The 72089-nt window shown below is 40.0% G+C and overlaps 1 long non-coding RNA gene across 3 annotated transcripts; it reads left to right on the top strand.

Annotated features, from left to right (window-relative positions):
• Window positions 1-12541: 12541 nt before the first annotated feature.
• LOC142140397 (uncharacterized) lies at window positions 12542-41264 on the top strand. 3 transcript variants are annotated; one of them, XR_012688452.1, is made up of 4 exons: window positions 12542-12619; window positions 19918-19975; window positions 37571-37706; window positions 41103-41264. It is a non-coding gene; the product is annotated as an uncharacterized LOC142140397 (long non-coding RNA). The 3 variants fall into 3 exon arrangements; XR_012688453.1 differs by lacking the exon at window positions 19918-19975 and having other exon boundaries at window positions 12545-12619; window positions 37537-37706; XR_012688451.1 differs by lacking the exon at window positions 19918-19975 and having other exon boundaries at window positions 12556-12619.
• Window positions 41265-72089: the final 30825 nt, after the last annotated feature.

Genomic DNA, 72089 nt, shown 5'->3' with positions numbered 1-72089 from the left:
GTCTGTGAGGGTCAAGGTCTATACCTAAATGACCAAGTCAGGGAATTTGTCACACTTGTTTACTATATGTTTGATAGATTTACTCCGGGGTTAATTTATCAAGCTGCGGGTTTGGAAAGCTGGAGATGCTGCCTATAGCAACCAATCAGATTCTAGCTGTCATTTTGTAGAATGTACTAAATAACAGAATGATAACAGAATAGAATAAAACAATATATTCAGTTACTTCTGTATTTTTTAGGGTACCAGCTGCGCTACAATATAAATGCACTATATGGATACAAAAAAGAACACAATGACCAGCGATGTTCCTTCTTAGTGTAAATCTGTATGTATCTAGCAGAATATAAAGATGAGGTATTGGTTCTTGATCAAATAAGATATCAACCCAACGTCAAATGTCCTCATTTACTGCATGTACCTACACAGACATCTTTGTGTTCAGTATCACTAAAATACCGTTGAAATAGTATACACTTACTCACCACTAAGGAGAGAAATATGTGACACAAGGAAGCAGAATAGATGCTCCTTGCTCTCAGGCTTGGAGTAGACATTAAAGTTATCAGACCACTCTTCAGTGGGCTACATGCATAATCGGGCCTCAATTTAATACATGGAAACATGAGGAAAGTGGCTTTCTTATCCTCTGACAGATAAAATAACTAACCCATTTTTATGGATTTTAAACCCCTGTGTGATTCTTCCTGTTCCTCTGTGATCCAAACCATGGTTGACTTCTGCGGCAGTTGCTGAGATGCAGAGAAGCACAGGAAAATGTAGGAGTAAAGATGTGCTTCCCAGGGCTCCAGGTGTTATTTATCCAACATTATTGTGCACTCTCAAAGCTCATGCATATTGGCCAACAGTGTCAGTTTTGCTAAGACAGAGCTTATAGGAAAATGGGACTGACATTGAGCAAATATAGGTGTGATTGGGGTAGATCTGGTGGGTTTGGGGGGATGGAGTGCAGAGTTTGAAGCGTTGGGGTTAGAGAGGAGCGAATTGTCAAAACTTTTCAGAAAAAGAGTGCACATCTCCCTGTAAAATATTGCACCATCAACATCGTTCCAGATCTGTACATAGGCTCAACATAATGCAATTGCATGATGCAATTTTAAAAATACAGTACAGAATAGCATTCAGCGGATAGTGATGCAAAATCAAAAATCTGATATCTAAGTACTGGATTTTACACTTACCTCTAGTTGAGGCAATTAGGACAATTGTGTCCTAATTTTGCACTATTAAATGTTAGGAGGCATGCTTATGGCCTGTTATCTGCCCCCTTACCCCAAAGCTATGATTGCATAAACTGTTGGCTCAGACCAACTACTGAAATGAAAGAAAAACTAAACAAAATGAACATGGACATATTTCTCTGCTATCCTTCTCTTTGAGAAAGTCATTTGTATAACTAAACCATTTTGGGTTGATGCCTCTTGATAACTATAGATACATTTGATTGTATATAAGCCACTTATTTGATTTTTACTTCTGCTCCAAATTCTTAAATGTGGACTATGCTGTGATTGAATATACAGTTGTGGCTTGATCACTTTTAAATAACTTATTTGTGGCTGGATCATGTAGAAATAATTTATTGTAGAAATGTATTCCAATTAGTGGTGTATACACCAATGCACTTATTGTGTAACATTGGGATGTGTTTTGTGTGGAAATGTCTTATTTGGGGTTGTAAATTTTTTTTGAGGAATTCCCAAGCTAGCAATAGAATAGAGGGGATGGGTTTTTGAAACTGTCTAGAGAGAGGTAAACTCATGATAATTAACCCTGTTCATCATTCAGTGACCAACACATCTGTTTATCCTGTATACAGAACAGGGGGCTGCTGCCTTCCTGTCTGGTGTGGCTGCATCTCATAGAATGCAAGCAGCAAGTTTTAGCATATAACAGAGTAGTGTAAATATTGTCAACTTTGCATTGCATGTAAATCCATGTTTGGGAAAACATATTGTATCCTGACACTAAAAATAACTCAGACATGTTGGGGATGGAGAGGATCAGAGGGCAGCGTTACCCCCTGACAGGGGTTATGTCAGAACTGTATAAAAAGTGGGCTGTTTGAGCATGTAATGTGCATACCATCTGTACCTTTCTGGATGTCACTAGTACCTTCAACTACTGCCTATGAACTGTCCTTATTAAGACTAGAGATGCACAGGCTCAGTCCTCAGTTACGTGACAGTTACCTGTCACGTAACGGTCTTACATGACAGAACAGCGTCTCCTCCTTCAGTTTCTCAGGCAACTGCTGCTAGAAAAAAACGTAGTTTTCCCAAGAGATGCAGGGATGATGCAGATGACTCAGCACAACATTTTGACATCTGGTCTGATCTAAAAGAATTGACCATAAACCGTGACATCTCTGCCGTAACTCCACCTGATCCTACTATCAACATCCAAAGGATGGTGGAGGATTATTTTAACGACAGTATAGAAATAGACACGTCAAACAGTGCCTTTACATACTGGGGAGGAAAAAAAGGGAATTTGGAGACCCATGTACCAGCTTGCTTTGTACTGCCTAAGCTGCCCACCCTCCAGTGTATAATCGGAAAGAGTTTTCAGCACAGCCGGGAACCTTGTCAGCGATCAGCGTAGGAGGCTACTTCCTAAAAATTTGGAAAAGATGATGATCATTAAAATGAACTACAATTTCCATGAGGAAGACCTTTACCGCCAATTACATCAAAGTAAAGAGACTTCTGTAAAGATGAATTCCAGTGGGGATGAATTAATATTGTGTGAGGATGATGTGCACACTGAATAGGTTGAGGATGAGGCTGAGGATGATGACAACAACATCTTGCCACTGTAGAGTTAATTAACAGCACAGTTAGCTTAGGTGCTTTAAGGCCATTGTTAGCTTGTTTTGTGTGGGCCCAAACAAACCAAGCACTTTAGCCACAAAAGTGGCACTCTTGTGGCTGAAGTGATTGGTTTGTTAAAGTGTACATGTCCTATTTAAGATCCAACATAAGGATGGGTGGGAGGGCCCAAGGACAATTGCCTCTTGCACTGTTTGACATTTTGGGCTTGGTCTATCAGCTTGTGTAACAGTCGACAATTCAGGTTTCAACAGTATCATTAAGTCGCCAATTCACATGGTGCACAGTATGATTAGGCAAACTGTTCATATGTGGACAGTATTATTAGAGGGCTAGAGATATGGTTAAGGACAAGTCTAGGGACAGGGATAGGGATTGGGATAGGGACAGGGATAGGGATAAGGATAGGGACAGGTCTAGGGATAGGGATAGGGACAGGTCTAGGGATAGGGACAGGGTTAGAGTTAGGGATAATACTGTCTACACTTGAATTGTCAATCTAATAAATACTTTCTACATTGAAATTGATGCTCTAATAATACAGTTGATGTCATTATATTGTTGACTTTATAACCTGATCTACTCTGCTGCCCATCAATCATATTATGTGATAGGGACAGGGATAGGGATAGGGACAGGTCTAGGCATAGGGATAGGGACAGGTCTAGGGATAGGGACAGGGTTAGAGTTAGGGATATTACTGTCTACATTTGAATTGTCAATCTAATAAATACTGTCTACATTACAACTGATGCCCTAAAAATACTGTTGATGTCATTATATTGTCGACTGTATAACCTTGTCTATGTCATACGCCGGGTCTTTGGTACATCTAAACCCAGATCCGTTGTTTGTGCAGACCCCATTCCTCTTTTAAACATTTTCTGCGCTCTCATTCTCCCTCCACTATTTAAGGCACTATTTAAGGCACCTTCCTCCTTTCCCCTGTGCCTGTTCTTGGTCAACATCCTCCTAGGAACTAGCTGTGGATATTTTCTGCTCCCTGGTGTTCAGCCTGCTGTCTGCAGATCATCACTCCACCATTCCAGTGGTAATAGTCAGCAGTCCGCAGATCAACGCTTCATCCTCCTAGTGTTCTGTCCGTTTGTCCACAGATCATCGCTTCACCATTCCACTTCTATAGTCTGCAGTCATAGTCTGATCGTACTTTCCTCTCCCGCCTCTACTATCTAGTTGCTGATTTCCACTGATCTCGCCATACTCCTCAGAGGGTCGTGACTTGCGTAGCGGAAGAAGCTAAAACCATACCGTCTTGTGAGGGTCCCTGGGGAAGACCACTCGCTGCATTAGACACCGCGCCTCAGGTGAGTAGCAGCTATTTGGCAAGATCAGGGTCCGAGAATCCTAGATTTCCATGACAGTCTACTCTGCTGCCTATCAATCATATTATGTCAATCCAATATAAGGGTGGGTCGGAGTTCCGAAGGACAATTCCATCTAGCACCACTTTTCTTTTCTGCCACTGCTGTGTGGCAATGTTTCCTAAATGTGCTATGAACTGTAATGTGTTTGTGCCGTTACTAATTGACAGAGCAACCAGGCAGCTTGCTGCAGTCTTAGAGTTCATTGACAGCAGTGTTAGCTCAACTGCCTTAAGCCCATTGTTAGCTTGATTTGTGGGGGCCCAAACAAACCAAGCACTTCAGCCACAGGGAGTGCCATTCCTTGAGTGCTTGGTTTGTTAAAATGTGCATGCCCTTTTTAAGATCCAACATAAGCGTGGGTTTCCATCTTGCACCACTTTTCTTTGTTTTCTGCCATTGCTGTGTGGCAATGTTTCCTAGATGTGCTATGAACTGCCATGTGTTTGTATCGTTGCTCTGTCTCTTAGCATCCAGGCAGCTCGCTGCAGTCTTTGGCCGAAAGTGTATGAAAATAATATTGTGACCTGTGAGGTGGTCAAAATGGACTGAAAATGACTGGAAATTAGTGTTATTGAGGTTAATAATAATGTAGGGAGAAAAAAATAAATATGTGATTTTAGCATATTTGTGGATTGGGTGACATAATTACAGCAGCCATCAGCACAAGGATCCATGCAAGTTTATTTTTATCATTTATCCCACACAGTATAAAGCCTGAACTATGCTGGATAAGATGAAATGATGTTGAAGTGCATTTTCATGCTGGGACCTGTAGTTTCCAAATAGGAATTGACACAAAAATTTTTTGCAATAGTAAAACCCTTTCACCTGGGACACTATCTATATATTCTGTACATCAGCTTCAGATCCACCATATGTCTATAGGTTAAATCACAAACATTGATATGCTTTTTGCTATATGAAAGAGTGTGGCTACTTATAGAAGAATAATTACGGTGCTTTATGTATATTTCTAATAGATGATTTTATTATGTTCCTATACAAATTAAACTTTTATATTGTAGAGTATAAGTATTATATATATACTATTATACTGTATACACAGCTATTGGCCACAACATTGAAACCACTGAAAAGGGAAGTGAATAACATTGATTATCTTATTACAATGGCACCTGTCAAGGACTAGTATATATTAGGCAGCAACTGAACAGTCAGTTCTTGAAGCTAATGTGTTGGAAGAAAGAAAAGTAGGCAAGCGTAAAGATTTGAACTAATTTGACAATGGCTAAATTATGATGGCTAGATGACTCAGAGCATCTCCAAAACAGCAGGTCTTGTGGGGTGTTCCAGGTATATAGTGGTTTGTACCTACCAAAAGTGGTCCGAGGAAGGAAAACCGGTACCCAGGAACAGGGTCATGGGTGCCCAAGGCTCATTAATGCGTGTGAGGAGTGAAAGCTAGCCTGTCTGATTCAATCCTATAGAAGGGCTACTGAAGCACAAAATTGCTGAAAAAGTTAATGCTAAATATGAGCAGAGCATACCTGCCCCTGAATTTAAAAGCACATGTATCTTGAGCCTTGATGAATTTGGGAGCGCGCAAAGCCTAAATACGTGCCCATAATTTCTAAGCATGGATTGCGCTCAGAATTTGTGCCTTGTTGAATCAGGCCTGTCATCTTTCCTGTAGAGAAACCCAGAGTCAATCAACTTTATACATGCCAACTGCTCCTAAACTCCAGAGACAGTACCAATTTTTGGCTTTGAAATGGAGTGTGACATACTGGTAAGGGTGGGTGCAGGGACGGGCTGGGCCAGACAGAAAAAAGTCTATTTTGGGCCAGTCCTCTATTGCTTAGTGGATGACCCCTCCTCCGGGACCAGCCACCTTCTATCATTGGCCACAGATCCTTTCAATCCATCCCCCCTCCCATGTCCCTCCACTCCTTCCTCTATATGTGGCCTATTTAGAGACCAGGGGCTATATTTACTAAACTGCAAGTTTGAAAAAGTGGAGATGTTGCCTATAGCAACCAATCAGATTCTAGTTATCATTTATTTAGTACCTTCTACAAAATTACAGCTATAATCTGATTGGTTGCTATAGGCAACATCTCCACTTTTTTAAACCCAGTTTAGTAAATCTAGCCGACGGTATGAAACGGGATGTGCACCAAGTGACAGGTTCTGTCCCATGTGTGCAGAGCAGCGCGTGCGGAAGGAACAAGGTAAGTGGGTGAGTGGTTAATAAAATAGCAACATAATGTGTGTGTGTGTGAGGGGGGAGCATATCAACACAATGGGGTAAATGTATCAAGCTGAGAGTTTTCCAGCGGGTTTGAAAAACCAATCAGATTCTAGCTATCATTTATTTAGTACATTCTACAAAATGATAGCTAGAATCTGATTGGTTGCTATAGGCAACATCTCCACTTTTCAAACCCGCCAGAAAACTCTCAGCTTGATACATTTACCCCAATGTGTGTGTGTGAGGGGGGGGGGGCATGTCAACACAACGTGTGTTTGAGGGTGGAGAATGTCAACTAGAGATGCTCACTGACCCCCGTGAAGTGGTTTTTGTTTTGGATCTGGATTAGCTTTGTGTTTTGGTTTTGGTTTTGGCAAAACCACCCTTGTGTGTTTTGGTTTTGGATCTGTATTTTTTTAGTAAAATTGCTAAAATATGTCAAAATCACATAATTTTGCTCTTTTTTTAATCATACATTATTATTACCCTCACTTACACTAATTTAAAGTCATTTGTAGTAAATTTTGACCACCTCACAGGTCACATTATTATTTTCCTACACTTTTGGACAAATACTGCAGCTGGATGCTAGGCAACAGAGCAATGACTCAATCACACGGCAGTTCATAGCACATCTAGGACACATTGGCACACAGCAGTGGCAGAAAAGATAAGTGGTGCAAGAGGCAATTGTCCTTGGGCCCTCCCACCCACCCTTATGTTGGATCTTAAATAGGACATGCACACTTTAACAAACTAAGCACTTCAGCCACAAAAGTGCCACTCCTTGTGGCTGAAGTGCTTGGTTTGTTTGGGCCCACACAAAACAAGCTAACATTGGGCTTAAAGCACCTAAGCTAACTGTGCTGTTAATGAACTCTACAGTGGCAAGATGTTGTTGTCATTATCCTCAGCCTCATCCTCACCCTCATCAGTGTGTCCATCATCCTCACACATTATTAATTCATCACCAATGGAATCCATCTTTACAGAAGTATCAGTATTTTGATGTAATTGGCGGGAAAGGCCTTGATCGTGGATCTTTTCCACATTTTTAAGAAGTAGCCTCTTATGCCGATCGCTGACAAGGTTCCCGGCTGTGCTAAAAACGCTTTCCGAGTACACACTGGAGGGTGGGCAGCTTAGACAGTGCAAAGCGAGTTGGTACATGGGTCTCCAAATTCCCTTTTTTTCCTACCAGTATGTAAAGGGACAGTCTGATGTGTTTATTTCTATGCTGTCATGAAAATAATCTTCCACCATCTTTTGGATGTTGATAGTAGGATCAGATGGAGTTACGGCAGAGGATTCACATTTTCTGGTCAATTCTTTTAGACCAGACCAGATGTCAAAATGTTGTTTGTAAGTTTTTTCTAAGCAGCACTTGAGTGAGAAACTGCTCCTTGCATCTCTTCAGATATGGGTCATTTGGAAACAAAGAGAAGACATAGCTCTTAAACCTAGGATCAAGCACAGTCACCAAAATGTAGTGATCCGATTTCAAGATTTTGATAACTCTTGGATCCTTGCAAACCGAATAAAGTACTTGATCTACAAGTCCGACATACTTAGTGTAATTGCTTTATTTAATCTCCTCCTTCAGTTTCTCAAGCTGTTGTTCCAAAAGTCTTATTAAGGGAATCACTTGACTCAAGCTAGCAGCAGGACCATATTTTCCATTGGGCACGATGGGCAGCTGCCTGGGGGCCCCACGGGTAAGGGGGCCCCATAGGCACGGCTCTTAATGAGAATAAATAATCCTGCAAAAGAAAAAAACCTGCAAATAAAACCTACAAGGGTCACTGAGCAAGTACATCTATCTATCTCTATCTATCTATATATATATATCTATATCTGTATCTGTATACATCTATATATCTATATCTATATCTAGGGGCCCCAATGCACTGCTTTGCCCGGAGGCCCATAATGTTGTTAAGATGGCCCTGGCTAGCAGTGTCTGAACTCACTTTACAGGTGACTACTTCAAATGGTTTCAGCCCTTGCACAACACGGAAAGCATTCTCCACTGCGCTTGACTAAAATACATCCCCCTTCCCTTCCCAATGTCATGGCTTATGGAGTAAGCGTAGATGGCTTTTCGCTGTTCCTCAGTTCGCAGAAGCATATACAGGGTGGAATTCCACCTTGTCACCACTTCTTGCTTCAGTTGGTGGCAGGGAAAATTAAATTGCTCTTGTAGCTGCTGCAATCTCCTACACGCTGTTGCCGAATGTCGGAAATGTCCAGATATTTTACGGGCCAGAGACAGCATCTCCTGCTAGTCCCTGTCATTTTTTAAAAAGCTCTGCACTACCAAGTTTATTGTGTGAGCAAAACAGGGAATGTGATGGAATTCACCCAGCTGTAATGCTCTCACAATATTGGTAGCGTTATCAGAAATGACAGATCCGGAGGAGAGTCCAAGCGGGATAAGCCATGTTGCAATGACATCACTTAGTTTTAGTAACAGATTGTCAGCTGTATGCCTCTTAGTGAAGCCGGTGATACACAGAGTAGCCTGCCTCTGACAAATGTGACGTACTTGGGTACATGCTGCTACTGTTCCTACTGGTGAAGGCGAATCATCAACCCAGTGGGCTGCCACAGTCATATAATCTTTAGTTTGCCCAGTTCCGCTTGTTCACATATCTGTGGTTAAGTGTACAGTGGGTAGAATGGCATTTTGCAGCCCAATAATAACATTTTTACGAACCTTCTGGTAGAGGTGAGGAATAGCTTTTCTACTGAATTGGTGTCGTGATGGAATTTGGTAACGGGGACACAAGACCTCAAGTAGCGTTCTAAAACCAGCTGCAATAATAGTGAATATTGGATGCAGATCTAATATTAGCATAGTCGCTATGGCGTCTGTGATCCGCTTTGCGAATGTGTGACAGCTTTCATACTTGCTTCCTCTTGCAAACAATTGTTTAACAGTCAATTGTTGCTAGTAGTCTTCTTCTTGGTCTGCTTCTGGGATGAAGATTCATCCCTAGCAGCAGCAACAGAAGCAGCAGTGGAACTAACGCTCAAGAATTCTTCTGAGGAATCCAAGATAGTGGAGGAGTCATCTAGCCTTAGCAACTTGGATGGAGGACTAACTCCGATCGCTACTGAGGATATTGACGAGGACGGTGTTGTGGGTGTAGATTGCACACGTCGGGATGTAGGTGAGAGAAGGGTCCTAGCTGATGATGGACTGCTTGTTGTTGTTTTTTTAGCATAACTTTCTGCCCAACACCTTGCCATTAACTCATATCAAATGGCGTGACATGGATGAGGTTCCTAGAAGGTTAAGGTCCCTCCCTCGACTGACTGTGGTTATACATATACTACAAATGGCTAGACAACTGTTGTCAGGATTTGGGTAGAAATAATTCCACACATAAGAGGTGGATTTTTTGGTCTTATGTCCAGGCATGACAATGGCCTTCTTCTTATCACGTGCCAGAACCGCTTCCACTGGTGCAGGACTTACACAAACAACCTCATCCTCATCAACATCCTTATTAGCGCCCTCGTCGGCTACACAAATCTCCCCCTCATCCTCTTCCAATTCCGAAGTGGCATCCTCAATTGGTGTATAACCAGCTACACTCTGGCTGTTCAGGCACATATCAGCAGAAATGCTGAAAGGGGCCTTCTTTATGGGTACACTATCAGAATGGTCACGATTACACATACCACTCATGGATGGACTCTCCTCAGGGATTGGTGTCATTTCTGAATCTGAGCATACATTTTCCTCTAATGTCTTACTGTTTTTTTCAAGCTCGGCTTTTACACGTAACAGTATTTTTGTACCCCTTTTGGACTCCAAATTACTTGGTCTTGCTTGGTCGTGACCTTACAAGAAGGAGCCTCAGTAACAATTTTAGATCTCGCACTCATAGAGAAAGGCAAAGGCCTCATTCTTTCTTTGCCACTGCGTGTGTAGAATGGCATGTTGGCATTTTTTTTATCGGCACTTTTCCTGGATTACAGCTCTTTTTCTCTTCAGCACAGTAAAAGGGTGTTTTTTTGCTTGTTTTTTTCCCTCACTTCAAAAGACTATGTACTTTTACATAGGCTTTACAAGATGACGTACAGGGATAACTATCATCAGGACTAGTGCCAGCAGCTGCTTGCTGCTCTTGCTCTTCTGTGTACTGCTGTGAATCCATTTTGATAACACCGTACACTTAGTAGTCCAGATTCAGAAAAAAAGAGTGCAATGACTGGTATATTAGGATTTCAGCAATGACCAATGCAGCTCCTCTATAAGGGTGTATATCAGACCCTACACTTTGTAGTGCAAATTCAGAAAAATAGAGTGCAATGACTGGTATATTAAGTTTCAGCAATGACCAACGCAGCTCTTCTATAAGTGTGTATATCAGACCCTGAACTTTGTAGTGCAAATTAAGTAAAAAAGAGTGCAATGACTGGTATATTAGTATGCGGTACGCCGCATCGTGGCGTGATGTAGCAGCCGAGCACATGCATTAGTTACAATGCACTGTTATCTTTGCGGCATAGAGTAGGAGGGTGTAGGGACATCCTCCAACTCCAGGGGGAGCTCTCGCATGATTCTATTTGTTCATTTATATATTTATACATGTTCCTAGTTTATGATTTGACCTATGCTTGTTCTAAGCTAGTAATTAATTAGCAGCCTCCTGAGGCTGATTGTCAGCCTTGTCCTCCTCCTTTCTGATTTGTCCATCAAAGTATTTAAGGCAGTGAGAACCGGGCCTCAATGCCGGATATAGTCCCTGCTCCCAAGCATACTTCTCCTGCTGTTTGTGTTCCTGCTGTCTTCCGTATTTCTGTTATTGACCCCTGGCCTGGATTTTGACATTGCTGATTTGTCTGAGACCCTGAACCCTTGCTCGAATACTGACGCTGTGACCCTGACCTCTTGCTTGAATATTAACTCCACTGATTTGTTAGTGACCCTGAAACCTTTGCCTGGACACTTGATTCCTCCTCTTTGTAATCACCTGCGCTACATTCTCAGGTTATCAGCTCCTACTACTAGAGAACAAGACCTGGGGGCATCCGAGTACCTGTGAGCGCATCTAGCTCTACAGGAAAGGCAGCTGCTAAAGGTGAAGACCTCTGAAGCGGTTCTAGGAGTTGATACCTGGGGCGTGAGCCATAACAGTATATTCGGATTTCAGCAATGACCAACGCAGCTCTTTTATATGGGTGTATATCAGACCCTACATTTTGTAGTGCAAATTCAGAAAAAAAGAGTGCAATGACTGGTATTTTAGGATTTCAGCAATGAGAAATTCAGCAATGGAGTTTTCTCTAACACTGCTACCACCCTTCTCTTTCTTTTCTATCACTTTGCCTACCAAACTGCTCTATACTCTGTCCTACCCCTTCTCTGTCCCTCTCTCAAATGGCACTAGATCGCGGTGGAGGGCGGTATTTATAGATTCCAAAACTCCTGAGATCCGACGACGTTTTGCCTCGTTTTGGAATTAGACTAGGCACAAGAGTACCGAACCGAATCCCAAAGTTCAAGTGGGTTCAGTTTTCAGGAAACCGAGCCCGCCCATCTCTAGTTTTTATTCATTCAATATGTCTGGTCTTCGTATTTTGTTCTTCAAGTATCATGTTATATGTTATGGATCACGGCTTTCTGTATATGTCATGTACTGTGCCTTATAAATAAATAATAATAATAATAATAATAATAATAATAATATAAAAGTTACAGCGAATTTTGTGTGCAACATTAATAAGGAACTTTTACCTTCCAATTGGTTTCTTTAGTTACCTAAGAAGGATTTCATTCAGTGCAGCACTGGTGGAAGTGAGTGTTTCCTCACAGACTCTCAGTTGTATATTTAAAATGTAAAATAATTATGTTTCTAAATGAATGCGTGTTAATAATAGATTATCTCTTTATCTTCTTCCAAAGCACAGCAAGAGGAGCCAACTTTCATTTTCTACTGCTACAATATATCAAAATCTGTCAAGGGGAGACAGATTAATCATTGATTGAAAAATAAATATTTTTTTTAAATAAACAATTCTGAAAACAACACGCTCAGCACATCCTAACCTATGACCAAGTGACTACTAAAATCTCAATATGCGTTGACATGCTTTTACAGGCAAGTGGGAACGAGGAGCAAGGAGTGGGACCATTAGAGTGATGCAGAGCATGGAAGGTAAGTTAAATTATTTTATTGTTTTATCTCATCGAACTCATCATCATCATCATCATCATCATTTATTTATATAGCGCCACTAATTGCGCAGCGCTGTACAGAGAACTCATTCACATCAGTCCCTGCCCCATTGGAGCTTACAGTCTAAATTCCCTAATATAGACACATACTCACACAGACAGAGAGGTAGAGACTAGGGTCAATTTTTGATAGCAGCCAATTAACCTACCAGTATGTTTTTGGAGTGTGGGAGGAAACCGGAGCACCTGGAGGAAACCCATGCAAACACAGGGAGAACATACAAACTCCACACAGATAAGGCCATGGTTGGGAATTGAACTCATGACCCCAGTGCTGCGAAGCACAAGTGCTAGCCACTAGGCCACTGTGCTGCCCACACATCTATTTTTTTTGTATTGGGTGTAGTTAACCTCTCCATTTTGTAGTTAAACGTCTCCTAATTTAACAATATTAGACTTAATAGACAAACACTTGGGCCTTATTTTTTTTTAGACATTTTAAAATTTTGCCATCTTTAGGTCAAGTACTCTCTGGCATTGTGTTTTTGCATTTCTTTTTTTTAAATGCTAGTACAACATGTAATTAATGCTAATAGGTAGGGAGAGGAGTGACTCACATGCTTTCCAGGACACCTGGGATTATTTTACAGTCTTTGTTTTTATCAACACTTATTAATGTGCAAATAATAAATATTAATAGCAAAAACATATTTTGCTTAATCAAACAGTATGTTTATTTGTTGAATTCTGATATCTCGTCAATGCTATTAATTTGTTTATATTGTAATTTTGCTAGATTGCAGTGTTAACAATCCATGTTTAAATAATGCTTCAATATGCAAGGGATCAGTAGAGAATTGATGCCATCTGGAAGATTGTTCTGTGCAATCAGTTGTTTACTTATCGTTATCCTGCAGAAATAGCTTAGCTCACAGTGCTTTCTGTATTGGGTTTCAGGAACATATTCCTGACAGTTGGATACAATTGCAGGTTCTTCGTAACGAGTTTGGTTCTTGAAATTGAACAAAAAAAAGGTTTTCAAATTATTTTATATTTTATCAAAACTGAGTCTCTGCTTGTCTTTATTACAGTATATTAACATCTATCATTGAATCAACGAACACTGGCTTATCAGTATGCAAAAGCGTGCACATCATCTCTGTATGATATAATCCCTTAAAAATGGATATATTATTATATCTTGACAAAGGACAAGCAAAGTGATATCGGAAGACAGGTGAAAGCACAAGGAGCTATGGACAATCGATGCTTGAGATACTTCAGATTGTCTGCGCTCGTAATTAGTGTAGTTGAGACAGAAGTGTTGGGAGTTCCGGGTTATGAAATATTGATGCTGACATTTAAGCTATAGTTATACAAAGTAATAAAATGATCAATGAATGTAACAAAGGCAAAAAAAAAAAAGTATTTAATTAGGTAATAGCAAACATTACATAGAACAGAATGAAAGAAACAAAAGTGTGGAATTGAGATAAGCAGTATAAATGATGAACAGAAAAAAGGAAAATAGTTCAAATGATTGTTTGTATACACTGTAGTTTCAAAATCTAATGAATATAGGTATGTATTGTATGTTATCCAAAAATGGTATACGCGCAGATACACCTGAGCGATTGTTTTGCACCAGTGTGACACAAGCTAAAGTCAGGGCAGCTTTTACAGCTGTGAAATTAGAGACAAATGGCCTATGTAGCAAATTGGCTGATGAGATAATTCTTCAAGTTGTAATGACTCTAGGTTTAACTGAATGCACACTGGCACAAAACTAGCTCCTGAGTGTAGGAGCTCTGAAGAAATAAAGTAGGAGGAAAACTAAAAACAAAAAATATGGGGAAATAAACAAAATGGAATGTGGTAATGCTGTCAGCAATAAAAACTGAATAAACAACTTAAAAAGGATGGCTTTGCACTATTTAACATAGTCCCCAGGCCAGTAAGGACTTATTAAAGTAATTTTATTGGTTTCAAATAAGCATTGCCCAAGCGATTGTAATGTGTTTCCAACGCACAAAGTGATTTATTTTAGCAGATGTAACATTTAACAGTTCAATACATGATTATAATACAGTACAGCCAATACCAAAAGATAAATACATACCGCTGCATTCGCATGCGCTCGCTGCGCTCCCACGGGTACCAGTGGACAGTATATGACTCTAGAATACTGTGGTCAGAGTAGACTGAAGCTATGATTATATACATTCAGTGTTAGAGAGAGAACAATGCAGATGACGTGGATTGCTTCTATAGGTCCAGACTTCAGGCGGGTCCAGTGTAAACAGGTCATAGGCTAGTTCAAACAACCCCCTCAAAGGCTGAGGGTCAACATTCCAGATGATTCTCCCGCCCAGAAACCAGTTATACCTAGTCCATTAGCATTTTACAGTTTGGTATCACTCTGACTATTTATTCCCTAACATCAATAACTAGAGTATGCAATATGCAATCTCTTCGGTGAATGAACCGGACAGCTGCTGATGAATAGGAGATTAAAATCATATCAGACATGATACATTTCCTATAACCTGAACCTTAAATATCACTGAAGTGTACATATAATCATAATATATAAACTAATAATAAACTAAATACTATCTGCTCATAAATCACTGTATAACGGAACCAATATGAATATGAATTATATAAATAACTAAATGTTGTAATGCGAGTGTGTGTGTGCGTATTTTACTGTGTGATCGCAGTATGCCACGTGTAGTGTAGCAATTGCACAATAAAACAATATTAACCAATATACTTTCATTCATCCAATTATACGACTTTGACAGACTAAAGCCGGGTAACCCTAACCGTAGCCGTTTCCAGGGCCAAATAGCTAATATCTTGCAATCTAACCCATATCCAAGTGTAAATAGGAGATCAATGAATCCTAAAGTGGAGTGGAATAATTATTATAGCACTCACTATCCATCTATTGAAGTTCTAACCGATCATCCCAATCCCACTCATTAGTCTGAACAATTTGATGTACCTATTGTAGCAAAATATTAAGAATGATAACCTCTTTATAAGAAAATCTATTATTGATGATCCAGAGAGCAAATAACACCTCATTAAATAACATGAACTGAAATGATATAATATAAATATCAGTGCATTCAGCAATTCTATTCTCACATTTGATTTATTTACTTATACACTAATCACAATTATTTTACTGATATTAATGAACTAATTAAGCTTTAAGTAAAAATTAAATAAAGTTGCTTTTAATTATAAGTAGTCAGGCAATCTATCAGAGAAGTTATGTTAATGTATTGTTACCCTTTATACTATATTGCAGTGTTAGGCTGGGTACATACTACAGTGTTTTCAGATGATTATCGGGCCAATCAAACGATAAATGACCGTTCGACCCGATATCGCATTAGTGTGTACGGTGCAACAATGAACAATTATCATTCCAAAGCATGATTTTTAAACCAGACTAAAAATGTTGTTTGTCACGTTACCAACTGGATCCTGGTAGTTCAGCCGGGATTGGCGTGACTTCAACTAGGGGCGCGGAGTCTAACAAGTGAAAGGTGTTCACCAGTGATTCCCGCAAGGGAATATGGGCTTCGCGGCTTCCACTTGCAGGTCGCAGCTCCCTAGGGAAGTTCCCAACGAACCACAAGAGAAGAAGCGTGGAATTAGGTAGAAAGTGGGTGGTAATTAGTAGGGATGTTCTGCAGCATTGCCACTTGGGAGGCGGTTTGCAGGGATACAGTAGTGTTGCTACTTGGAAGCGGTATTTTGCAAGAATGTTCTGCAGCGTTGCCACTTGGGAGGCGATTTTCAGGAATAGAGTAGTGTTGCCACTCGGAAGCGGTTTGCAGGTAACTTTTGCAGCGTAGCCACTTAGAGGAGATTTTCCCGGTGCGATAGCTGTGTAGGAGCTTGGAGGAGCCGGTATACTTGAACACAGGGTAAGAACTTCCCAGGAGAATAGAAGAGACATAGGAGTTGTTTCCAGTACAAAGGTCAGGGACTGACTGAAAGAACCAGCTCTGAATCTAGAGTAGAAGGGCAAGATATAGGGCTGTACTAACTAGGACAGCCAATAAAGTGCAGCAGAAGGCAAGAAAAAGGCTTGGAGTTCCTGCGCATGCGCAGAACTGCCGACCGCTGGAAGACAGAGGAAGACAGCGCTGGAAGGAGACAGGACTGTCGCCGCTGATCAGGTAAGACAGGTTGGCGGGGAACGGGGCGGGAGAGCACTGGAAGCACATGCCGGGTTCCGGGGGGACTCAGCAGGAACCCGGCGTGTGACAGTGTAACAATGGAATAATGACGTTCCAATTCTGCAGTGTGTATGCACTCATGACCGTCAGTGTCCATAAATGTTTTATTATTTTCTGTTTTTGGCAAAATGTTTAAATATGTCGCATCGGGAGAAATTTTCTGTAGTGTGTACCCAGCCTTACAGTGTGATTGTTCTAAAAAAACGTAATAATTCTTTTTTCAGTTATTTTCCGGAGTGCCCTGTCCACTGCATTGGGGTGGGTAATAGGCTGAAATGTTTCCCAGTATGTGCTGACTTGGGGTAGGAGCCTTTATTGGTTAACTCCGGGTACACTCTCTGGAGGATGCTCCAGGTAGTTAGCTTTTAGGTGCCCTATTATAGTGACAGCGGGCAACTGTATTAAGCTGTGAGGTTCCACCTCAGCATACTGCAAAACCAATTTTGCCTATACAAATTTTTCCTGAAGATCCTTGTCCTTGACATCAAGATGTTATTCAATGTTTAGCAGTTTATGCTGTAGGCTGTGAAGGTTTGGAAACAGCCCTGCAAGTTTCTGCACAGCAGTGTGATTCTCAAAAACTGTTTTAAAGTAACCACGCTTGTGTTCTTTATATATGGTTTTATTGTATCAAGAACTAGATATCCCACTGCAAACACCCAATTTAACAGGGATGTTCTGAGAGTCTGAGGGCTAGTTGAAATAAATGCAAGTTTTCAACAAGCAGAATACAAAAAGAAAACCAGGTTTAATCCAGCACCAAAAGTTTAATACTATTTGTCCTCGGCAAGATAATGATAAGCATGCACGCAACTTCTTCTTCAGCAACCTAAACAGGGAGGATTAACACAAATAGCTATCATAAAATACACACTATTGCAGTGATGGCTAACCTGTGACACTTCAGGTGTTGTGAAAATACAAGCCCCAGCATGCTTTGCCAGTAGATAACTAGCTGATAACTGGCAAAGCATGCTGGGGCTTGTAGTTTCACAACACCTGGAGTGTCACAGGTTAGCCATCGCTGCACTATTGTATTATTTTTCAGAAATTAAACAAGGTCTTCAGCTTAGACTGGGTACACACTAAAGGGTTTTCAGACTATTATCGGTCCAATAACACGATAAGCGACTGTTCAGCCTGATATCGCATCAGTGTATACGCTCCAACAATGAATGATTACACTGCTCAACAAAATTTTGCGTTTTTCTGCTGCCCAGATACTTTATATGGATTTGGGTTATATCAGTGGTGCTGAATTCAGAAATGTAATCCGTTTTTCGCAATTTGACATGGTTCTATTCTAGCAGCTAAGTGTTTTTTCCGCAACATTTGCGTTGCTACTGATGTCCATAGGTGGATATTTTTTGGGTTGTCTTTTTAAATTAATGTTTCTTTCAACACAACATGTTGTGCAGCTTATTACAGTTTGGTCAAATTTTTAAATAATGTCAATATAACTTTGTTTTTTGTTTCAGAAAAAGTTAATTCCTCCCGTAGAAACTGTTTGAATGACCCAGACGTATTCTGCTACATATGTGGTTGCGATATTCTTGTGAAACAAAGAAAACCCATCATCAACTTTGTGAAAAGTTTATTTGGCATATTTTGGGATCAAATTATGAGACCAGGACAAGGTATGGGCACCACATAAGGTTTGCAAACCATGTGTAGAGGACCAACAATACTGGAAAACTGGTAAACGAAAAAGCTTAAGCTTTATTGTGCCCATGGTTTGAAGAGAGACGAAAAATCCCTATGATGACTGTTATTTCTGTGCTTTCAATGTTCAAGATTTTAATCAGTACAAGAAGCTTAAGTATGACTTGAAATCAGCCAGAAGACCTATACCGCACGGAGAAGATGTTCCTGTGCCAGTGTTTACCACCCTGCCATCATGTTCTGATGATGAAGAAATGAATGACTTTGGTACTGCTGTAGAAGACAACAGTGGAAATTAATTTGAAGGATTACCTCGACACCTCAACCTTTCTCTCAGGAGGAACTGAATAGCCTACTATGAGATTTAAATCTGCAATGCAAGCATCTGAACTTTTAGCTTCCAGACTGAAGGAGAAGAACTGTCTGAAAGACAATGTGAAAATTACACATTACCGTACAAGAGAGAAGGTGCACTTCCAGCATAGTCACCTAGACAAATTCCGATACAACCTTGGTGATTTTAGTGAAGAACAAGGGGAGCGGTTTCACCAGGACATCAAGGTGATGTAGGAGAGATACCAAGGCAGTTGGGAGATACATATGATGGCGGACTAGTGTTGGAACCTCCAGCGTGAGTGTTCTAAGCTACAGAACAAAAGAAAATCCTACAGGCAGCATTATTGAAATGCATAAGAAAATTGACGATTGAATATTTGCTTTACAAATGATTTTTACATTTGTAATGAATTTTGTGTGTGCTTCAAGAGAAATAAAATGTGTTCATTTTGTGCAATTACCTATGTATTATTTACGATCATACCCATGTGATCACGCTAAATTGTCAGTTTTCGTCGGTTTTCGACGAATTTGCATGTGCCCTCATATCTCAAAAACTGTAGCCAATATAGGAGATCTGATTGCATATTTGGTATCAGCACCAAAAACAACTTTAACATGTTGGGCAGCAAAAATGCTGTTGACCAGTGTTATCGTTCCACAGTACATGATATTGTTTTTATTAGATATTTAAACCAGACTAAAAATCTCATTCAACCATGAAATAATGTCATGCCAGTTCTGCAGTGTGTGTGCACTCATGACGGGCAGTGTCCATAGATCTCTATGAAGTGTGCAGAGTCACAATCTTTTCAGCTGATGGTTATGACAGATGAAGAGCACAGATCTGAAGGAAAATCTTGTAAAATGTGTTTAGTGTGTACACATGAATCGGCATGCTGGTCCGGACTTTTTTTTTCAGTCATAAAATCATTAATGATATAGTATAAGAGAAATTTTCTGTAGTATATACCCAGACTTAAATTTGGAACTCTTTGTTTCATCCAAACTTTTCTAGTGAACTGAGATCAATAAAAGAAAGTCTACTGAGGACTCCACCTTCCTTACAAAAGCAGGTATATTTTATACAGTTACAGATGTAGCAAACATTAACATAACATCTGGTGCATCACAATGCCATTACTGCAACATGCTGTAGCGATTTGTGGAAGCACATTGGATCGCATTGTGAAGGTTTCAATTTATAACTACAATTGTTACATGCATTCATGTTTTCTACCATTAGATGTTATAGTGTAGCAACTCATGTTGCGAGAAAATCATTTAGTCATGAAATCCAATTCTCAGTAAATAAATTGAACTCACAATGTGCACACCCCATTGCACACCCCATCCCCCAATGAATAACTAGCACCAATTATATGCACCTGGCTGGCTACATCTAATGCAGGGGAACAAAGAGCATATGGTATCCCAATAAAATTGATAATCAGTAACAGTCTATGCTAGGCTGGGATAGTCACATTATAACTCAGGCACCCACAGTGTGGAGTCCTCATGTCATAATTAGAGATGCTCAGGCTCGGTTCCTCAGGAAACGAACGCACTCGAACTTAGCATATCTGAGTACTCAGCCGAGCCGCGCTATTAGCGCCATTTGAAAGAGGTACACAGAAGGAGTAGCACAGTGTATAGAGCAGTTGGGTAGCAAAATAGATAGAATTGAAAGAGGAGGGGGTAGCAGTGTTCAACAAAGTTGACAGTGGCATTCAGGACTGCTCCATTGCTCCATTGCTAATTCTCATTGCTAAAAAATACAAATACTAGTGCTGGCAGGCTTGGTGTAATTCTGCAGTCACATTCTACTGTGCTATATAGGTAACACACAAAGAGGAGAGCTCCATTGCTAATTCTCAATGCAAAAAATAGAAATATTAGTGCTGGCAGACTTGGTGAAATTCTGCAGTCACATTGTACTGTGCTATATAGGTAACACACAAAGAGGAGAGCTTCATTGCTAATAGCTGATTAATCATGCTTCAGTGTATTCATTAGTGCAGCTGGGCGCATTAGATCCTATTGGCCCCACCATTATTATTAATCAGTCAGGTTCTGGGAATACTATCAGTGCTTAGCCCTGATTGGCTGTTAGCACTATTTAAGGCAGTGAGGACTGGGCCTCACTGCCGGTTATAGCGTCCTGTTTTCAGTTCTGCTGCCTGCTATCTTGTTCCTGTGTTGATGTTCCTACCTCTGATTGATTACCCGTGTATGACCCTAGCTTGTTCCTGGACCCTGAACCTGTGCTTCGGACCCTGACCTATTGTCTGGACTCTTACGCTGCTGTTTTGCCTGTGAACTCTGACCTCGGCTTGTCTACTGGTTTCGCTGTCTGCTGCTGGCCCTCGACCCTTGCTTGGATTCACTCTGCTGTTTGCTCCTACACTCTATCGCTGTGTTCCCCAGTCAGTGCACGTCTCACAACCCTCTGTTTGTCTGCGGCCAAGTCTGTCCCCACCACTAGGGGCTCCAGTGAACACCAGACTTTCAGAGCAGACTCCGGGTTTTGTTGCACTGGCTGGAGGGGTTCCTAACAGTTACGTTATATGTATTTTGTTACATATAGTACATAACACTGTACACTATCATATATAGATATTTATTTTACTGTAGATTTTCGGTTAAGCCTGTGTCGGGCGCTAAAAAGTGTAGCATCTAATACTTTGTGGGTACATGAGGACCACTCCTTGCGATCTATAATTTAACAGCTCAAAAGATATGCTTGGATGTTCACGTAAAAAGACATAATGTAATATTGTACTATACTGTATTGCAGAGGCTTGGGGTGTGGTGTATCTCCCTTAGGATTACATTGTGGATGATTTAGAGCTAGTTCATTCAAAGTTCAAGCAAATTTCTGGAATTGTGATGGTAGATTAATTGACAGTAACAGGAAACCCAGTTAAAATAGCCAAAAAGTTGTCAGAGGTTAAAAGAATTACTCGAATTTGTTACTTGTATGCTAATATGCTCAACAGGCATCAAAATAAGTTTAATATCTGTTTCATGTCATGCTGAATGTCAAACAGATACTAGAGGTGAAATCTTTTCAAAATGCAGAAGTTTTTTCATTTCCAGCGATTTTTCATTTTTTTTTATTGGTTTGAGCATCTCTGCTAAACAGTTATAAAATAGTTCACTTCTTAATTTCAAACATTTAAATCTAACAGTCTTCCTTTAGGTTGCAGCCAGATGAATCAGTGCCAAAGTTTGATTACTACTGGTGGTGAAGGGGAAACTCCTGGCAGCCAAACATATGGAGCCAACTTGAGAACCTGCCAATGAAGGTCCCTGCTTTTATCATTTAGCAGCAACCAGTCCTAGTGAGCAGATATGTCAATTTGTAGAGATTTTTCTTTTTCCCTTTTTTTTTTAAATTTGGAGTATAACAGACTAAAAACTAAAATTACATTTTACATTAGAGTTTAATTAAAAATGTGTATGTGTTTGCTTATGTTTACTATTTTGATATAATGGACAGGATTCTTAGATATCTGTGTCCATTATATTTGGACCACTGAAGTGGAAAAGATGGCACTCTAGAGGTCCCAATCTTGTTCATTACCCTTGTCATACAGCTCATACAGCCAAGAATAATGCCATTGCCTTTTTGTGAAGGACTCAGTGGTGCAGTGCACAGGGACACATGGAGGTAAGGGGATCCACTGCATGACAGATGCAGAGGGTTGGGGTCCCGGTTCCCTTCTCCCCACCTACCTGCTCTGGGGCCCACGGCTTGCTAGTTACACCTCTGGCAGGACTGTAAGTCTGTTGGCAGGGCAAAACAATTTTCAGCGCATGCCCATATAGTATCTGGTGGGCACCATGTCTGCAGTGATCAGCATTGGTCTGGTTTTCACTATACTAGGGGGAACCCATGTACGTGGTCTACATGGCTTAGAGGAAACCAGCCAAGATTTATCTGCAGTTGGGGCTTGTTGAATATATTTGGAGGGCATGCTGCAAATGTTTTATTTATTTATTATATATTTTGTACCATCTTTTTCAATTGGTCCATTCTTTGCAATAGGATTTCGAAATGTACCGTACATGCTGGCAGCATCATTGCAAAAAATACGTCTTCATTGTCATGATCATCAACTATTTTAATAGCACCACTAACTACACAGCACTGTACAGAAAACTCACATCAGTCCCTGCCCCATTGGAGCTTACATTCTAAATTCCCTAACATACACACCTAGACCAAAAGAGATTAAGGTCAATTTAATAGCAGTCAATTAACTTACTAGTATGTTTTTGGAGTGTGAGAGGAAATACGCGCAATCATGGGGAGAACATACAAACTCCACACAGATAAGGCCATGGTCCATTCTTTGCAATAGGATTTCGAAATGTACCGTACATGCTGGCAGCATCATTGCAATAAATACGTCTTCATCGTCATGATCATCAACTATTTTAATAGCACCACTAACTACACAGCACTGTACAGAAAACTCACATCAGTCCCTGCCCCATTGGAGCTTACATTCTAAATTCCCTAACATACACACCTAGACCAAAAGAGATTAAGGTCAATTTAATAGCAGTCAATTAACTTACTAGTATGTTTTTGGAGTGTGAGAGGAAATACACGCAATCATGGGGAGAACATACAAACTCCACACAGATAAGGCCATGGTCCATTCTTTGCAATAGGATTTCGAAATGTACCGTACATGCTGGCAGCATCATTGCAATAAATACGTCTTCATCGTCATGATCATCAACTATTTTAATAGCACCACTAACTACACAGCACTGTACAGAAAACTCACATCAGTCCCTGCCCCATTGGAGCTTACATTCTAAATTCCCTAACATACACACCTAGACCAAAAGAGATTAAGGTCAATTTAATAGCAGTCAATTAACCTACTAGTATGTTTTTGGAGTGTGAGAGGAAATACACGCAATCATGGGGAGAACATACAAACTCCACACAGATAAGGCAATGGTCGGAAATCAAACTTATGGCCCCAGTGCTTTGAGGTCATTGAAATGAATAAGAAAAGCTCTGAATAAAAAAAATTCTGTAAAAGCTCTGTAATTTTAAAAATATTGCAATGACAGGATGCGCTTACTTGCCCACCCTATCTGGATAGAGGGGTTTTAACAATTTTTTGGGGGATTCCATTTCACAATGATTTAATCAATGACACTTCTACTGCCATTTCTCGGCTGTGTCAACTGTGCAACACTTTGGTGCTCTCAGTTGTAGGAGAGTAGTCGCTGCCATCATCAAACTCCTTCACTGGCATCTGGAACTGCTTACCTTTAGGTGGTATGTGTAGTTGCTGCTGGTGTGTGTGGCTGGCTCCTCCTGACAACAGACTTCGGATCAGAACAGCAGGATGGAAGGCAGAGTGTTGACTTAGGGCAATGGGTTTTATATAGGACTGCAGGGGGTGGATTAGTGTGGTAAATCTTATCTGTAGGTCACAGGATTTAGGCAGATAATAGGCATTTTGCAGGCATAGAACAGGATATATAAGAAGATGAGTGTTTATTGTTCAGTAGTAGCTCTTAAACATGTTGCAACATACCACTAAAAAGTAATGGTGATACACATTCACAGACAGATATAGCAACATGTGGATTTTTATGTAGAACTGAACGCAGATTTCTTCACTGCCATGAATTCAAATAAGCAATTGAAATACTGGACCAATCTTGATAAGTGATGTGAGCAGGGTGACTAGTCTGGGAGACCTGGTAGATTGCATTGAGCCAACCAATCAGGAATCGATTCAACTAGACCAATGGACAAGGACTTTCTGCTCATGTACAGTTAATTTCACCTCTTATTAGTTATGAAAACAGACCTCTCCTCTTTCAAACAGGAAATATTTAAATACAGCATTATTGCATATTTATGGTTAACATTGATGTGTCGCTCTGGGCAAAGGAAACAATGGGGTATCAAAATCAAACAAATGATCAGAAATGTGAGCACCTTAATACATACTCTTTAGTTCATAAACACAAGGTGCACTGCATCAAAAATATAAATAGATTTTTATGATAGGTTATATCCAGTATCCAATAATGACAGCTAAATAAAAAAAAAAAATTTTAAATTATAAAAATTACTGTAAATTACATGAATTTGGCAGAAAATCATTGTTAAACAGATTAGAAAGTTGGGTCAAGGAACTCCTTTTTTGGGGGGTGGGGGTGATTTGTAACATCTTTTTGTCCATTAGTGGTTCCCCTCCCAAAGCTTGTAATTATTTTAATAATTTGAATAGTGTTTATTTTGTATAATGACAACTGTTCAACAATTGTACAAATAACATTTTCTAAATATTGTGATAGATGGGAATCAATCTCACATAAGATTGTCCTTCATGACGATTTCTTTAAAGATTTGTATTTAAATATGTAGTTTAGGAAAATAGTAGAAGATTTGGGATTGATTTCCTCATTAAAAATAAACTCTGGTTCAGTAAGAATATATTTTTATCCTCCTTAGATTGAATTTCTTTACTATTGTTTAATAGAATTATTCATCAATGCATGATATCTTCTTGTATCAAGCAATATTTTAAAACATTTTTGACCATAAACTTCACAACACCCCACGTTCTCATTTATTTATGTGATTTAAATATTATTATGATGCTGTAAATCTTGTATAGCTATATTTTCTTGTGGTGTTTGGTTTAAACTGTTTCATACTTTTCAAAATATAAATATATTTCCATTAGATTTTAAAAAAACCTTTCACTGATTTTAGATCAGGGGTTAAATGTATGAACATGCGGGTTCTTCAACACCCGCGTGTTCAGCGTGTTCGGCGATTAAATTTCAAGCGGCGCTGATTTGTAAAGGGAAGTTTCCCTTTACAATGCAGCGCCGCTTGAAATTTAATCGCCTTTTAATCACCTGTTGTGGTGCCTTTCACATACTCGCAGGTTTGTGGTCTCTGATAAATGTGATATGGTCATCTTGTATTTTGGTGAGTTTTCCTTATAAAATTGTTATATCTATAATAATTTATTGTAAACTTTCATGTTCAATCATAAAATAAATAATGTTAATTTAATTTCTCATTCTGAAGACCTCATTTTGATATATTCTATTGATCAAAACCTTTAACATGTTTGAGTAAATTCTTGATCTAACAAGACTATTGCTGTTTATATATATTATTCTGCCTAGCTGTATTGACAAAATTGCAATATTCAAAAGACATGTAACAAGTGTAGATCAATCTTTCTGCGCAATGGTTCCCCAAATAGCTTATAAAACAAAATAAATGAATACTTATATTCAATCGTGTTGTTATATTTAATTCTCTTCACTTTTTTCTTTCCCAAAGGTAATAGGCATGAAAAGGAAAGGAAGAACAACAGCATAATCCTGTATGATAATAGGATTAACTAAACAATCATAATGGAATAGCGAATATAATGTAAATAAAATCACTAATACGAGTCCAAAATAAGCCTTCACCAACTAGTAGATTTCAGTTGTGTAAATAAAACAATGTTCCACCAGGTGCAATCTTTTGTCTTCATATGATGTGGGAAATCTCCCGCAGGGGGTTCTACTTACAACAAGTATTCTTTGGTTATGGCACTTCAAAAAAGGTAATATTATCCTTCAGGCTTCTCGACAAGTATTCATAGAAGAAAAAAAAAGAACATCTCTAAGGTAGTAACTAAAAACTTTTATTTATAAGTATAAAAACATAGGTACTCCTACCGAAAAACAGATGGTAAACAGCGTGAAATATATAAACCACCGAATTCAACAGTCGCAGATGTCCTTGTAAGAGGTAAGAGAAACCCGGCGGAGTCTGAGCCACAGACAGCAGCCAACGTGGTGAACAAACCACCGAGTTCAGAAGCCACAGACGTCCCCACAAAAAGTAAGTAAGATTCGGTATAATTCGGTAGGATCCTGATTAAAAGAGCATAAACGAAGACACCAATGCGTTTCTATCCAAAGTCACGGGATCTTTCTCAAGGTGATATGCTAAATGGTCCAAATATATCCTTATATAGTTACTTCTGATCACATGATCAGACCAAAATATGTACATAATAATGAAAATAGTGCCAATACATAAGTACAATGGTGTACAATAAACAAAAGTCACCGATAACGGGATATTGAATGAATATGCATACATTGGAATGCAACGATACAACATAAAAAAAGTTACCTCCCATATTGGGCCGGCACACAGATATAATATATCGGCATATTAAATGGTATTTGCACATGTCAAAAACAAAAATGTAATCTCATATCCAATCTCCTAAGTGAAAAAGGAGAACAAGTCTAAATAAATCCACAGTGTGTCAATCTTCATGTAAAGGAACTAGATTCTCATAAAGGAAATGTTAAATAGGCCACCGTTGAATAAAATTTCTTTATCAAACATTTTCCTATTGAAATGGATGGTCCGTATAAAGTAATAGGTCGTTAGACAAAGGTTTAATAGAATATTATAATCAGACAAGTATAACGTGCACAGATGTATTTTCACGTCATGTAAGACCGCCCATAGAGGAGGTTCCAAAGAGGTTAGTGTAGTTGTACCACTAATGATACAGCTCTTCAAATACTATGAATCTGCTTCGTTTTTTCTTACGATATCTAAGTGCATGAATGAATGGATCTCACGATGTGGAATTATGAGTGGTCTAATAATATACGGACTTATTCAAAACATCAACTACAAAAAATGTGTATGTAATAAATAATACATATAAGAAATGAATTAAAACAAATAATTCACAACTTCTTTTTCTGAAAAGAGAATAAAAGGGCAAAAGAAAAACTCAAATTCTTTATTGATCCCTGTAGGTATCAATGAATTAAGTCTGTAAATCCATGACATTTCTTTCTGTAATAGTTTGTTGGCAATATCCCTATGTTTCCAATCCCCCTGTATTAAATCAATGCCAATAAAGTTTTTAATATCACTAATGCAGCAGTTGTGGTGATTTTTAAAATGTATTGACAAGTAATGTAATTCATATGCAAGTCTTATATTCCGGATATGTTCGTAAATTCGTTTTTTTTAAAGGGCGTGATGTCTTTCCCACGTAAAGAAGTCCACATTTACATTCTATTAAATAGATGACATTACAGGAGTGACATGTGATAAATGAATCAATCTTCTAGGATTTATTGCGAACAACAAACTCCTCTATTTTACTACTGTGATAAGTTATCTGTTTACAAGGAAAACATTGTCCACAACGATAAACCCCTTTCGATCTTATTCTACCTTGTCTAGAGCTGGGTACACACTACACAGTTTTCATCCAATAATCGGCTAAATCAGCCGACATACGACCGGGGCCAGATTAAGGGAAGGGAGTCCCCCGGGCGAAGGATACTGTGAGGCCCCCCCCCATGAGGCTCCCCCGTGAACTTACCTCCTTCCATTGTTCCACTCCCTGTAGCAATTACGCGGTAAGTCCTACAGTGACAGTAGGCAGTTAACAGCATAACATTTGCTGTTAGCTGCCTACCATTTTCCTTGAACAAGTGACAGTCAGAGACCCAATAAATGTCGGCGGGCCCCCCAGCTGCCCGAGGCCCCTGGGCTGTAGCCCCTTTAGCCCTATTGTTAATTCGGCTCTGCATACGACCGCTCGTTCAAAAGTCGGGTCAGTGGGATGATTTATCCCCATGTCCGGCTATGGCACTTTTACACCTATATCCCCCTCATCTTCAGCGTCATAATCACTATGTGGCTGGGCACATACTCATATCAGCCAGAGCCGCAATAGCTCAAAGCTGGAAATCCCCCTTGGTTCCATCTCTTACCAAAATAATGAGCAAAGTACAACACAGCTATGAGATGGAAACCATAGGCTTTTACTTTTCCTCAAGAGCTTCCTCGCCCCTGGTTAAATGGTTCACATGGTACGAATTCTTTTCAAAGTATAGACCTGTGTCTGCCACCTAAATCTCCAATGCTGTATACCCCTCTGGAGGGTAGATGTCCCGCTCTCAAAATGTGCCTTTACGGTTGATTGGGGTCAATACGGCCAGTCTCCGACTCCTGCCCCCCTGTCTGTCTCCCTCCTCCTCCCCATTGAAGTCTTTGTCTTATGTGTACTTGAATGTTTCCTGTTTTATTGTTTTTTTGTTACTTTTTTGATGGTTTATGGGCAGTTCTGACTGATTTATTGGATCTACATTATGCACTGTACTCTTTGGTAACTGCTATGTTTGTTACATATTCTTTTACTAAAAACTTAATAAAAACCTTTTGAGTAAAAAAAGTCGGGTCAGTGTGTGCGGTGACACGATGGTCGAAAGTCTGCCCAAATGGATGATTGTCGCCTCATTTGGTTGGTCGTACTGTTTAATATTTTCGTTCCAATCTCGTTTCCGCTGTGTAGTGTGTCTAAACTTCCGACCAATCCACAACAGTGAGTACGAAATTACAGTCATTGCTCACGACAACATGGCTGTAAAAAGTCGCTAAAGGGACGTCCGCTCTTCCCTTTCTCGTCCTAAACAAGGCTAGTGTGTATGCAGTCCATGGACCGAGCGATCGGATCATCGATCGCATGTAAAATCGCTCAGCATAAAAAGTTGGTTGAAATTTCTGTAGTGTGTACCCAGCTTAGGAGATTCAACTGAAGCTCCTTTAACTAACTTATCTTTTAAAGTTTGTGATTTCCTACAGATAAAGGAAGGTTTGGCAGGAAGAATTTCTGAAAGATGTTGATCTTTCCATAAAATATGCCAATTTTTCGAAATAATTCGTTCAGTTTTTTTATAAGAACTACTAAAATCAGTTATGAAAGTCAATTTAAATTCATTAGTGTCTAATTTTTTCGATTGTTTTATTTATTAAAATGATAAGTTATGGAAGGATGGCGCCTTCAGATGTAAAAACAGATAATTGTGTATATATAGTCAGTAAGCTCAGAGAGTCCAGAGACCATAAAATCCCGAGAAAAATAGTAATGCAGGTGGATATCAGCATATAGCAGCATATATCAGCAAATCAGGTGAGACACTGTGCAGATTAATAGTGTAGATTAATTAATTGTTTTATTTATTCATTTACTTTCTCTATTAAAACAATCAAAAAAATTAGAATGGTATTAGTGATTTTATTTACATTATATTCAATATTCCATTATGATTGTTAAATTAATCCTATTATCATACAGGATTATGCTATTGTTCTTCCTTTCCTTTTCATGCCTATTACCATTGGGAAAGAAAAAAGTGAAGAGAATTGAATATAACAACACGATTGAATATAAGTATTCATTTATTTTTATTTTGTTTTATAAGCTATTTGGGGAACCATTGCGCAGAAATATTGATCTACACTTGTTCCATTCTATTTATTTTTGACTTTAGTCTATAGTCTACAGTTCGTTCAATCTGCAGCAGTGGTGTTTGGAGCGCTGTAAGGGCTGTTCATTATTGGTTCTAATATTCAAAAGACAGGAAAGACTCAAATTAGTTACTTACATTCTTGTGATTAACACAAGACACAAAATCTGGGTTACTGAACTAAGAGGATTTTAACAGAATAAAGCTCCTGTTTTATGCCACTCACATTTAAGAAACAACTATAGAAAAAAGCTACTTTAAAGATTACAGCTACTACTAACACAAGACCGTATCTGTCTTTGTGCTGCTGGGGACTTGCTGCTCACAATCGATTACTGAAAATGAATATTTCTTGAGATTTATAGACCTAGACTTTCTAAGAAGATTCAGTTTTATTTTGCTCATGTCACAAATAGTTTCTCAAGAGCACTGTGAGCATGCTGCTGTCAGTGTTCTCATGAAAACAAATGATTATTTCATACATGTGCAGAAATTGGCTCCTCCCATTGAAAAATATATATATAGATGTGTTAAATGTGAACAAGGATTAAATATTTTGTTGCTGCTAAAAGTGTACTTGACAACCACACACAGTCGATGATGTTATTTTATGGGCTGAACCAATTTTCAGCGTTTCAACTCCCTTAAAAACATTGACATTACTAAGGCAAAAGGCACTGTCAGGCATCGCCCGCGACATCCCGGGACGGCTGCCTGCGCTTCCCCTTCAACGCATCTGGTTGCCTAGCAACCAGACGCGTCACTTCCGGCAATAGACAACGGGATGGCATTAGGCAATGGGACGCTATTCTCTAACGCAATGGCGCTAATTATGACAGCGCTGCAACGCTGACCTTCCATTGGCCCACAGATATATATAATCCCCTCCTGCCCCTCCTACCAGTGCCAGAGTTTTAGGTCCCTACCTGCCTCAAGCGTTTTCAACAGTATTCCTGTTCATTGCTTGTCTCCTGATATTGCCTGCCTGCCAGTGACCCTTGTGACCCAGATTGCCTTTGACTACCCCTTTTGGATATCCCTTTGTACCGTGCTTCCAGAACGCTACTGACCCGGCTTGACTCACCTTCCCTTCGCATTCTCCTTGCATACTTTCATTGCCCGCACCGTTACCGAACCAGCTTGTCTGACAATTCTTTCTCGTGCTTCGCTATCTGACTCGTGGAAGGACCGCAACCTACATGTCTCCTGCAGCTGAGTCCATACCTCTTTGCAGGGGTCCCTGGTGAATACCAGGGGCACGTTCGATTTCGCACCATCCTTTGAGTAGTGCCAACGATAGCAGGTACGCTATACTAAGTCGTGACAGGCACAAAATGCCTTATGCCTCAGTGATGTCACTGATTCCTAGTGGTTAGGCCGCATTCTCAGAAATATTGGCTCAGCACACAATAGGGCTGCCTCCAATTGATGAAGACATTGGGCCTGAGTCATTAAGGAGAGCAAGCCAAATGAAGGAGTCATTTGATCCTGAACAAAACCATGCTACAATGCAAGGAGTTTATATTTTGCACATAAAGAAAATACTGACTTTTTGTCATGTAGCGCCCAAAGACTTGATAACTTTACCTTTGCTCTAAAATTTAAAGTTGATCTAGGACATGCCCTACCGCAGATATAAATCTGTCCTCACATTTTAAATTTACCTCCCCTACAATGCAACATGGTTTTGCCAAGGTGCAAAGTTACTCCTTTTTTCTACTTTGTTCTCCTTAATGACTCAAGCCCCATTATAAGTTAAGTAGCAAAATCAAATAAATTGTGTGATTTCAGGACAACAAGTAAACCCCCTTTAACCAGATCCTCTAAGGCTTCAGACTATGCCGCAACCCATATCTATATATCTTCAAACACATTTTAATTCATTTAAGCATCTTTATTGTTACCTTGTTGGTCATCTTGCTTTGTAACGCCAATGGAATTACATAATGAAGCAGTTACACCCCTGTGACAAGAGCAATTTACAGATTAGAAATTTTGCTATATAATACAAAAAAATTAAATAGCTCAACCACAATAATAAGATTACTAGAAAAAAACACACCAAATCAGATTTAGCTTCCAAAATGCTTCCAACCCATTCTTCAGTCTGTGCATTCCAGCTAGTATTAGCCAAGAAACATTTCTTCTATCCATTTTAGCAGACTACTTCTGAAATGAGTTAATCAAGCAAGTATGATTGGCCTGCATTTAAACCTTTCAAACCCGTGTTTTCAGGCCTAGTTACACTACCCGGTATGTATATTAGCTACATAAGGCCTGATTCATCAAAGGATGAATCTGAATTTTGTGCGTGTCATATGCAAAATTACTCTGCATATGCCCTGAACCAGCTCAAATGCAAGTGGACCCAGCAGCAACCAATTCATCTTTGGGCACAAATGACACTTACGATAGCCTACAATTTCTGGAAGAGAATGGGGTGGGGAAGAGGTGGATACATGCAGGGCCGTATTAAGGGAATGGAGGCCCCTGGGCTAAGGGCGCCTCCATTCCCCCGTGAGGCCCCCAATGTGAGCCACCCGCCGCCCCCCCGTACCCCGTGAGGGCCCCCCCAAGCGCTTACCTGTCACTGTAGTCCTCCATCCCCAGCGCGCTGTAAGCTCCTTACTGAGGAGATCTCGCGAGAGTTAACTTGCGAGATCTCCTCAGTAAGCAGATTACTGAGCGCCGGGAACAGAGGACTACAGTGACAGTGCTCAGCAGCATTGATCGGGCTGGGGGCGCCCCCGCCCCCGGACCGATCAATAATGCTGCTGAGGACTTTGAAGGGCCCCCTGGATGCCCGAGGCCCCTGGGCTATAGCCCAGTTAGACCTCTGGTTAATCCGGCACTGGATACATGTAGGCAATGAATAGCAAAGACATCCCCCTGGACATACATCCAATTCAGACTCCAACACACATTGGAATGCACTGTTTTTCTACAGGAAGCCTGCGCCTGCTCGGGGTATAACAAGTAAACCCATAAGACAAACGCAGTTACAAATCATGTGTGTGTGTCATATCATGCCCTTACCCATTCGGGGTTAAGTCTCCTGCATACACAGCCAATAAGATCCACAGGGAGGGTCCTTAGCTTCCCTATGTATTTTTCCCTCAGTGGTTGGCTCAGCCTCTTCATTCCTGCACCGAATACCTCCCTCGCACCCTGCTACGGTAATGGTTGTATTGCATTGATGTACTGCTAACCATATTGTTTCCCCGTCACAGAGAAGGCACAGTAGACAGGAGAGCCTTATAGTCAGCGACTAGTAAGCATATAGTGCTACCGCTGATCAGCTACGGGTCACTGCCCACTTCAAAGCAACCTGACTGTTGGTCCTTCTGTGCGGACCTATTGACCTGCTTTGTGTGGGCATGCCATTATCTATATATTTTTTTAAATTTATATCTAAATAAACTGTGACCTTTAACCAAATTTAATATTGTGTCCATGTGGTTATTTGAGATACTAATAAAGTAATGTAAATATGAACATTCAAAGGAGATTGGCTACATGAGTAGAGGGACAGCAACACTATGCAGTTTATAGACTAACTCACCGCATGAACATACACAAGATCACCGCCTTATTCTTCTTAAGAGATATGGATTTTTTTATATTTGTTATACACCTCATACTAATGTGAATGGCTTAAATTGTAATCATTGTAAAGTTTGTATTCATACATATATACCACAGTAATGTGCCCTATTACCAATGCTTGTCTGTTTTTAAATGTTATGTGCCTGTTGTATAGTTTATCACCTGCTTGCATTCATTTGCATTGTATGTTTTAATTTTTTAAGTTTTTAAGTCTTGCCTACGTATTCTACTGAATATGCCTATGTAGTAACATACTTAATTTATTTATCTTTTATTTTATGAATATCATAAAAAAAATTCATGTTTTTTACGTTTCATATCATGTATAAGAACAGTAGCTGAGATATGCAAAAATAAAAGTAAGCTGATTTTTCAGAAAAGTATCTTTTATTTGGGTACAAAGGGAAAAATGCACAGCACAGGGGGCAGTATGAGCTTTGCAAAACTGACAGGCTCAGAGAATTTTGCAACATGGAAGTTTGCCATAGAAATGCAGCTTAAGGGGGCAAAGGTTTGGAAAGTTTCGATTGATCCAGGAGTGAGTCCAAACACTGATGAAGTGGATAGAGCAATGGGAACCATAGGCTTAGCTGTAGAACAAGTGTATTCCATCATAAACTGAAAGGTGTCAGCATGAGGCATGTGGACAACCCTGCAAATGGCATATGAGGACAAAGGTCTGATGAGAAGAATAAACTTGAGGTGTACATTTTACACAACAAAGTTAAGTGTTTGGGAAACATGAATGAATATAAAGACAAAATGCTGTCAATAGCACGACAATTGGCATCTGTGGAAGCACAGGTGATGATGAAGAAGAGGAAGTTACGATGGCGATGCTGCAGAATTTAACGCCAGAGCTCAATTTCCTGGTGGTAGCTTTGGAATCCAACGATACCAAGTTGATGACAGAAATCGTGAGAGCTAAGCGGACGCAGTTCCAACAACGAATTTCCATTGAGACAAACGTTGAGAGTTCTGCTCTACTCACTAAAGGTATCAAGTCCAAAAGGCCCAAGTATAAATGCTTTGTATGTCACAAAATGGGACACAAGGCATCTGAATTCAGGCTGAGATGTTCAAGTTGTGTGCAAAAGAGCGTGACAAACCAAACGAGTCAACATTAAATGTTGCAGACAGTCACAAGAAGGACCGCTGGTATATGGTCTCGGGGGCCACTAGACACTTCGGGGTATATTTACTAAACTGCGGGTTTGAAAAAGTGGAGATGTTGCCTATAGCAACCAATCAGATTCTAGCTTGTATTTTGAAGAATGCACTAAATAAATGAAAGCTGGAATCTGATTGGTTGCTATGGGCAACATCTCCACTTTTTCAAACCCGCAGTTTAGTAAATCTAGCCCAAATGGGTCTAAAATTAAAATTAAAAGTCTTGAGATCTGACAATGGTGGAGAATATGACAACAAAAATGGCATATAGCAGCAACTAACAGTTGTCTACACGCCAAAACAAAATGGTATGAGTGAGCAAGCAAACCGCAGAATTTTTGAAAGAGCACGTACTATGTTAAATGACACAGGCCTGGAGAAAAGTTTTGGGGCAGAAGCAGTGTCCACTGCAGTGTACCTAAAAAACTATGCATCCACAGTATCTATAAAAGGTAAAACAACACTGGTGGCATGGTGCAGGGAAAGCCAAGTGTCGGTCATCTCTGTGTCTTCGACTGTAAGGCATATGCACATACTTCAAAAGAAAAGAGATGAAAATTACATCCCAAGTAAGTGGAATGTATCATACTTGGATACTGCCAAGAGAGTAAAGGGTACAGACTTTGACACATTACAAACAAACGAATCATAAGATTTGTTTTTTCATGAAATTACGCCACCTAGCAGAATGGTGGAACAACAACTACAGCAAAAATTTGCAACACTGGATATACAGGCAGCAGAAAAAATGTCTGAACCTGAAAGTGTTAATGTGGATATCCAATCAGAAAGCAAGAATTCTGTGAGGAGTAACAGAGGTATTCCCGCTAGGAGATATTTCAAGGGATTCGCTAACATAGCTTTCTGTGAACTGAAAGACATTCAAGAAGCAAAATCAGGTAGCGACTGGGAAGAGTGGAAGTCAGCGATAAATCCAGAGCTGGCAGCTCTGGATGACAACAATACATACCTTTTAGATGACAGGCCAAGTAACCGTAAAACAATCAAGAAAAAGTGGGTCTTTTGCAAAAAGGTAAATGCAACCATTGCCCGCTATAAAGCCCACCTTGTTGCCAAGGGATATACCCAAAAATCTGGGATCAACTGCGGTGAGATCTTCTTGCCTGTTGCAAAATACAGCACCTTAAGGTTAGTCATTGCCATTTCTACACTCCATGAACTATTATTATACCAGCTTGATTTTGACTCAGCCTTCCTAAATGAGGAGTTAGTTCAGCAGAGTTACATGGAGCCATCTGAAACCTATAATAATGGTGTGTTCCAAGAGGCAAAAGTCTGCTTCCTAAAGAAATCCCTATAAGGCCTAAACAGAAGTGGTCATTGTTGGTATGTAAAACTGGATGCTGTGCAGCTAGAGATGGACTTTATTAGGTCAGAGACTGATCACTGTTTATATCGTAGAACTATAAAAGAAAAAATGTTCCTCACAGTAGTATACGTAGATGATATGCTGCTAGCAGGCCGAGACACACACCACCAGTGTAAAGTATCTGTTGGAAAAAAAATTCAGATTGAAAGATCTAAGCCCTGAGGTTTATTGTTAGCCATGAGGATTGTGAAAGAGCATAAAATAGGGACTGTTACAGTTAACCGACAGGCATATATTGAGGCAATATTTACCAAGTATGGAATGTCTGATGTAAAATCAGTGAACACTCCCATTGATAAAAGCTTAAAAATGACAAAAGCAATGTCACCAACAAGCAGAGAAGAGATAGGCGAGATGAAACTAGTCCGTTACCATAGTGCTGTAGGTAATTTGATGTATGCAAGTACTGGGACTCGCCCCAACATCACACATGCTGTGAGATGTGTGAGTCAATTTGCAATCAATCCTGGGAAACAAGACTGGATCTCAGTTAAAAGAATCCTAAGATACCTAAAACGTACAAGTTACTGAGATTTACAGTAAAATGCCTATTCCTACACGGTATACCCATTTGTCTTGAAGAAGAAAGCAACCCACTGTTGCTCTATTCCCCACTGAGACGGAGTACATGGCACCCACAGAAACAGGTTAAAAATCTTTATGGTTAAAAAAGACTTTGCGCGAGCTTGGTCTTCTTTGTCAGAGTGAGACTATCAACGTGAAGTGTGATAATCAAGGGGCAATTGATTTGTCCTCAAGTACAAAACACCAAACACATTGTCATAAGACATCACTTCATACATGAATTAGTGAACAGAAAGCCCATCAGTATAAGTAAGGCTAGGTACACACTACAGTCTTTGCAGACAATTATCAGGCCAATCACCTGACAAACAACTGTTCGGCCAGATATTGCATTAGTGTGTATACTGTAGTGTGTACCCAGCCTTAAAAAGCAAGAGAAGATAATGCTGCTGACATGCTAACAAAGGGTCTGACATCACACTTGCTAAATGTTTTCCTGTTATTCCTAGACTGGAATATATATATAATTAAATAATTTTGATACATCTCACTGATAACTTGTTTTGGTTGATTAACTCATGCTTTTGGTTACAGGGAGAAGCTTAATTTACAATGTTTTTCTTGCCAGTGTAGACATCACTAGGCAAGGGGGGTGTTGACATGGAGCGCTATGCTCTGTCTACTACATAGTTATTCCCGGTGGTCTAATGGGGACAGGAAGTGGGGCATGACCGGCTGCCTGCATGCGTGGACCAGAAGTTCAGGTGAGCGCTTTTACTGTGTGAATAGAAGATGTGTACAGCAGTAGCCACGTCTTCTGTGTCTGTCCTGCCAAATATAAAAGTGACTGCAGGTAATATATTCAAGGGTTCCTAACAGTGCCCACAAATAATATTCTGCACAGACATGCAGAATATACTTGTTATGCTGATGGCCTTAACATAAACTTACAGAACAAGCGGTAGAGGTCTTCACCTATAGCAGCCGCTTTTCCGGTAGAGCTAGATGCGCTCACAGATACTCAGATGCCCCCAGGATTTAACTGTATGTAGTGCAAGTTTATGAGCAACACCACAGCGGATAGGTAGGAGGAGCTAAACTGGATGTTAGCGAGTAGTCAGTAAAGAGGCCAGGGTCAGCGTTCCGTAGCAGACAGGATAGTCAGGGAAAGGCAATAGGTCATGACTGGTGGTAAACAGGAGAGTCCAGGAAACAGGTCCAAAAGGTCAGGGCAACAGGCAACAAGCAGAGTCCGAATAAAAGCAAAGGGTCACAACTAGAGATCAATCCAAGAAGAACTGAGAGCACAGGAACAGGGAGCAGGTCAGCAACCAGGGTCCAGAAGCTATAACCGGCAGGGAGGCTAAGCCCTCCCTGCCTAATATACAGAGAGAGACCAATCAAAGAGTAGGAAAGTAATTAGCCACCATGGGCTACCTAATTAATTAGCTCAGCACTCCTTCTACTGCCCGTGGAGGCTGAGTTCCAACTTTAAAAATCTGTGCAAGCACCCGACTGTATGTTTGCTGGTGCGCGGCACCAGCATTGAGAGCGTTCTGGCCGCTACCTACGTGACGGCCAGGGCAGGAAGGCGAAAGTGATGTTACTACGCAGGAGAAGCGAACCGCAATCTCCACTGCTCATGACAATACTAAAGAGTTATACATCCTGCATTTATGTCTATAAGGATACAACTGTATGCATAATCTATGTTACCATCTGTAACAACTGTTCAATAAAACCATCACCTTGGTTAAGTTTGAAGCATGTTTGGCTTAACATCCATATCCAACACTGCTTACACCTTTAACCAGACACCACAATGGTTCTGCGTGTACCACAGAGGGGGTTCGGGGTGCAGAGGTCGTTATGGAGGTAGAGGTGATTACGGGGGCAAAGGTGGATAGGAGTGCAGAGGTGGTTTCGGGGCAGAGGTGGTTAGAGGGCCGAGCTGGTTTGGTGTAGTGTTGGGCAAAAAAAGCAAAGGAGTGTTGTTGGGCAAAAGTGTGGTGTTGACCAAAAAAGGTGTTTTGGAAAAAATAGTGCATTTGGGATGGAGAGGGTAGTGAGGCAGCATGGTAAATTTGGGGATGATAAGCCGGTAAAATGTGGGATGATTATGTTTCATAGGGTCTTGCGTGGGGAAGTTTTCATGAATGACAGGACTGAGAATTTGTGCTAATGGGGAAGGAGAGGAAACATGTGACATTGGGGCAGGAGGGTTGTTGTGCCATATTGGGCAACAAGGTCGGTGAGACAGGTCAGGATACTTTCAATGTTGTTGAAAGTGTAATTCATCTTGTTGAGGGAAGTGTCCAACTTGTGTTCAATACAGCTGAGGGTAGTGCTCATCTCCTTGGTTGTGTTCTCAAGTGTTGTGTTTGAGTTGTAAAGTTTGTGATAAAATTTGAGTAGTGCCTGCTGCCGAATGACCCCTGCATCATTTTGTATCTGAGGCACTTCCACATCACGGGCCTCCTAAAGTTCTATATGTTTTATATGCAGTATCTGCATCATCATATGAAAATATGTAAAAAAAAAAAATTGAACAGAAAAGTTACTCAATAACATACAAGTCTTTGCATCATCTTAATCAATTTAATAATAATTATAGAGTATTTTTTGCAGCCAATTTGGTGTGTATCTGTGGAAAAATATTTCCATAAGATTTGTGTTTATATAGAGAAGTTTATATATTGCTGTATCAACCAGCATATATGGTGTGTGTTGGGTGGACTGTTAACTATGCATCATTTCAAAATCTCTAAATCATCTTGGCAGAAAATTATCAGTAATCTTGACCATTGACCATTGTCTAATTGTACAGGATTGTACAAGACGACTAGGCTTCAGGATAAGTGCCAAGCATTCCTCATTTTTATTTGTTTGACAATTTGCAATTGCTAATTATAACTAGTGTGCATTTTTTTAAAGTAAGCCAGCTACTGTTGTCAGGACTTTGTTAAGTTATGTGAAGCAAGCATTTATCATTTATTTTATCCATGTATTGTTCTTTACAATCTACCTGTGGGTGGTGAGAGATATCTTTAGGAGTGGTCTTGCTCCGATGTCAATCCTGCCCACTTCTTGCTCCAACTGCTCAATACAGGCCAATGTCATGGTCTCCCAGGGACTGAGGTCTTATCGGTCAGGGGGACCACCGCCTGTCGCCTGAGCATGCCTGCGGTGGTCTCTTATTTTGTCCATCAAGCAACGCTTGTAGTCTTGCCACCTGTGTGAAATGTTCAAAGATACGAATGTTGCAATGTGCAAAATAAAATATAGTTTTATAATACTTGTGCAGATTTATATGCAAATAGGAATCTCTTGGCCCTAGAGGTGAAAGACTAATAACATCAAGCTAGCCAGCGCTAATACTTAATTTGAAAACTTAAACATAATTACCTGTAATAGGTATGCAGAGCACAATATATGAATTAGTGGCTCACACATTAACCTGCGCCTAACCTGCATGGTTATTTACTGCCTCTCCACCACCAGCTGGACCAACATCTCCACCTTTCTTTGTGTAATAGGTGCTTGTCTCAGCTTCGAGCCTGTAGCCAGAGAACCCACATAATGGCAGGGCTGAATTATTGTCTATCCAGCTCTTACATAGGACATGCAAGTGCGTTCTCCTGCGATTGCCTTTGCATGATAAGCTAGGCATTTTAATGCCCCTAATTGCCTGGGAACGGTTGATTATTGTGATGAATTGACAGGTGAGTCAGCCACCTTACTTATGGTATTGAAGGGATCCGCAATTCACATGCCTACATTCACATTCCCTACATTCACATTCACGTGCCCATAAGTGCACTGAGAACCAATCAGTGTGCAGCATGCTGAAAACATTCAACTTGCAAACATGTGTTCTTTAATGCTCGCCTGTGCCGAGCTGCAGGTACTAACCACTGCAATGGACAATTTGCATAGACCAATGGCTCGGTACATCTCGAATGAAGACACAAGCCGGGTGTACATGGCGTCCGTAGGTGCCTTCAGTTACTATTTCACCATAGGTGTCCTATTGTTCAGGTCCAGTGGAGGTGAGGCGACTTATGGAGGAGAAAACCCAAGCTCTTGGCAGATTTGAGGGCAGAGATTGCTAGACGTAAGTTCTCTATTAATCGCAACTGTTTTTTCCTTTTTTTTGACAGCTGACAAATAAATTCCCCATGTTGAAAGCCCTCAGCCTCAGTTTCAAGAACCGCTGACCCAGTTGGAATTCTAAAAGCCAAAGTTTCCATCCCTCTGCCATGTTTTATTAAAAAAACTAAACAAAATATTTAAAATAAACAAATAAATGTTGATTTACATAATGTTCTGTAAAAATTGGTTGTGTTTATTTTTTAAATTAGAAAATTTGTAGACGGGACCATTAGTACCAAAATGAAGGGACTTTTTGAACATATCCTAAGATTTGAAACACATTTGTCACCTTTGTGTGGGTATTATTTATAACACATTTGCCAACAAAATGAAGTGTGTGATGAGGGTAGCAAGGATAATAAATATATTAAGAATTAGTGTGATGAATGAGGTACAGTTTGTGTGGGTGATAATTATTTCCTTTCCTCACACAGTATATGGCTGCAAAGCAATTGTGCCATTATTGTCACATGGGATGCAGCCACAATGTTGACATAAATCATTAAATTTAAACAGACAATACAGCCTGGGCTGGTGCACTATAGTAGGGAATCCCGCAGCGTGGGGTCCCCCTTCCCTAATGCCAAAACAGCCCCAGACCGCACAGCACCAAGCTGGATTTCATAGGGTGATGCTGTCCACAAAAATAAAAGTACCCCCCCCCCCCCCCCTCCCCGGAGGATACGCGGCCCCATGCTAGGTTTCTAATATTAATTGTGTAATATATAAAAGTATTTTATCTGTGGTGCACTACAGGTCTCAGCATGGCGGCACTGCTATTATGTGTCTGTTCATGCTGGCACTTCTAGTGGTACAAGCACCAGCATACTCATGGCGGCCGCCAAGCCACCCTGGTATTAGGGGAACCACAAGTGCCAGCATGCTCTGGCACCCAGATGCTCACTGGAATCTGTAGAACAGATTTGTAGAAAAATGTAAATAAAACACAGCGACAAGTATAAACATAATTGTTATTGAAATTAAAACACCCCTATACAATACTCATTTACTATCTTTATTGCTCACCTACATCAAGGATATTTCATCTGTAATACATCCCTGGATTTGTTGCAAAATAAAAAACCCTGGTAGACAACTGTAAACTAGCTTGTAAGAGCTCCGCGGCAAAGTGATCTCTGAAGCGTCAATGGTCCTATTTATAACGTAGGAATTTCTCACAGCTGGCAATACAAATGCATTGTGTACTCTAACGTATGTATGCCCATGAAGTGGTTTGTGGGACAAAGAAATACACAGATAGACGCAGTGGATACGAACGCCAGTTTTTATGTCACATAAATGACTTTACTATCGAATTCATCAAACAATATATCTTGAAATCCGCTACTCGTTGAAAATGGGCATGCGCAGAGCCAAATTACGTGTGTTCTGGGGCAAACGCACATTGGTTACATGTCACAGGGAAGTGGTCATTCATCACGAGAGCTCATCCAGCTCTTTCCAAAGCTCTGGGCCACTGCCAGTCCCTTTCCCCTCTCTAAAAATGCTGCATGCACTAGGAGCAGGTGCACGCGACACTTGTCTATGCAGAGCGACTATGAACCGGACATACCTCCAAACCTTACTGCTCAGGACAATGCTGACCCTATGAGAACAGTGTTACAGAGCCTCAAATGAGGACTCTCCTGCTAAGATTGGGACAGTTAGGTTTGAATTTATGTTCTTTTCACACCATCTGTGCTACAGTGCTAACCCTTTAAATTCAAAACACTAAATGAGAAAGACCTAGTTATTCACCAATTAATTTAACTGCACATTATCTGCAAAGGAGAATTGAACTTTAGAACTGAAGTATACTGTAATTATAATAACTTGTTACTCTGTGAACTATTGCTGGGTATTTTATCTATAGCTGTCCTTTAAAAACACATTTGCTCCAATTAGCAAGGATTTGTTAGACTGAAAACGTTCAACATGACCCAACTGCAGCTTTTGTCCAACTTGATCTAAAAACTAGCTGTAAGATGTATTCTGGGCTCCCATCCAAAGCTATTAAAGTCTGTGAGGACACAGTTCCTCATCTCTCCAGTGTTAAAAAGACAGAAAAACAAACACTGTGCAGCTTTTAATACCAGACTCTGTTCTACACTGGGGCATTCTAAGGGAGGTTACAGATATCATTTAGTTTAACCTTAACACTGGCATGAGGCATGACAAACATTACAGCTGTGCTATTAATTGCTGAAAGTAAAATTTTGAAAGGAAACAAATGTCAGTAAATAAGATAAATTTAAGCCAGTTTGTCCATAATTTAAAAATTGTTCAAGATAATTTGTTTTTAATAGGGTGGGGGGCATGCTATAAAAATTATTTATACTATACATGCCAAATACTGTCCGTAAACTTACCCACCTCCTATCACAATCTCACTCTTTCTCATCTGGGGTATAGATTTATATGGATACACTCAGGGCCTCTCAGAGTGATTAAGGAGAGCAAAGCATAAAAAGTAGTAACTTTGCACCTGGGCAAAACCATGTTGCATTGTAGGGGGAGGTAAATTTAAAATGTGGGGACAAATTTATAGTTGGGTTAGGGCATATCCTTGATCAACTTTAATTTTCAGTGTAAAAATAAAGCTATCAAGTATTATTATTATTATTATTATTAATTTTTATTTATATTTATAGGGCGCCACAAACTATCCGTAGCGCCGTACAAGGACAAACAATGGCACAGTACAAGGTGAAACAGCACAGTACAAGTAACAGTAAGCACTATAACTCTGGGGGCTCAGGCACAGCATGAAAGAGTAGGAGGGAGGGAAAAGTGAGTACAGGCAGGTACTCACTTTTGTGTGTGCTACATGAAAATGTAGCACACACAAAACTATGTGTGTGCTACATCAAAAAGCAGCCAGTATTTATCTTATGTGCAAAATAATAAACTAATTTGCACTCCTTGCAAAATAACATGGTTTGTCCCAGAGAAAATGTACTAATTTTTTCCTTACTTTCCTTAATGACTCAGGCCCTCAATGTTTTTGCCTCCTAAATTCATACTGTCACTCAACCTAAATATTGTTATTTGTATCGGCAGAGATGAGGATCAGATGAGATGAGGATAAAGACCAGGCTGTGAATCTAGCCCACCAAAATGTTTCAAATGACATTGATTTCAAATAGTGAACAGGTATGGCACCATATCCTGTTGATACCAGAAGTACTTGGTGCAGGGCCGGACTGGGACTAAAAATCAGCCCTGGCATTTAAAGCACACAGGCCCACCTGCTGTGGGCTCCATGCATGATATATATCATCAACATTTATTTATATAGCACCAGCAAATTCCGTAGCTCTTTACAATTGGTAACAAACATTAATAAGACAATACTGGGTAATACATACAGACAGAGAGGTAAGAGAACACTGCTTGCAAGCTTACAAGCTATAGGATATATATATGATATATTTAGGAAAATAAGCAAGGCTTGTGTGGTAATTATTTATGTATCCTATGCTCATCAAATCTTCCTAAACAATTACTTAAACACCCCAGTAGCTCTCATTGATTCTCAGGAGACATCCATGATAATGGACATTAAAATCTTTGCCCATCATGGGAAACCTCATGCTCTGTAATTGAACATATAATTCACTGAGATCACACTAATCCTATACTAAGTTGGAAAGCTAAGCTAAAATCTTCACCTTTTAAATATGTATAATATTTGCTATCTAAGAGGTCACATTGCTGCTGCTAAAATTGCATTAAAGTGTATTTTTTTTTTTTTTTTTTTACAGGAACATATATTTTATTATGAAGTACAAGCATACAAAAAAATCTTTATGACCATCTACACATTGGGATAAACTTTATAGACAGTTCTGTTTTTGCCACAATACATTTCTTAGTTTAATTAGACCTAATACACATTCCAAAAACTATATTATATGGGTCAGAGTTTGCATCAATCTCTGGATTCTCAGCAAGCAATAAAGTGGCAACATAATTTAAACTCTGCAATATGCTTTTCTGTCACCTAGAAAGGTCCCTTTGTCATATAGGAAATAGCAGGAATTTTATTAACATTTGGCGTGGATTCAATTAGTACAAAAATTGCTGCGTAGTGTCTCGGAACAGCCGCGAGACTCTACACAGTGAATTTTTTAGTGAGAGTAACGCTAACTTTTGTTTGCGCCCCATAGAGGTGTGAGCAAAAGTAAGTGTTACTTTTTACCATATAAACTGTAAGAAAGTGTGGCCGCGATGTTCTCAGGAACATCGCGGCCAATTGAATCTGTCCCTTTGACCCCTTGCTAAAGACTGCTCTCTACAGTCCATTTTAAACAAACTGGTTTACCAAATACTGTATATGTTGCTGCAGATTTTTATGTGAAGAAAAAAATAAAAGCAAATATAACATGTGTCAGTCAGGGATTGGGTAACTTTTCCACTGCAGCAGTTGTTGAAATACCTTCCTATAAAAGAGCTGTGTGAGCATCACATGAGGAACTTCAGTTATTTTTTGGGAGATCACCAATCTGTTACCAATTTGGCTACATACGTTGGTCAAGCTGAATAACTAGCTAACAAAAGGCCCTCATGCTTTGTGGATAGCAGATAACTGCTCACACAAATTTCTCCAGCTTACAATATTTTCAGACCTGGATTTGATCTGGCAGATCAGGGGGTAAATGTATGAACCTCCGATTTTTGCAAGTCGCCGGAAATCGGCGACTTTGCAGGTAAAATTTAAAGCGGCGATGGCTTGTAAAGGCAAGTTTGCCTTTACAAGCCAATGCCGCTTTGAATTTTCACTGCAAAGTCGCCGATTTCCTGCGATTTGCAGAAATCGGAGGTTCCTACATTTACCCCCAGATCTTTTTACTCATTGTCTCAGTGGAGGCAGCAGCTTGCCCACATAACGGCCGTCTCCACTGGTCCACCTTAAGTTTAGTTGTCCTTGCTCTAAACATTAAGCAGCAGGAATTTACAACTGCGTACGACTTGGAATTCTGGCGATTTAATTACAGTATGTATGCCTAGCAGTGAAATGAGACTTAGCTACCATAATATTAAGAAACTACTGCGTCACCATTTAATCTGCCTTTTTGTTTTGTATTCAAGTGTTCAAGTTTAAAGTGCGCTTCCTAATGCTGCAAACACAAACAAACCACTTTTCTATCACAAACAGTTCTAGCAGTGGATAGACCTGCAGTGAATGTACATGAAAAATATATTTATTGTGTTCACATTGATGTCTGGCAACTATCAAACATTATCTGATACAGTGGGATATGATGCCTGTGCGGTTATTTGAACATGGGGCAGTAATGTTGTGGTGACCAAAAAGATACCAAAACTACAAATGGTAAACAGTAAGTAGCATATTGGACTGCTACACACTCATCATACAGATACTGTACTTGGATTTAGAGAATTGTGAGAATTATACAAAATAAGAAACAGGATGATCTGGCTAGAGGCTTCATACTGTCGCGTTGGTGAACAAATCCTCTATTGCCGTCACAATTTAAATAATTTCAGTGGCAAAACCAAAACCAAAGAGCTCAGATAGTGAGCCTCCCTCCTCACTCAACTTTAATATCCCCTCCCCTTCCCACAATTACCATCTTTTATCCGGCGCTGCAGAGGCCGGGTCTTCCGCCTTCTTTTCCCTTCTGCACACGTGGGGTGGCGCGCACATCATGTGATGTGCGCTGTCACATGATGATTTCACAAAAGGAGAGAGAAGAGAGCAGGGGAGGGTCGGATCATTACGATCCATGGACGCAAACATTAGGACAGTTGGTGCCTCTCCCGGCACTAGCCTGTCAATCCACCCTGTGTACGGCGCTCACATCCAGCCCTGGTGCCAGGAGTTGCTGCCGCTCGAGCCTGCAGGGGACGGATCGGCCCATCTAGCCATCGGCCCTTCTGGCATTTGCCAGAAGTGCCAGATGAACAGTCCAGCCGTGACTTGGTGCCAAACCTCCCAACATTATTGAATGGAGAAATTATCACACTGATCTACACAAATCATGTTCTTATAATATGTGCACACCCAAGTCATGAACCCATTTTCCATTAGACCACTTCCCTTTGTACTGAAAATATTAACTATTTTACAGTTGCACAGTGAAGAGACAGACTAAATGAGAATGAGCAGGAAATATACTGTTCTCTTGATGCCTTTTATATTTTGTTAATTTCAGTATATTGTACATATTAATGTGCACTGTCAATGACATGTAAAACATGTGAGACATAAAAATAAATGTATGTAGGCAAATTGTTGATAAAAGATGAAATTTAGCAAATGAAAATGTGGGCAAAGAGATAACCCTTCCAACAATCAAACCAATATTGTAGTCAACTGTGTATACTGCAATGAGGAATTGTGTAGTGTGTGCAAAAAGAGACAATTATATTTATTATACTTTTTGGCAAACATAGTAATCGGAAAATAGCAGGCTAATAAAAAAATAAAAGTGACTCCAACCCGACACATTGCAAACTGTTTCCTCACCTCCCATGTAATATCATGCCTTTCTCATCCTCACTTGATTTGGGGACAGATATCATTAAATGCAGCTAGCGGCTAAGTGAGAATAATGATGTGCAAATGTACTATAAATAAGTAATAATGTGATCTATAACAGCCAACATGGTTCCTAGTCACCAGAATGTTGTTAGATGCCGTTGTTTAAACAGAAACATAGATTTTGACATCAGAAAAGAAACTACAGATCCATCTAGTCTATTTTTGGTTGGTTGGTTCCATCACAACTGGTGGGAGACAATTGCATATATCTATTGCCCTTTCTGTAAAAAGTTATTCCTTATTTTATTTCCAATTCTTCCTTCCTCCAAATTTAAAGTGTCCCTTTGTTCTTGAAATCCTCTTATTTAAAAAATAAAATACTGGCTTCCTTAACAATAATAATAGCATTGATGTATGTGAATGTTTATTTATGTTGATTTTTTTATCCTAAACCAATGAGCTTGCAAAATTGCCGACAGTGTCCACACTAGCCACAATTTTACAGTTCTAGCACTGCAGTGATTCTTTTGGCTCATATTTAGTTTTTAATGTTTAATGTTGTTTGTAACTGTATGTAAACAGCTATGCTTTATGCCAATTTGTAGCTGAAAGTTTTCTGAATATGAAAATGTGTGTCACAGCACATCAATGTAACCTTTTTGTTTGCCTTTTATAAAGAATAATTGCAGCCAGAGGAAATTTTGGAGGGCAACATGTAGATAAAGGACCATCACTTAGACACTTATTATCTGAGAGTTGGAGACATTTCAATGTGTGCACAGGTGGCTCACGCATGGGCCAAAAGAGATTTGTGTTGTTTTAAACATTTAAAACATTTTTAGACATGATGTACGTCAAAAGCATTGACAGACGAATGCAGACTAAGCAGAAATAACCACACTGACAGTGAATTGTACATTCCATTGAAAATTTTGGGGAAAACTATATGAAGTGCAGTAGACCAGCACAAAGCCACAGTTCTAGCAGAATGAATGTTTTAAAAAAAATTCACATTGTGCCAAAATTTATATGATCTTTCGACATTTCTCTGCCAACACTTATATGTTGCAAAGTGTAGCTGGTATTTGTCACGAGCCCCCAACCTGTCCCAGATACAGTAATCTGAACAGCTGGCCATGACTGTCTCTTCCTGTGCAACTGTTTGAAAATTGAAGTGCCCACAGTCAGTATTAACAGATGGAATGTGTGAGTTATGCTGCCGGCTTTTTATTGATCGCAACTTGTGGCAAATTAGGTGTCAGTGGTTCTCATGCTTAAATTGTATGATGTTTTATACTTCTGTGAATGATTTTCAATAAGAAATGCCTGAAATAGAACTTTGAAGATGAAAAAAGGACATTTTTTTTACTCCTTACACCCAGTGGAGAAGCACTGCCTTGCCCTGTTGGCAGTTCCAAATATGACAGTTACTTGTTTGAAGCCCAAAATGACTGATAACAGAGGAGGGCAAGAGCTTGCAGCCTGGTTAATAATATATTAAGTTACAGACAATCCCAAAATGTCTTAATGGGTTTCTACACATCACAAGTATTTTTAGTCTAAAAGGTACAAATACACAGAAAAATTCCTCAGCACACTGCTATAACCAGCAAAGGAGCTGCTATTTCTACTTGTACATAAAAATGCAGAATTCTCAGTTACACACTGTCACTAACGCCCAGCCTGTCCCAGATACAGCAATCTGAACAGCTGGCTGTGACTGGCGTCACCTTAGTCACTTAGCAATGAATACACCTTTTCTGCCACCACAATAGATTTATTATGGTATCCTTACGTTCACCAGAACCACTTATTAATGTTTCACACTTAAATCATATACACATGTGACATGAGCCTCCCTGGGCTTCGTAAATTCACAAAGAATCACGGAGAACACAATAGATTAATTTTATTTAATCTGAAAAATGTTTCCAAGGTTTTAGTTACAAAAAGTAATAACAAGACATATAATATGTTGCACAAATAAGTTTCAGAAAATAAAATAGAAAATAAAATCACTACTTACTAGTTAAGACCTGGGAACACAATTAAGAAAATGGGACATTTCAGTCTTGATGGACCTAATCATAAAAATGCACACATTATTGTCTAAGGCAGAAGATTATAAACCTTTCTCCAAATAGCTCTCACCCCCCACCTTTGGAATTTAGCTGTCAATAACTACAAATTGATCTCCTAGATGTCACAGAGCTTTCGAAGTGAGCTAGGGATGTCGTGAGCTCTGGAGTGTTCACAGGACCTGATTTCTCACCTCTGCTTGTTCGGTTTGGCTGGTCAGGTCAACATACCAAAAAAAAATCCTCAGAGTTTCTTATCTATCTCTGGATAATTTAAAAAGATTAATGACACTTGCATAGGTTCTAACTCATGTCATTTAGCAAAGCACATGTTGAGATTACATTACAAGGTTGCATAAAATATTCACATTGTCATACATGAATTCAACAGAAAATGACAATCAGCCATTAGATATACTACATAATTGTCACAGTACTGAACTACAAATAATGCACTGTAAAATGAAACATAAATGTAATCAAATATTTGAAGGCCTTCTAGCGAACAACAGTACCACTATTAGGCATTTTTTCACATTTTATCGTCATGGAATCAAAATGGATTTATTTAAAAATTCTTATCATTGATCGGCAAAAAACACTGTAATAGTAAAAATAAAACAAATTTAAAGCTATTCCTTAATTAGTTACACATGCAAAACACACAATAATTGTTTACCTAAGAAATCACTGGTTTTTGCTACAATGCACCAGATGGCATGTAGTCATTTACATCATTACAGCACACGCACTAGGGTCAATTTATTGTCAGAAGCTAATTAATGTACTAGAATGTTTTTGAACTGTAGGAGAAAACCCCCAAAAAATGGGTGAACATACAATCGTTACACAGATATGGCCATGATCGAACTCCTGATCCCAGCACAGCGAGGCAGCAATACTAACCACATGTGTTAATAGCTCTGGACAGTAAATAAAATAAGAAAGGATTGTGGAAATAAGGAAAGGGGGGTAGATACCTTTTCAGCATTAAAATACTTCTGTGTTCTCTATTCTGTGTAGCAATATTTCTCAGATACGCATTCAAATTTTATGTAGATCCTGCAAAATATTTTACATAGTTAGGTGAGATATCTAAAATATCAGTTTCTGAATAACCAAAGTATAATGTATTGGGATAGGTCCATATAATAAGTATTTATATGGAAATCCTTTGTTTCAAATATTTAATTAAAATAAAATTATGACATTGATAAATCAAATAGCTAAAAATCAGGCACAAGATAATTGATTATTTTGCAAATAGTACTTAAAAAAGTGTCTAATTATGTGTAACCTTTACTGTAGTTTTCATTGTAAATGCTCTGTAGGATTCTTGTAAGTTGTAGTAGATGTGTGTGTAGAGTGTTGTTCCTCCAAGACATATCTATTTGTTGTGGGTGCCCATACTTGAATTGGTCTACCACCACTCAATGGCCTTGGAGCTCTATGGCATGCCCCCCACATGGCATGAGGGAGTCAGTGATCAGCTCTGAACAGAACTAATTATTTTATCTGTAATGTGCCACTAGAACTCCAATACTTTCCTCAAGCATTGTCTTCCTCTAGGGTTCCAGAGCATTAATCCCTTCAGATTCAGCGAACACCAGGGTCTTGACTAATCAATCACCCCCTGTGTGAGGCTCTGGGTGACTTGTGTCCTCAAGTTACCAGATCATCCCTTTGACCCACTACTGCACCTGCCTGGGTGATAATAGAATTTTGGCATCCAGGTCCAGACTCGGTGGGCAACAGCTTCTGACCCTGTATGACCTTCTACTGTAATCTGAGACTATATGGACTGGGGCAACTAGTTAACTGCAAATCACTCTGACAAATCTGGAGATAGAGAAGATACCCAAAGACAGTGGGTCAGGATCACATAACAGGCTGAAGTGTTTATTATTTCTATCTAAATTAGTACCAAGCAAAACATTTGTAAGAATAACGGCCCCCTCCCTGTACCAAAATCTAGGTACATCCAGGCCATGGGCACTGGAGAGTGGATCCCTCCCAGCCTGGTCACAAAAATAGACTTCCACGGAATTATGTCTTCTGAACCCACAAGGTGTTACTAATATGCAATGATAATAGCTTCAAACATCTTTCCGCATGTAAAAGTGTTTTTAAGATTGGGACCATTACCTCCCTGACCAATCCTGTTTCCTCCAAGGTGGTGAGGATGGCAACCTCCCAGAGTATTATGTAATACAGCTTCAGGGGACACATACATTGCAAATGTTACCAAGAAAAAATTCAAGTTACTTAGGATAAACATTGAGGGATAAAAACAACTCAGCCAAAGATTTCTCATACCATTCTGCTCCAAAAAAGACATACTTATATGTAAACACTGTAAAAAAAATCAACTGTCACTACTGCTTATTAGATGTTGTGATAGCCCAAGTTATTCAGTTACTCAAACATCTCCATAAAACTCGAGCTCTACCGGGGCATTTGAGGGTTCTCCTCCATGGTGTCTGTGTGGCTCTTTCTTATTCAAACTTATATTTTCAGATGCAATGAGTGATATCACACTAATTATCATGTGGAAAGCACACAAAGATTTGGAGGAGGGTCACCAGGGAGAGAATAACTAATTTAGAGACCCAGTACAAGAAAGTGTCAGCCAAACCCCAAGATGAAAATAGACAAAATGCTGTTGGCTCTGAGGGGTTTCTGTCAGAGCAGACAGTTAAGACTTTGAATTGGCTGCAACAGAGGTTCTATGATAAGGGCAGTAAGGCGGACTTCCTCCTCACAGTGAAACTAATAAAGGACAAACAGGGATTCCTAATATATGATCCCAACAAAATTGCTGAAGAGATTCATGCTTTTTATGCCTTCCTCTGTAACTCAGTGGCTCTTAGACACCTTCAATTGATTAGTACCTTTGCACCTTTCAACTCTCTGGCATCACATCTGCCATACTAGCAATGCTCACTGTTGAAATCTCCAATGAGGAGAATTGTGCGACCATCAAATCCTTTAAGAACACTTAACCTTCTGGTCCAGATGAATTCACTTGAATCTACTATAAAAAAAAATAAAGTGACCTGTTGACACCTCATTTATTGCATATATTTAATTCCCATTCTAGATGGTGCTCAGCTTAATCAGCCTTGACCCAGGCTCAAATCACAGTAGTCCCTAACAAGGGAGGGATCCCAATGTTTGTTTGCTTTGCTTATTCAACCAGACAGGGATTGGCTGACTCTCCATGAAAAAGTTGTTGCAACTTAACTTCAACTATAAATGGCAACCCTCCAAGTTCAAGTACCTTGGGTGCAAAACAATAAGCATTATGTAAACCTATATGCGGAAAATTGCCCCTCAGGTGGGTACAGAGTATGCCACCAGTATTTAATAAACCTATAGAACTTAAACAATCCAGTCTTCACCTATAACAGCCCCTATTTCCCATAGAGCTTGATATGATCACTGGTACTCACTTGCTCCCAGGCCTTAGTATAGGTTTATATTAAAATTAATAAGCTAGCTAGTGAAGATTCTTCTAAGTGAGGATTCTTACAAGTGTATTAACTAATTTAGTTAGTACAGTAAGAGATATACAAGAGATATTCTACATCTGAAAAGACTGTATTATTTGAGTATTCTAATCTCTCACCAGGAATAGTGATATGGTATGCCAGCATGTCCAGACACCCAAGGCCATGTAGTTCCACATAGTAAAATTTAAATAAACCAGGCCCACCTTTTCAACCACATTAGTTTATTAAAAATAGAAAAAAACTAAAATGTAAATAAATCAGCCACCTCTTTGTAACCACATAATTTTATTAATAATAATAAATCCCCATATACTTACCATCTGATGTCTTCATCTATTATCAATCCAATCTTGTAAGCTTTTAGCGGAATAATGCTAGAAACCATAAAAAAACATAATATTCCAAGATCCAGTAGTTGTCCAAAAAAAAAACTCCCAAAAAATATTTCACAGGTAGTTGAAAATATTATTCTTTTCTTCTGTGTTGAAGCCAAAATAATCCACAGGATCTTGCTTGGCAAAATAATAAACCCGTAAACAAGATCACCCTAAACTATGATTCTCTATGGGAGATCATTCCGTGCAGAATGAAATATAAACATACGCAAAGTCTATTTCTAGGCAGTTGTTTTTAAATGTTTTGATGTTGTAAAAAATAATGCACTGGAAGAGTGTCTCAGACATTTTTTATCTAAGACATAGATTGGAAAAGACTGGTGTCATGGAGAGATAGTACTGGCAAGTAAAATTGAGTAGCCTTGGAAGGTGACTTTATAAGGAAAATATTGGAAGGCAATTTGATACACACACAGATGTGAGTGCAATGCTTGGTGTAAATACACTTAGATATATCAAGCATATCACATTCTCTTTTTCTTATCACAAATCATAACTCATATAAGAAAATTTATTTAAATTTATATATCTTGTGGTGGAGAGTTCACGTCATCACATCACAAATTGTATGTGTAACACATGTGACACATATATAATAATCTACTATATAAAAGCCTAGTGGCGTGTGTCTGTGTGTGAAAAAGAAAAACCAAGCTGCAGCGCCACCTGCTGGGCAAAGTTATACACTGACCTACTAAATTCTTAGGGCTAGATTTACTAAGCTGCGGGTTTGAAAAAGTGGGGATGTTGCCTATAGCAACCAATCATATTCTAGCTATCATTTTGTAGAAGGTACTAAATAAATGAAAGCTAGAATATGATTGGTTGCTATAGGCAACATCCCCACTCTTTCAAACCCGCAGCTTAGTAAATCTAGCCCTTAGTGTGTGTGGGGAAAAAAACTCAGAAAGGGCTGAAATTTGCTGCAGCGCCACCTGCTGGGCAGAGTTATACACTGACCTACTAAATTCTTAGTGTGTGTGGAAAAAAAAAACTCAGAAAGGGCTGAAATTTGGTATACTAAGATGTTTTTAATTTGTTAATTTAATTTGTTAATTGTTAAAAGTGTTTATAAAGATTTTAAAAAAATATATATATATTTCTTGAAGGAGAAGTGACAGTTGGGAGTGGTTGGTGGTTGTCGGGGGTGACAGTTGGGAGTGGTTGGTGGTTGCCGTGGTGACAGAGCGAGAGGAGTGTGATACTCAGGACCGCTGAGAGAGATCCCTGTGTCTGGATAGACATCTGGATAGATGTGGCGATAAAGATGAAGGATGAGGTGATGGAGAAAAATAATGAGGTGGTGACATGTGGACAAAACCACGTTAAAAAAGGGCGCTTACGTCAGGAAGTAACGCTCTTCCCCTGAGGAGGCCTGGCCTAGCCTCAAATGCATGACAAGAACCTTTTTAACACCTTAAGTAGCTTAATTTGACTAGAATGCATGAGTATCATGCACGGGTTAACTTGTATAATATATGTATGTATAAATATATATATATATATATATATATATATATATATATATATATACTATGAGAATATGACCCATCAGTCAGGGATGGTAGTCCTAATGAGATAAAGTTTGCCTTGCCTTAAGGGGACCGACTGCTGGACTTTCTCTCTCTCTCTCTCTCTCTCTCTCTCTCTCTCTCTCTCGAGAGAGAGAGAGAGAGAGAGAGAGAGAGAGAGAGAGAGAGAGAGAGAGAGAGAGAGAGAGAGAGAGTTGAAACTCGCAGATGTATGAAGCTGAGATTTCATGCAAAATCACCAGAGTTGTGCTTCTGTCAAAATCACTATTTGCAAAATCGATAGAGATCAAACTCCTGACTGTTTGTCACTGCAGCTATACAAGTCTCAAATGTATGAAGCTGCGATTAAGCAAACTCAGGAGAGTTTGCTTTCAAACACGCCAGATACAACACGCTGCATTCTAGCAGCGTGTTGTATAAACACATCACTGTTACACTGCCTGTCATACAGCTGCTGGAGCTGTAAAGAATAGATAAAAGTAAACAAAACAAAAAAGTGTGGGGTCCCCCCGCTATTTAGTCCTAATCCTAGTGCTGCCAGCCTACTGCTGGTTCAGTGAAAATCGGGGGGAAATTTTGCGTGGGGTCCCCCCTATTTTCCTGGAACCAGCACTATGCAAACCAGCCGAGGTTAGAGGCACTATAGCAGGGGGACACGCGGCAGGGGTCCCCCTGCCATAATGACTAACCAACCCCATGCTGTTCAGTGCTGGGCTGGATTCCCTAGGGAGTGGGGTCCGCTGAAAAAAACAAGCGCCCCCTCCTAGGGACACCCAGCCCAGTGCTGATAGCACTAGGGCTCTTCCTAGACCCCTGGGCGGTGGGTGTAGGGTAATAACGCCGATATTAATGTGAAAAAAAACAACGGATGCCATTTTGTTTTGTGGAACTACAAGTCCCAGCCAGCCAGGTTGCCCTAAATAGTGTTGGCATGCTGCTACTTGTATAACTACAAGCACCAGCATACCCACCGCAGCCAGGGCATGTTGGCACTTGGAGAACCACAAGTGCCAACATGCCCAGACACCCACGGCTGGCTGGGACCTGTAGTTCCACAAAAGAAAATGTTTACGAAATCACAGCACCCTCAATAAAACCACATCCATTAAATGAAAATAATAAACCCACATTAAAGACAGTAAACACCCTCATTAATACCATATATTTTTATTAAAAATAATAAATACCCTTTACTCACCAATGAAGTTTTCATCTGTTGTCAAGCAGATTTTAATCCCAAAACGGCTGTAAACAAAGTCTAAAATAAATTTGTATCCAAAGTCCTGCTTGCCCCTGTCCCAAAGAAATTTATACTTCCAAAAGTCCATGCTTGAAAATGTCCAAAATAAATTTGTATTTCCAAAAGTCCATGCTTGAAAATGTCCAAAATAAATTTGTATTTCCAAAAGTCCATGCTTGAAATCTGTTCAGTTCTTCTGCCCGGGGGGGGGGGGGGGGGGCAGGGGGGGGGGGCATTGCTGCTTGAAGTCTTCCTTTCTTCGGCCAGGGGGGCCCCATATTTGTTACTCACCATCCGCCACTGTTTCAATAGCCCTAAAGAAATTTGGATACAATGATAGCAAAGACATGAGTGGTTTTCTGACTTGGCAACTGCTATGCTTAATTCAGCACATTGTCTGTTAGACTTTCATATTTCAATACAAAACATGAGCATATATTCATATTTTGTTATTTAGTATAATATGTGTCAAAATAAATTGTGTGTGGTCACAATTTGATCTAGCTCAGAATATTCCTCATTTCGGGATTATGACACATTTGGACGTGGAGCTGAAAAAAGTTTATCCTTCACCAACTAGGGAAAAATTCACAATATTTGTTTGGCATGATCTGGTGGTTATATTTAGTGAAATAGACATCAATGAACCTTGTTAATTTTGTACTCCTTGTTGCTTTGTGGCTTAAATTTGCATACCTGTTCTACGTTTTCAGGGACACTTATTTACATTGTTCAAAAGTGCAAATCTGCTCATAGTAATCAATCAATATATAACCTGCAATCAAGAGATTTAAGCTTATTGCTGTGGATTTAGTGCATTTTACATTTGAGCAATGTTAGTAAATAAACCTCAGTGACAGACAAGGACATACCTCCTAACTGGCCCGATTTTGGCGATACAGTCCTGATTTTAGGGGACTGTCTCACAGACCAGTGAGTCTGCATGTTTATTCCTACCTGCAGGAAGTTGGAAGGTATGTAAGCAGAGACATCAACATGGTGAGCAGCAAACAAGCACACCAGGTGCAGGTGCCTATGGTGCGTGCAGCAATTCAATCCCTGGACCAACCTCTGTAGTATGTTGCCCATGTCCATTATTGCGCACGGTCATCTCCAGGACATTGTTAGGAGTTATGCAAGAAGAGGTCTTATTGTTCAATTTAAAAACACATATATGTAAAGTACAAAAATAGGAACTCTCATTGTTTAGAGTTAGGACCACCCTATTAGCAGAAGCACCTTTGCTGATTATAGTGTCAATAATCTTTTGAAATTAGCCAGAAAGAGATAGATAAGCTTGTCTAAGGAGTTTTTTAAGAATGCAGAGGATGTGGACCTGACCAGTCAAGCAAAACGAGCAGAGGTGAGAACTCAGGTCCTGTGAACATTCCAGATTTCAGGACATCCCTAACTCGCTTCAGAAGCCCTGTGATATTTGGGAGATCAATCTGTCCTTATGGACAGCTAAACTCCAAGGGTGGGGGGTGAGAGCTATGTAGAAAAGGTTTAAAATCTTCTGCCTTAGACAATAACATATGCATTTTCATGAAGGGATCTATCAAGACTGAAATGTCTCATGTTTCTCAATTGTGTTCCCACACATACACGCCAAGTCTTAACTATTAATTAGTTACTCTGGTTTCATTTCCTAATTTATTTTCTGAAACTCACCTGTGAAACTTGATGTACCTGGTTTTGTAACTAAGCGTTGGAATTTTTTTTCAGATTAAATAAATTGAATCTAGTGTGTTCTCCGTGATTCTTTGTAAACTTATGAGGCCCAGGGAGGCTCATGCTACATGTGTATGTGATTTAATTGTGAAACATTAATAAGTGGTTTTGTGAGCGTAAGGACACAATAATAAATCCTTTGTGGTGGCAGAAAAGGTATATTCATTGCTAGTGACTAAGGTGACGCCAGTCACAGCCAACTGTTCAGATTGCTGTGTCTGGGACAGACTGGGCGTTCGTGACAGTGTGCAACTGAGAATTCTGCATTTTTATGTACAAGTAGAAATAGCAGCTCCTTTGCTGGTTATAGCAGTGTGCTGGGGAATTTTTCTGTGTATTTGTACCTTTTAGACTAAAAATACTTGTAATGTGGAGAAACCCATTAAGCCATTTTGGGATTGTCTGTAACTTTATTATTAACCAGGCTGCAAGCTCTTGCCCTCCTCTGTTATCAGTCATTTTGGTCTCCAAACAGGTAACTGTCATATTTGGAACTGCCAACAGGGCAAGGCAGTGCTTCTCCACTGGGTGTAAGGAGTAAAAAAAAATGTCTTCAAAGTTCTATTTCAGGCATTCTGGGAGCTCACTGAAAATCATTCACAGGAGTGTAAAACATCATACAATTTAAGCATGAGAACCACTGACACCTAATTTTCCACAAGTTGCGATCAATAGAAAGCTGATAGCATAACTGTCACATTCCATCTGTTAATACTGACTGTGGGTAGAGAAGCACTTCAATTTGCAAACAGTTACACAGGAAGAGACAGTGACTAGGGTAAAGACGGAAGAGACAAAAGACGGCTGCTGTTGAGTACATTTATACAGTATTACTGTGTTTTACTATTACAGCAGTAATGATTAAGAACTAAAGTTATTTGGATATTGTGTACTTGAGTGAAAGGCCCATTAGGAATTAAGGGCCTGATTCATTAAGGATCTTAAATGAAGAGGATTCTTATTTCAGACTTCGGGACAAAACCATGTTACATTGCAAGGGGTGCAAACTATTTTTCTGTTTTGCACATAAGTTTAATACTGACTGTTTTTTCATGTACTACACAAATACTTCATAGCTTATTTGTACACTGAAATTTAAAGTTGATATTTGTGTGCTACATGAAAAAACAGTCAGTATTAAACTTATGTGCAAAACAGAAAACTAGCTTGCACCCCTTGCAATATAACATGGTTTTGTCCAGGAGACTGAAATAAGATACCTCTTCATTTAAGATCCTTAATGAATCAGGCCCTAAAACAGTAAGTAGGAATATTTGTACAGTAATACAATGTTCTAATAATGATTATTTCTCTTGTAGCGTTTCATGAGAGTAATTATTGTGATTTTGTGGGATCAGTATAAAGTATACATCTCCGGTAGATAAATATTAGATATCATTAGATGCCATTCATTATTCCAATGCCATGGTAAATTTTGTGTGATACATGTGAAACTAAGTTTTTTAGTAGAAAAAAACATCTGTGAACTTCGTATGGGAAAGTTTTACTTGTGGAAAATGTAAATTAAGATGGACTTTTAATAGAGCCTTGAGTTCTATGTCCAAATTATTTATTTTAATTGATTTTTACATTATGTTATATTTTTATGTGCATTTTATTTAGCTGTGAACACTTTAAGGAGGACATACATAATTTCTGAAACAGTAGCATTCAGTGCTCTTCAGTAGAAGATTTACTAAACCTTCTATAAAAGAAAAGTGAAGGTTTTCCCCAAAGCAACTAATCAGATTCAAGCTATCAATTATCTAGTACATTCTAGAAAATGATAGCTAGAATCAGATTCGGTGCTATGACAACACCTCCACTTCTCCTTATTAGAATCTTTAGTAAATGTACCAAAAAATTTCTTAAGTGCATAATCCTATATGAACACAGCAAAGAAGCTATTTCTCATAAGCTTACATTTTAGTTTTGTGACTCTTTACGGTGAAATCATCATGGGATTGCAAAGGGAAAATATATTAGCAATCCCAATAGTGTGTTATAGTGTATATCTCAGTATTTATCATTATAACTATGAGAAATGTAAAACAGATAACCAACTACAGATGAATTGATAGCAAATCAATCTAGTAAACTGCATAGTGTTGATGTCCTTTATTTCTCGCACCCAACCACCTTCGAATGTTCATATTTACAGTAATTTATTAATATCACAAATAACGACTCAAACACATGAATAAATTCGGCAAAAGGTCACAGTTTATATATACATATATATATAGATTGCAAGAGCAGAGCAGACTGCTAAACAATTTGTAAAACCAAACAGTGTATGGCTATCTGGCACTAACCACTGGTGCCAGGATACAATCCTTTATGACTGGCTGATGCTAAAATCTGTCATCAACGCGACTACACCCCTTTTTGACTTGACAATGACGTGTACAAACAAAGCAGGTCAAGGTCTGCGCAAATGGACCAAGAGTCAGGTTGCTACAAAAAGGGGCAGTGACCCGTAGTCAATCAGCGGTATATATGTGCTTACTGGTCGCTGACTGCAATGCTCTCCTGCCTACTGTTCCTCCTCTGTGATGGTGAAAGAAATATGGTTAGCAGTACGTCCATGCAAGACAATCATTACAGTAACAGGGCTGGTGGGAGGTATTCGGTGCAGGAAACAAGAAAAAGTGCATACACTGGGGGAAAAATATATAGGGAAGCTTAAGATCCCTGTGGATCTTATTGGCCGTGCAGGAGACTTAACCCCGAATGGGTAAGTGCATGACATGACACACACACATGATTTTAAGTGTTTGGCTTATGGCTTTACTTGTCACATTTTGCTTCTGTGTTTTATTTCTGTTTACCACATACGGAAAGATGAAACTACAAGTACTCTATTTGCTTCTTAAATGCAGTGATAAAATTTTAAAATAATTTTACTTAATTAAATTTTCATTTTAATTATTCCCGAAAAAAAAATTATACCTTGAAGCTTTTTTCAAAGGTCAGGACCTTGTAGTTCTGATAAATGACTTACAATGTATTGAGAACAGCAGTCAACAGTCTGGCTTTCTCTGTAGGAAAATCATGTGCATTTCCCATGAACATTCAGCTTGAGATAAGCCGTCTTGCTGCGGGAAACCATGCTTAGCCAATGCCACTGTATCATTTACAGACCAGTGTCACAGCTGGAAGATTAATTAGTTTGAAACACATAAGGCAGACCTGATGCCTGGAGTGCCATGAACTCCTGCTGCTTTACTTTCCTTGAAATTAAATAATTCTCTAACCTTAGTTCAGTCTGGTTTAATTGCATGGGCTCTCACCATCATTATGTGATATAATTAAATTAAAGCTATAGACAGATTCCCAATTTTTTGCTTTATACAATATAGCTAATTTCATTAATTGACAAGAATATCCAGTCACAAAAAAAAGTTAAATGTATATCAGAATTGAACAAATAATTTTCAGAAAGATCTTAAAATTATTTTACATTACATTAATTAATATTTTTCATTAGAACATAAAGTAGTAGATCCAGTGCTGTTATCTGGCCTCTGCAATAAGCTCTGTTTTGTAGTTTATTTGTAGAACTGTAGGCAGCGGGTTATAGTCATGGACAGCAACACCACTAGCTGAGCTAAGGCAGTTATCTAGAGCACCAGAGTTTAGGTGAGTGTTTTTATGTTGCCCACTGTGCTTCCACACCTGGGAAATTAATCCTCATTTTCTGACCATGGAGAATAGGGGTGTGTTTCATTACGTAACTATTTACTGACCGTACCATCCGTCCGCTGCTGCTTCTTCTTAACTTATAGACCAGATGGGCAGAGGTGGCAGTGTGTGGTCATGTGATCATACACACCACCAACGTTTTCCTGCTTCCAGCTTATTATTGATACAAAGGAGAAGAACAATGGCAGGGGAGTGGAAGATTGTATGTATGTATGTTGTATGTATGTATGCCTCACTGTATTTACCGGTGAGTCAGAGAGGAGGCTGAAAGTGGGGACTATTAATTACGTTGAGGAGGAATAAATCATTAGTGAGAGGGCTGTTGTGGAGAAAGAAATTTAGGGAGAGGGTGATATGAGAGAAATAAATTACAGTACACATACATACACACACATACAGTGGCTGAACTACCATTGGTGCAGCAGGAGCCGTACATCGGGGCCCATGGTGATAATAGAGCCGGCTGCATGGCAGATGCAGAGGGTTGGGGGACCCCGGTTTCCTCCTCCCTGCACCAGGGTGCACAGCTCGCTAGTTTCATCTCTGCACACACACACACATATATATATATATATATATATATATATATATATATATATACACACACACATATGTTAGAGATGCTCAGGCTCAGTTTTTCAGTTTTCTGAAAACCGAGCCCACCCGAACTTAGGCGATCCGAGTAGGCTCGCGAGCCGGCTCGTTACTTTTGTGCGTCCTTCGATCTGAATCGAGGCAAAATGTCATTGTTGCGTTGTCGGATCTTGCGGGTTTTGGATTCCATAAGTACCTCCCTCCACAGGAGATCCAGCGCCATTGCTCACACAGAAACAGCGGTAGCAGTGTTCTTGTCACTCTCCATTCTCCAGTGACATTGCTCAGTGCCATTGCTCACACAGAAACAGGGGTAGCAGTGTTCTTGTCACTTTCCAGTCCCATTGCTCAGTGCCATTGCTTATACAGAAACAGGAGAGGTAGCAATGTTCTTGTCACTCTCCATTCTCCAGTGACATTGCTCAGTACCATTGCTCACACAGAAACAGGGGTAGCAGTGTTCTTGTCACTCTCCAGTCCCATTGCTCAGTGCCATTGCTTATACAGAAACAGGAGGGGTAGCAGTGTTCTTTTCACTTGACAAAAAATGACTGGAAATGATTGGAAATGAATGTTATTGAGGTCAATAATAATGTAGGGATAAAAAAGAGCCAAATTATGTGATTTTAGCCAAAAAAATAAGGATTTTAGAAAAAAAAAAAAGGGATCCAAAAACAAAAACAAAACCAAAACACTAAGGGGCAGTTTTGCCAAAACCAAAACCAAAGCACGTATTTAATCTAGATCCAAAACCAAAACACGGGGGTTAGTGAACATCTCTAATATATATATATATATATATATATATATATATATATATATATATATATATATATATATATACACATGTATGTCCTTATATTTTGCACCTGCTAATACACATTGATGATGATGACTTTTTGTAAATTAAGCACATATGCTGCCAAAGCAGAGGCGGACACATCTAGACATGTGTCTGGGGAGAAATAGGCTTTTTTCCAGTGTTCTTTTTTAATTTTATTTTGGGACCATTTTGCCAACAACTCTGTATAAGCCCCATTAAATGTAGTTTGGCACACTAGGTGCTCAGTTATGCTAAAATAAGTATGCAACAACAATTTGAAAAACTACACCCCCGCAGCCACATCAAGCCAACCCCCATATCATGCCAACTCCCAGTCACATTACACCACGGCAATAAGATGGTACGTGGAATTTTATTCCTGCTGGATATTTCACGGTCACCTGTAAGTGATATTATTAGAAAATAGAAGCATTTAGGAACAACAGCAACTCAGCCATGAAGCGGAAGACCACGTAAAATCACAGAGCGGGGTCAACGACTTCTAAGGCGCTTTGTGTGTAAAAGTCGCCAACACTCTGCTGATTAAATAGCTCAAAAGTTCCAAACTTCCACGGGCAAGTACAAAAACTTTGCGACGGAAGCTTAATGGAATGGGTTTCCATGGCCAAGCAGCTGCATGCAACCCTCACATCACCAAGACAAATTCCAAGCGTCAGATGGAGTGGCGTAAAGCACACCGACACAGAACTGTGGAGCAGTGAAAATGTGTTCTGTGTAGTGACGAATCATGCTTCTCTGTTTGGCAGTCAGATAGGCGAGTCTGGGTTTGGCGGATGCCAGGCAAAAGTTACTTGTCTCACTGTATTATGCCAACTGTGATGTTCTCCAGTGAAGGGCATGTCTTAATGCTTCAGCATGCCAAGTCATTTTGGAAAACACATATGCAGCTCCTACATCCCTTAGTATATACATGCTGTCACTTGCAATAATTCCCCCCTTCTCTCTACAGGTCTCTGCTCTGGGGACTTTCCCCTTATTCAGGCACACATTACTTGTCCTTGTGCCGTCACCTGGCTCGCACTCCCAGGCAATGCCGTGGGACCCTGGAAGCTCCCAGTTCCCCAGCTTTTCTCGTCTCTTCTCTCACTGTCTCCTCCATATATGCTATGCTATGCTTCCAACTTTGTGTCCACAGTTTGAGGAAGTGTTAGGAACTCCCAAGTCAGTACAGTGAAACTCGGGAACTACTCTGAAGGCCCGGTGTTCGCTGGAGCCCCTAGTGGTGGGGACAGACTGGGCTGCGGGCCGACCGAGGGTCGAGTAACGTATACTGACTTAAAGGAGTTTCCAGAAGTGGAGTGATTGGTGGACTGTAGTATAAGAAGAATCCTAGGTCAAAAGGTCACAGGCACAGATGCAATATCCAAGGGCAAGCGAAGGGTCAAACTCACAGGCAGAGAAGCAAAATCCGAATTCCAGGCAAAAGGTCAAGGTCAGAAGAGAAGGGTCACAGGTCCAATAACAAGCAGGGGTCAAAACACGGGTAGTCAAATCCAAGGTAGCAGGAACCAAAATGGATAGCACAAGCAGGCAGCAGGACTGAGGACAGAACGCTATAACCGGCAGTGAGGCTGCAGACCTCACTGCCTTAAATACCAGTAGTGGCCAATCAGAGCCTAGCTCTGACATCACATGGGTAGGCTCAATCCTGCCATATTAATCAGCCCACAGGCTTGTGGGCGCTTCTGCGCATGCGCCCGGCTGTTCCCAGCACAGCGCCCCTGTAAATAGCGTCCGACCGTTGCCCTGGCAACGGTCGGGTAAAAGCAGGAAGTGACGTCCCGGTTGCCATAGCGATGACCGGGACGCCTGCAGGAAATAGGTGAGAGTCGCGGCGGTGCCCGCGGCCGCCGCTACTGCTAACAGGAAGGCCCTTTTTTTTTCCAACATGACTGTGTCCCAGTGCACAAAGCAAGGACTACAAAGACATGGTTTGAGTTCGGTGTGGAAGAACTTGACTGGCCCGCACAGAGTCCTGACCTCAACCCCATCGAACACCTTTGGAATGAAGTGGAACGGAGATTGTGAGCCAGGCCTTCTCGTCCAACATTAGCGCCTGACATCATAAATTCTCTACAGAAGAAATGGGCACAAATTCCCACAGAAACACCCCAACATCTTGTGGAAAGCCTTCCAAGAAGAGTGGAAGTTGTTATCGCTTGTATTTGAATACAATGTCATTACAATCCATGTTGGTGTAATGGTCAAGTGTCTGAATACTTTTATCCATATAGTGTACTTCCAACCATGTTCACACTGCTCATTAAGAACTATGCTGGAGAGAGTAAGGAGCTGTATATATTTCTGTGGTATTGCTGCAACCATTATGATTATCAACTGGAGGAAGTGGAGTGTAAATTGCCTTATTAAGGAACTCTTAATTGAACAGATCGTGGTTGCAGAAGCCACTTGGCACCCACAATAATTCCCCAAGAGGACATTCTACTTCTTTTGTACACAGCAGTGAAATAGATGCATTAGCACAAATTAAATGTACTTTTTTTTCTGCCCATGTATTAATTGGATATAAACCCTGTTGGGGGAGTTTATTTATGAAGCACCAAGATAGTACTGTTCTGGTACCAATATTCTCAGATGGATTTAACAGAACAGAAACATTAAAAATATGCTTAATTCTTGGAATAAAGCATTTGTTTAATGAAAAACTGTTTAAATTATTTAAAAAAATAAAGTTATTTCATTATATAGACACAATTGTAGTTTACCAGTGCTGTGCTGCTTCTTTCTCTTTTCAAATCTCCTAATGTCTGACTCAAGTCAGTGGGTATGTCATCACGTCACACATGTAGCGAAGACTGAGGCATAAGGGAAACAACATTTTGTATGTCATATATATATATATATAATGCTTTTGATGTATGGGTATGTGCTTTTATATAATTTATTTTAAATAGTCTGTAACTGTAAGGCTGTATTTTTGTCGCAAAAAAAATAATATATTATATACAAAAATGTACATACACTTACCTACATAAAAGTTGTATATAATCGTTCTTGCCTGTCTCTACTAACTTTTCTATCTTCCTTCTGTTCTCTCCTGGGCCAAGTCAAGATATTGGTTTCCTATGTGGGGTTTGATGTCGTGGCCATGGTCTCAGACTGGGTTCTAATTCTTGCAAGAGTAACCTTGCCTATGGGACCCAGTTAATGTCAAAAGCTGCCCATAGGAATAAGATTGTGCTGGTGTATAGCAAGAGCAGGGTAGCATAATGAAAAAAAGGTTAGGTCTGCTTGTTATCATCTCTCACCTGTATTATAAGGGTGACCCTGTATTAATATGTATGGTATGTTTTCCCATGTATTGTATCGCTTGTTCTTAATTGTTGCCAGGTGGGTTCTGTAGGTACTGGTGAATACTGTAACATGTCCCATAAGAGAGCTATTTCACTAGCGCTCATTGGGGTGCCCTGTCATCTGGAGGCACTCAGAGATGTTGCTCCAACTGCTGGCTAAAGACTGTGTGGGACTTCCTTCATTAAAAGTCAGCCATGTTGAGCTGGAAATGCCAAACAGCTGCAGAGCCACTTTTGACCAAAAAACACTCTCATAGCAGAGGAGTTAACAGGAGTTAACTTGGACAAATGATTCCAAACTCATGGAGGCACCGGGTACCTTTAGGTAATAGATAAAGCAGCCTCAAGCTGACCAGATAGGGCTGAGTGGGCAAAGAGCTACATACAGTATATGCCCCGATTCTTCACATGATAAATGATGAGGCCACATAGAGTGCGAATAGGTGGATACAACTAATGTTGCCTGACACATACAATTGGGGGGTCCACAGAAAGGCAAAGAGAAGGGGAGACACATACAAAATTGGAGATAGAGTGACAGACACACAAATGTGTAGAAAGAAATGAACAGACAAACTCAAATAGGGGCATTCACACAAAGGAATAGTGGTACAACAGGGAAGGGAGACAAAGGCACACATGCGGAGATGTGGAGACATATACACATACAAAATTGGAGACAGAGTAACAAAAATAAAGGGGAGATAGAAACAGAGGGGTAAAAGAGACAGAGGCACTGGGGACTGCTGTAATGGCTGATACACAGACACAAACTGATGGTAAAAAAGACAAATATGAAAGGAAAGAAGTTGCCAGGGGTGTGCAGCGGAGGAAAGGGTCAGGGCAGGTGGGTGGCTGGGCTTGGAGCAGGTGCAGGTCTCTGTATTCTTCCTCCTGTCCTGGTGGGTCCTATCACTGCACACCATGCAGTCCAAGATGAAGTCAGAAGAAACCACTCAAATTGACTTATGCCGAGACTGTGCTATGCACAGTAATAAGCACATCTAAAAATACAAGCAGCTGGAGGAGCAATGATGCATATGGATTGGCCCATTTAAAGGGAAGTAGTGGTGGGGTTGAGCTGCGCATGTGCCTAGTTAAAGCTTGTGCTTGTATAAATTAGGTCACGCGCTGCTTCTCTATGGCAATAAGCACCATGCTACAATCTACACAGATGTTGGCCCAAGGAACTGAAAATGGGTTCATCCCTTGTGGTAGCTACCACCCTGCTCCTGTTGGTACCTGCTTTAGCTATGCGGCCTAGGCAGGTTCACATGATCCCTGGTTATGGTCCTGTATGGCAGCTGATTACCGGCTTAAAAACGATGCTATGCTACTTTGCATGTCATTGATGCAGTGAGTACAGAGGATATTTGTCACTCACATCAGTCCCTGCCCCATTAGAGCTTAATGTCTAAATTCCATAACACGCACACACAGACAGTAACACAGACTAGGGTCAATTTGATAGTAGCCAATTAACCTACTAAGATGTTTTTTGGAGTGTGGAAGGAAACCCACACAAACACAGGGAAAACATGCAAATTCCACACAGATAAGACCTTGGTCGAGAATCAAATTTATGACCCCAGTGCCAAGTCACCATGCTACTCTTTTTAAACATTATTTACTCTTTATGAAATTTACCTCTCACATACATTACACTACCAGTGCACCAGCAACCGCAAAGCTGTGCCAGTGCAAACCACAGCCACCTCATGCTGCCTATGCTACCCCCAGCCACATTATGCTGCCAGCTTGCCACTCTCACCAAAATTGTACTTCCAACTTGCCACCCCCAGATACATCATGCTGCCAGCTTGCCACCACTGTCACATGTTGCCAGTGCCAGCCCTAATCACATCATACTGTCATCCCCCAGTAAAATCATGTCCTCCCCAGCCATGTCATGCCACCCCTATCAATGCCCACATCATGCTGTCAACCCCAGAAAAATAATGCACTCCCTAGCCACAACAAGCAGTCACCCTTAGCCAAATTTACCCTCACCAGTCACATTATGCCACCCCAATCCATACCCACATCATGCTGCCTGCAAGCCAGCCCCAGTCACATCATGCTGCCATTCCCAGCCAAATCATGCTCTCCCAGCCATATCAAGCTGTCACTCTCAGCCACATCATGCCACCCTCCCATTATGCACTCCCCAGTCACATCATAGACTACCAGACTGCCAACAACATCATGCTTACACTACCCCTCCAGCCATACCCACATCATGCTGCCAGCCTTCCATGTCCAGCCACATCATGCTGCCAGTACCACCCCAGCCATGCCCATATTTTGCTGCTAGCCTGCCACTGCCAGCCATGCCCACATTATGCTACTACCCAGTCACCTCATGCTGCCACATTATGAATGAGTTCACTGTGCAACGCTGTGGAATTAGTGGCGCTATATAAATAAATGATGATGATGATGATGATTATGCCAACCCCAGCAGCATCCTGTCATCCTCAGCCTAATCATGGCCTCCACAGCCACATCCTACCTCCCTCTGCCACCTGTCACAGTCACATTATGTCACCCCAGCCTCATCATGGCTGCCACACCTGTACTTGCACACTGTACCTGTGTTTGTTATGTTACATCATGGCATGAAAGATCATCCATTGAGAGGTGTCTAAGTGTATGCACTGCAGCCAGACCATTAGCTCAACAGCATTTTTTGAATATCATTATTTTTTTTTAAAAAAATGGCGTTGAGCTAATAGTCTGGTTGCACTGCATACGCTAAGACAGAGCAGGTCTAGGCCCGGTACTTAGTAGTCACACCGCCGTGCGCACCTGATTAACATGCCAGCCTGAGAAAATAAAAACACCATCAGTCATATAATTTACAACTTTAATGATAAATTCAGATGTGAAAAATCCCTGTGTGTCTAAGAGGGTAATATGTAACTGGAACAAAAGAAGAGCACATGGAGGAACCCAACTTGTTCAGACAAAGTGGTAAGATTTATGCTTAAGAAAAGAAAAATATGGAGACTAGAATTAACCTTTAAAAGGGAAATAGCACTACCCACTTCTAAGTACACTTTAAGTTGAAACATTTTACAAATCCTTCTGCCAGCTACTATTTTCTTCAGTGTACACAAGGTATTATTATTGCTGACATATAGGGGAAACATGATTATATTGGTCGCATGCACCCCTCCCAATTTTGACAAGTAAACCCCTGGTGATGGCTATAGTACAATGCTTCCACATATTGCACATAGGTCATGAACCAAAACAAACTGTTCCTGGCCAGAACAATGGATCTCTATTTTGTTCAAGGCTCATTTGAAAGGGGTTCCTATTTTTTTCCAAGCTAAATATATGAAGGGTCTTTAAAAGTCTGTTTCTCTTTCTTTCTCTCTTTAGAACGATCTATTTTTGAATTTCTAAGGTTCAGGTTTTTCAAGCAATTTATTGTACTTTGTTTCATGAACAAACAAAACTAAAAGGCCTGTGGCAATATGCCTAATCCTCTATTTTCATTTGCCACTAAGGACTGCTGAAATCTGATATCTATTTGTGATAACTGGGCTAAAGTACCTATCTCTGGAAATCTATATAATAGCATATATTAGGCATAATGAATGGTATACTATGTACTCATGCGCCTTCAAACAGGCACTTAAAACTCACCTTTTCCTTAAAGCTTACCAGCCATCCACCTAACCCTCACTTCATACTTGTTATCTTCAACTCTCTCTTTCATGTCCCATCTCGCTCATCCTGTACTTGATCCTAACTGACTCCGTTTGTGCCTGGTGTCTGTTTGCCCTCCCCTTAGGATGTAAGCTCTTACAAGGAGGATTCCTCTTCCCTCCTGTCTCTATACCATTTCTTCTGCTCTAGCCTCACTATAATTCCTATGCCTGGAGCTCTGGGAGTCTTGGTAATACTCGTTTATTGTTCTGTTCTGTTTTACCCTGTATGGTTCATTGTCTTTTATTGTGTACGGCTCTGCGGAAATCTTGTGGCGCCTTATTAATAAACAATAATAATAATACTCACATCTGCAAGATAACGTATGCACATGTAAGTTATGCTTGTTACTACATAAAGTCCTGAAATAGGGGGCGATTCAGCAAATCTATAACTTGCGTGATAGATGAGTAAAAGATTGATAGATGGAATCATTTGTAACCCCATATAGTAAACAGCCAAATTCAGGGACACTAGAAGCACGTTCGTAACACCCATTAAGGGGGGTATTCAATTGTTCGCGTTAATGCTAAAAAAACGAGCGCTCAAAAAATATTACCGTTTATACGGTAATATTGCGCTCGAAAAGCGTTAATACGTTAGTTTACTCGCGGAATTTCAGCTGAGCGGCGAGCGGCGAGCTGAAATTCCGCGGGTAATTACCGTATTAATGCTAAGATTTTTTGAGCGCTCGTTTGAGAGCGTTAACGCTAACAATTGAATACCCCCCTAAGAGTTTAAATTGGTATTTTATAATAAAAGTTGTATGTTGAATTTTAGAAATGTGCGGCCGCCTTCCTGGTCTATTTGCACTGTAAAGACATCAATGTGGATTTCTCGATCCAATGAGCAATATCTGATCGCTACAGAAGATACCAAGAGATAAGCATAAGATAATTACAAATAGTGGACGCTGCTTTTGATTTGTTTATTGTTTTGGTGCCTGATTAATTTCACTATAAACGCTTCTTTTCCTTTATGTTTTATATATATTCACACACTGGCTGGTCAAATTCAGACCTTGTCCCAGGTGATTCAAGGCTTGTGGCACCAGTTGTCCGCACAAGAAGAAGCCACCAGAAGTTCGCAAGCTGTTTTGACACCTGCAGTAGAAACTAAATTAAATCTGCCAGACCGATTTTCTGGGGACAGAGTCTTGTTCCACAATTTTAAAGAGAACTGTAAGCTGTATTTTCACTTAAGACCCCAGTCTTCTGGCTCAGAGCAACAAAGAGCTGGTATTATCATTTCCCTTCTCCAGGGTGATCCACAATCCTGGGCTTTCAGTTTGCCTCCGGCAAGTCTTACCTTGCAATCTGTGGCTACTTTCTTTAAGGCATTGGGCCTACTTTATGATATCCCGGATCAGGAGGCCTCGACTGAGGCTTTTCTCAGGGCCTTGAAGCAAAGGACTGTGCTCAGCTGAGAAATACTGTGCTGAATTTCGACGATGGTCTTTGGACAGTGAATGGAACGACCCTGTGTTTCGCTTAGGTTTGTTGTAACAGATCAAAGACGCTTTAGTACAGTAACCTTCTCCAACATCTTTGGAGACCCTCATGCAACTTGCCCTAAAAATTGACAGACAAATCAAGGAGAGAAAGGCAGAAAAGGAAGTGTCTTCTTATTTGTCACCTGCTTTTGTTTCCACGCCAGTTGATACGGAAGAACCTATGCAATTGGGTGCATACTGTCTCTCTCTAGAGGAAAAAAACAGGAGACGGACTCAAGGTCTTTGTCTGTATTGTGGCATCAAGGGTCACTTTTCCTGTTCCTACCCTAACAATTCAAGAAAAGAGTAGGCCTATTGAATAAGGGGAGAGTT

This window comes from Mixophyes fleayi, chromosome 2 (assembly GCF_038048845.1).
Source record: "Mixophyes fleayi isolate aMixFle1 chromosome 2, aMixFle1.hap1, whole genome shotgun sequence".
Lineage (NCBI taxonomy): Eukaryota > Metazoa > Chordata > Amphibia > Anura > Limnodynastidae > Mixophyes > Mixophyes fleayi.
The sequence above is the reverse complement of the archived record's forward strand: the minus strand, read 5'-3'. Positions and strand labels throughout refer to the sequence as shown.